The sequence below is a fragment of the Trichosurus vulpecula genome, chromosome 7 (genome assembly GCF_011100635.1).
Source record: "Trichosurus vulpecula isolate mTriVul1 chromosome 7, mTriVul1.pri, whole genome shotgun sequence".
NCBI classification, from domain to species: domain Eukaryota; kingdom Metazoa; phylum Chordata; class Mammalia; order Diprotodontia; family Phalangeridae; genus Trichosurus; species Trichosurus vulpecula.
In genome coordinates, this window is record NC_050579.1 from 263,003,034 (window position 1) to 263,073,976 (window position 70,943).

Genomic DNA, 70,943 nt, shown 5'->3' on the forward strand with positions numbered 1-70,943 from the left:
GGATTTCTTTCAGGAGGTGACAGGTGAATTCTTTCAATCTCTACATATCTAGACAGTTTTTTTTTAATAATATGTCTAGGCTCCTTTTTTGATGGCTTTCAGATAGTTCAATAATTCTTAAATTACCCTCAATCTGTTTTTCAGGTCAGTTGTTTTTCCTAAAACTTCATATTTTCTCCTAATTTTTTTTAGTCTTTTGACTTTGTTTTATGATTTCTCAATGCCTCATGGAGTCATTAGCTTCCATTTTGGCTAATTCTAATTTTCTATAAGGTTTTGTACCTTTTTTTCCAAGTTATTAATTCTTTTTCATATCTTTCTTCCCTGGCCCTTGCTTCTTTTCCAATTTTCTTCTTCTACTGCTCTCATTTGGTTAAAAAAAATTTTTTTTAACTCTTGATTTAACTCTTCTAGGAATTTGTGTTGGACTTGTGCCCAAGCTAAAATTTTTTCTTGAGGCTTTGCTTATAGACTTTTTTGAATCATTCCCTTCTCTTGCATTTGTAACTTCTATGTTTGTCTGTCACCTTAATAAATTTTTACGGTCAGGTTCTTTTTTTGTTTGCTCATTCTTCCAGTCCACTACTTGACTTTGAACTTTATATGAGTTTGGGGCTCTGCAAACTTTTGGGGAAGGGGAAATGTCTGGCCTGAGCTTCCATCCTTTTAGATTCTTCTGCTGCTTTCACAAGCTCCAGCTGGGCACCTGCAAGCTTTCGGTGCTCCCACAGTGATATGATGAGGGGAGGTCTGTTCACTGCCCTCCTGATCTGAACTCTGTGAGTTCCTGATCCAGGTTTTATTCCTGATTTGAAGCTTCAGGCAATTGCTGCTGGACTTAGCCACTGTTAGCCTTCTTAGATGTTCTGCAGGTTTAGAATGACTGAACTCCTAGCTCCCCTTTGCTCTGTGCTCTGTCCCTGGAATCAGAGCCACACAGATACAGTTTGCTTCCCAGAACTTATTAGGATGAAAGCTTATGGCTATTCTTCTTTGCCCTGGATCTGTGACTTGGAACTGGCTGTCGGGCCATTTTGGATGAGCCATTCCTGCACGCAGAACTTGTTAAGGGATCCTCTGGGATCTCTCTCTGCCCTGGTGCCCTGTCTTGGGCCTCTTTCCATACCATGCATGCTGCTGACTAGACTGTGGTGTTTGGAGACCTAATCTGTCCTGAGCTAGGAAAAAAAAGAAGAGTCACTGTGACTTTTTTTTGGGGGGGGGCTTTTCCTATCAGTAATGCCTAGTGTATTTTCTAGATTTTTGTCAAGTTGGTATAGTGGGCAAGCTAGCTTCTAATGTTTTCTCTTACTCTGCCACCTTGACTCCTCCTCCCATGAATTTTCATTAAATGTCCTCATGCCTGGAATGCTCTCTCTCCCTGTCTCTGCTTCTTGGCTTTCCTGGTTTCTTTCAGGCTTCAGCCAAAGTTCCACCTTCTGCAACAAGAAAGTAAGGTATAAGAAGACTGGAAAGGTAGGGGAGTGAATTGGTTATGAATGCCTTTGAATGCCAGAGGATTTTGTATTTGATCCTGAAGGCAATAGGAAGCCACCGGAGTTTACTGAGTAGGGTAATATGGTCCAACCTGCACTTTAGGAAAATCACTTTTTTAGCTGAACAGGGGAGAGTAACAGGGAAGTCAGGGGCAGGGGAGGTTTTAGGGGGAAAGATAGTGAGTTCAGTTTTAGATATTGATTTTAAGATTTTTACTAGATATCCAGTTTGAGATGTCTGAAAGGCAGTTGGAAATATGAAACTGGAGGTAAGTTAGAGGTTAGGGCAGGATAGGTAGATTTAGGAATCATCAGTATGGAGATGGTAATTAAGTCCATGGCAGCTGATGAGATCACCAAGTATAGGAGAGGGAAAAGAGAAGAGGGCCTAGGGACAGAACCACGTGGGACACCTACAGTCAGGGTATGACTTGGATGACTGGTTCACCAACGGGTCAAGAAGGGGAAAAGAGAATGGATGGCTAGAAAGGGGAGATGGCATAGGAGAGAAGTAAGGGATCCCCGGGACTTTTTAACTTGGATAAAAGACTTCTTGATCATTATTCTGTCCTGTGTGATTTATTTACTTTTTTGTGTGGTTGTTGTTGTGGTTTTTGTTTTCGTTGTTGTTTGTTTTTGTAGAATAGGTTTTTTGGTAGCTGGGCTGTTTCCTTGGCCAGAAGTCTAGGATATTATTCCTACCAGCCATGATCTGCAAAGTTGGAGGGGGTATCTGATTGAGATAAGAAATCCATGAAAGTATCTAAGTCTCTTCCCTTCCTTGTCCTCTTTGGATCTCTTCCTGTTTCTTTTTGTGGTTTGCCTTCTTCCTCTTGTTCCTTAACTGAGGTGCTTTCCCAGACTCAGTCTTTGACCCTCTCCTTCAGAGAGCTCGTGAATTCTCAATGTTAACTCTCTCCTAGGTTGACAACTCCTAGACCACCCTCGAGTCCTCCCTCTTCCAAGTTCTATTCTTTCATATCTACCTTCTAGATGGAATTTTCACATGAAGGTCTTGCTGGCATTTGAAGCTCAGTCTGTCTGAAACTGAAATCAACCCATGAAGACTTGTTTACTAAGGTATGAAGGTTGGGACCTGCCATAGAGGAAGCGTCCACGCCGGTAAAACCACAGCTCCTTTGAAGCTGCTTTAAGATTGACAAAGAATTTTCTTCAAAACTCTTGGTGGGGGCAGTAAGTGGTATCTTATTCCTACTTTGCAGATTATCAAACTGAGGCTCAGAGAGGTTCAGTAACTTGCCCTGGATCATACAAGTGCCAGGGCCAGAATTCTTATCCAATTATTTTCCTGACTCCAGTGTTATTTGCACTATGTCATTGATTGTGCCTTATTTTAGCTCTGTATTCTTAATGTCTAGCACAGAGCCATAGAGAATCATAGAATTTGAGAGTTAGAAGGAACCTCAGCAGCCATCAAGCCTGATCCATCCCGGAAAGAACCCTCCTCCCCCACCCGGCAATAACGTACTCAAATGGTCATCCAGCCTGTGCCTGAAGATTTCCAAAGACAGGGAACTCATCACCTCTCAAAGAAGCCCATTACACTTTCGGACAGCTCTAATTGTCAGGAAGCTTTTTCCGACATGACCCCCAAATTGTGAGCCCAAGCCTCTTCGTAACTTCTACCTGTTCTGGTTCTTCCTTCCGGGGCCAAACTGAAAACATCTAGTCCTCCTTCAGAATGACAAGCCTTCAAATGGTTAAACCCACAGGTACCATGTCTCCCTCTCCTCGCCCCGCCCCCAGTCTTCTCTACTCCCAAGCTTAACATCTCCAGTTCCTTCAGTTGATCCACCTATTAACTCGGTCTCAAGGCCCTTAATAAGTTGTTCAATCGAATATTCCTCCTCAAACCTGCCTCCTTTTCAATTTTCCTGTGCATCAATAACATTACTGTTGCCCCAGCCTCTCAGCACCAGCACCTTGGAGTGATTCTTTATTCATTCCTTTCCTGCAGGCCTCATCATTTGGCAAATCCTATCTATTTTTTTCCTTCAGAGCAATCCAACCTTATTTCTTACTGCTGCCCAATACCTTCACTCAGGTCAGGCCGATCTTCCAAAGATGACAAGCTCACTCCTGCCTCAGCGCCCTCACTCCTGCTGTTCTCCTCCCTTAGAAATGCCTCCATGCTGTGGTTGGCTCCCTGGCAGTCTCTCCAATTTCCCATTCAGTCTCTCCTTCCCCTATGAGATGGCATAAAACTGAAGATTTGATTAAAGGAAATATCTTATACATCCAGATGGCCTTCCCTAAGTGGCTAGTCTACATTTCCTCTTCTCTCTGCCTTTTCACATCCTGTAACACCTACATTTTTTATTATTTTTTTTTTTGTAGAGGGGAAGGCAGGGCAATTGGGGGTAAGTGACTTGCCCAAGGTCACAGAGCTAGTGTCAAGTGTCTGAGGTCACATTTGAACTCAGGTCCTCCTGACTCCAGGGCCAGTGAGCCACCTAGCTGTCCCACCTACATTTTTTTTTTAAAACAGTTTTCCCTTCCTATTTTACCAAGTTCCCTGTCCTTGAAACTCCTACACCATTTTATGTATTTGCTCTCCCTCCCCATTGAGGGTGGAGACCATGTCTTACATAAACTTCTTTAGAGCAAGGACTCTAGCTTATATATTTCTTTTCTGTGCCCCTTTATGCTGGACATTATCATGTACTATTTACTGGGGAGACTATAAGAGAGGATCGTGTTCAGTTAAGCATTGGACTAGGTGAGCTTTGAATTTCCTTCCAAGTCAATCTGTGATCTTCGATTCTTACAAATGTATGCTTTTAGTCATCTACACAGGTGTCTTAGTAGCACAAAGTCGTAGAGAGCAGGCCTCCAATCTAGGAAGACCTGGGTTCAAGTCCCACCTCTGCCACAGACTGGCTATATGACCCAGGACAAGTTATTTAACTTGTTAGTACACGCCCCCCACCCCCACCCCCCAAGGCAACTCTCTAAGATTTTAAGTCACAGTGACTTTTGCTCTGGAAAAAGCAGTTCTTAATAGAGCTCCTTACCTTACAATGATGAAATCACAGTTCTGATTTTTTTAAAAAAAAGCATGTGCTTATTTTATTAAGTTAAGAGTCATAAGATCAGGAACCGTGTTTAGCACACACTAGAAATTTAATAAATAAATGTTCAATAAATTAAATTACTTTTGAGTAGGAGGCATTCAATAGATATTTAATGGATTATCTCAGCTCAGATCTCAGTGGGGTTCCAATCTATCCCAAGCTCCATCTTTCCTTCTGACTTCCCATAGGTACTCATAACCTTCTCTTTCTGAGGTGCATCCCTCTACCAGTCAAAGGCAAAAATGGAGAGCAACAAAAACAGTGTAAGACGTAGAATAATTAAATATATGAGGCGAGTTCTAGGATCATTATTCTTTTAATATATTATTCTGGAACAAAATGAATAATAATTTTAAAAAAGCTCCTGGTAGTTCTTGTTTTCTCTTTATAATTTAAATAAATACCACCACCACCCCCACCCCCCTGACAATTTCCCTCCACTCCCACCATTCTTCCCTCCCTAACCTGGTTGATTTCAGAGTAGGCCACTTTCAGTACCAAATTTCACATTTTCCTAGCCTGGTCTCCCACCCCCTACTCCTGGTTCTTCATAGCTATGGGAGAGATTTGAGTGGTGGGATTTTTAGGGATTTGGGAGAAAGAAAGCATCTTTGATTCCCTTAGTACCTCAGTTTCCCATCCCCTTCTCAGTAGAGGGATAGGAAGCGTGTAGATTTCCCCCTCTAGATTAAAAAATAAATAAATAAAATAAATACCCCCCTCCCTTTCCCCACTTCTCTATAAAGTAGTTCCTTTCTCTTCCCCTCTGGAACTTATATGCCCCACCTCCCTCTTTCCTTACCAGCCCTTTCCCGCCCTCCCAGTTTTACCATCTAACCTTGTTGGGTGAGGAATCCATAGCTCTGACAAGAGCGGAAGAGCCAAAGGCCCCCACTTCCAGCCCCAGTGTTGCCTTCCTTCCCCAAAGTCCAGCAAAGGGGCAGAAGGTGGGCGTTCTTGGAGGGAGCTGCCCACTCCCCAACCCTCTACCATTCCACCTCGCCTCCAGGGTCTTGGTGGTTGAGAGGGAGGTTGAATTGTTCTTACTGACTGTCTTTCAGTTCTTACTGACTCTCTTTCAGGAGGGACCAAGCTTCTCCCTCCCCAGGCAGGATCCTAGAGGGAGACGGCCACTTGGCCTCCTTTAAATGGTGGTATCCTAGGGGGAGGCTGGGCATTGGTTTACCCCTTGGTCCTCCTCTGGATCTGCCCCCCAATCCTGCCCCTTTCAGATTGCTGTATCCCACAAGACCGTTTGCTGCCGGCGGCATGGAGGGGTGCCGGTTTTTCGGGGTTCTGGTCCCCGTCTCCAACTGGGAAGGATGGGCATGCTCTCCTGCTTGCAGAGCCCCCGGTCCGGCCGGTGCCTTGCCTTAATCTCCTTGCAGACGCAGCGTTTTCTCTCGATCACCTCCAGCAACTTGCCATCCCTCTCCGGGGCTGGTTGCGGGGGGAGAGGCAGCAGCAGTGCAGGATGGGTCTGTGTCACCCCACCCCCACCCCCTCACCAAGTATGGTTTGGGGGGGGGAGGAGGAAGAAACAAAAAGGGCATGTTAAGGACCACAGAATTGCTGGTACTGAAAAAAGACCTGTTTTTTCAACTCTTTTCTTTAATCTCCACCCAAACACATGTCCACATGTCCTGGGCCTTAGAGATCATATAGGCCAACATCCTTATTTTACAAAGGAGGAAGCTGAAGCCCAGACAAGAGAGAGGTCTTGCTCAAAGTCATATAGCAATGTTACAACTCCTTTTGTCCTTTAGAAAGGCTATTACTGCAATTTGGAATTCTGCTAAGAGAGTGACTAAAATGTCCCTAACCTTTGACCCAGAGATCCTGTTGTTAGGTTGTAACCTACCCCAAAGAGGAGTCCCATATACACCAAAGCATTTATAGCAACACTTTTTATAGCGACAAAGCACTAGAAACAAAACAGATGCACGTTTCTTTTTAGGATCTTGTTGGATCCCTTCTGAAACCGTAGAATCCAGAAGTGGCTGCTAGAATTCTAGTTAAGATGTTAAGGCTGGTCTCCTACCTCTATTTGCTGTCTTACTTCGGGCCAGCAACGTCCTCGGTCAGGTTCCTCATTTATAAAGTGAGGGGCTGAACTAGATCATCTTTGGGGTCCCTGACAGCACAATCCCTGGATTGTGCTCCCTTTCTTCTCTAAAGCTTTGTGTTCTTACTTTCCTCCGGCTATCTTCCCAACTATTTCCTCCTATCTGCCTCAAACACCTGCCACCCTGGCTCCTGTTTTCTATTCCAACAAGACACATCCTGTACATGAGCACCGTTGTTCAGTTATTTCTGTTGTGTCCACTCTTCCTGACCCCATTTGGGGTTTTCTTGGCAAAGATACAGGAGTGGTTTGCCGTGTCCTTCTCCACCTCATTTTACAGATGGGGAACTTAGGCAAACAGGGGTAAGTGACTTGCCCAAGATCACACAGCTAGTAGGTGTCTGAGGTTGAATCTGAACTCAGGTCTTCCTGACTCTATCTACTGTGCCACCTGGCTGCCCTTTCTATATATCACTGGCCTTCATACCCACTTGCCCCTATCCATCATTTTTTTCTCCCTCCCCACATAAAAAGAGCTCCAAACTCTCTCCTCACCTGGCTGAGGAGTTCCCTGGGCTGGCTGCAGGGTCGTGGGGTGTGGGCAGCAGCATGGCGAACTCCAGAGGTAGAGGCTGAGCGCCCTAGGCGATAACCTCCTGTGAAGTCTAGGGAGGGAGAAAGAGAAATAAGGGAGGAAACAGGCCACTCTAGGGCTTTCTTTTCTCCCTTAGCCCTTTCTCTCTGTCTTCCTCATTCTTATCCCCCATACTCCTCTCTGGATCATCAAGGGTGTGGGGGGTGTAAATTGGGGGTGAGGCATAGAATAAAAATGAAAGGCTTGTGATATGGGCAAATGTTTCTGGAAATAATCATGAATCCCATTCCATTGGGCTGGATGGTCTTGTCTCTGCCCTCCTGGCCCCCACCCCCAACTCCCTACAGTCAGTGAGTGAATAGCTGTTTTAGAGGGTAGAGGGTATATATGTGCGATTGGGGAAAAAAGTAAGGGAATCTCACCTCCGTTGCGGTGGCAGGCAGGGAAGGTTTGGCAGGGCATGGTTAGTCCTGTTCGGCTTCCTCCTCCTCCAGCCTGGTCCCCACTGTGATGGGCCCTGGCCAGCAGGCCCTCTGCCCCCTGGCTTCGAACAGGGATGCCTGATGGGAGGAGTCCCTTCTCCTCCTTCTCTGCCTTGCCTGGCCCTTCTCTACTACCATTCCAAGCCCGGACACCTTCCACGGCCTCTGCTGGAGGAAATTAGGAGATTTCAGGTCCCCTGGACATATATCAGGGGCCCATGGAGATAAAGCCCAGGATAGATGGAGAATGTGGAGGGAAGGGTTATATCTGAGAAAGGAGAAGCAGGAATTATTTCTCTTTTCCCCTTCCTTCCCTTTCCATATCTCCTTTTATTCAGTCACACAGTTTTTAAGCCCACCTCTTCATATGTCAGAAAGATCTCCCAGGACCCTCTGGGAAGGAAGCAGGATCCCTTCCTTCCCACCCCCACCCGCCTTAGCTTTCCCCACCCACCTTAAGCTAAGAATCCTATTTCTCAGCATCTCTCCATACTATCTTTTGCCCTTCTCAGATAAGCTCTCTATGTCAAAGGACTAAGGACTAGGGGGACTAAGACCACAGGAAGGGGTGGGTAAATCCTGGGTCAAGGGGTACGGGGGTAAGCCTGAACCCAAGTTCCCAGAAGTAGGCCTGGTGGAGGATTGGGTTGCTAGGTAACGGCAGGGGCCTACCTCTCTTCTCCCTCCTGTCTGGGTAGGTTGTCATGGTAACAGCTGGGAGGCAGCTGTGTTTGGCTCAGAATCCACTCACACATACAGGGTCCCTTCCCCCTTACATCTCCCAGAAGGCAAGTGGAGTGTCTGGGGTTGGAGGGGGAGGTTGCCCCAAAATGACAACATTTAGCTCTAAATTCTCCCTTTGATTCTCCTGACTCCCTGAACCCCCATCCCTTCCTCTGTGATCCAGTGACCTTCTCTATCCTTAGTCCAATGCTCTGATGCTTAGGGTAGCTGTTCCACCCTGGGTTCCACCCTCTTGAATTCAGGAGTGGAGAGTAGCGTCCAACTGACCCTCCTCAAACTCAACCCCTCTATGGCCTCCTCCCAACCTGAGAACCTCCCTTCCCTCCCTGCTCCCACCTCCTCCATTTCTTCCCGCCCTCCTCCCCACCTCCCAACTCACTCTCCAAGTCTTTCGCTTTCCTCCCTCTGTACAGGACTTTTCTTTGCAGGGCCCAGCCCGCCCCAAATGTTGTTCCCACCTCCTCTTCCTCCTCCTCCTCCTGCTCTTCCTCCTCTGGTGTCCCTGAACTGGCAATGACATGGGCACAGGAGATGCTGGCAAATGCACCCCCACTGGTACCCTGGTCCTGCAGCTGGATTTTGACCATGGGGGCAGGAGCCCCAACCCCACAGCCCTTTGATAGCAAACCCCCTGCCTTCAGGCTCTCATAGGTTGGGGGTCTCTTGAACCCAGCTGTGGCTGGATAAGTCCAGAGGGGGCAAAGGGGGCTAGTTGTAGGATCAGGAAGGTTGTGGGGAGAAGCCAGGCAGCTCCGGTGGTGAAGTACTCCAGGCCCACTGGTGGGGGCAGCTTTCCCAGGAGGTACTGGCCTGGAACTAGCACAGAGCATCCCGTGAAGGACTGAGATTTCCTTCTCTGTCTTCGGCTCCCCACCCCCCAGAGATGGGCCAGTTGGTAGAACAGAGTGTGTGGTCACCTTGACCGCTGAGTATACCATGGTATAAGACACAGCTTTGTCCTTGGGGGGTCCTGGGAGCAACATGGCTGGGGCAAGGGAAGATGCTGGTGCTCCTGCTGCCTTGGTACAGATCATACTATGGGAATTGGGAATCTCCCTCTCCTTCTCCCCTCGAGGCTGACCAGAGCCCTGAGGGGGCAGTGGTGTTGAATGGCTCCGTGCCCGACCAGAGGGCCCTAGTAGCAGCAAATTGGCAGCAGGAGGCGGAGGTGGGGGTGTCTCTTGATCCCGTCCAGGCACTTGGAGAGCTGGGACAGGGACAGCCGGCTCCTTGGTGTGACAGAGGACCGGCAACCTAGAGACCCCGTCCCCAGGGGTCCGGGTAGCAGACTTGGCTTGGGGAAAGGCAAGAAGTGGGGGGCGGTGCTGGAGAAGGTTGGGAAAGGGTGGTGGGATTTCACAAGGGGAAGTCTTAGTAGGAGCCCCATTCTGCCTGCTCTGGAGGGCAGAGGCTGGGCGACGGTGGGAGTGATGAGAATGAGGATGATGCAATGGAGAGACCGCAGCTGGTGGGGGGACTCCGTTGGCCCGGCCTTCTGCTACCTCTTCAGGGAGTGGGTATTTCATTTCTTCATATATGGCCTCGCTCTCCTCAGAGTCTGAGTCCGGGCCAGCTGGGGGGCCTGTTCCCCCTCCAACAGAGGCACCTGCTGGGCCTCCACTACTTCTTCCACTACTCCCTCCGCCTCCCTGGAAGACGTCTCCCACCATTTCGATGTAGACAGGTTCTTCATCCTGTGAGCTCAAATCATGTTCACCTCCCCCCCTCCCACCTCGGCTGTATCGCTGCAGGGGCAAGGCCCCAACCCGAGAAGTGGGAGCCACTGAGCAGGACTCATCAAAGGAGACAGAGAGCTGGGTGTTGGGACTGCGCTTTGGCTTCTGAGGAGGGATTTTCCGGCTAGACTCTCGGCCTTCAGGGGCTGGTTTCTGAGAACCTGAGGAAGTCCCAGAAACAAAAGGCAGGGACTGAAATAAGACTGGCATGGGAGAATCATTAAGACATTGTAAAGGCACCTCCTTTCCGGGACACACTGCTCCTTTCTCCCCCTCCCATCTCCCCTGACCCATAGCTCTAGTCAATCGGTTTTCTGTCAGTCAAACCTCTATCTTGTTTATGAACACCAGAAAGCCTACAGTTTCTAGATCCACTCCCACAATTCATCCCCTAACCCTTAAATGGACTTCTAGGATAGCTTCTCCTTTCCATAGAAATAGCTCATATCCGTTCAACAAAAAGAGTTATGTCCTTGGAGTCTGAGGACCTGCATTTAAATCCTACCTCTTAATACTTATTGCTTGCGTGACATTGGGCAAATAACTTAACTACCCTGCGCCTCAGTTTCCTCATCTGTAAAGTCAGGATGGCATACCAGATAGCCTCTGAGCTTCCTTCCGGTTCTATAATCTAAGATCCTACACTACCCAGAATGGAATCTCTTGTTCATTCTAAAACTGAAACCTTCCACTTTCCCCTGGTGCCAAAATGGATCCTCCCAAACCCAAAATGGACCTTTTTTTTTTCCTACTGGAAATCCCTGTGGGATGAAGGGAGTATCATGGGGGGAAAGAGGGTCTTACCTGCTTTCTTGCTGGGAGGTGCCTCGGCCCCACTTGTAGCCATGCTGAGTTTGGTGCTGGGGTGTCTCCGGGGCTTCACAGGTGGCCTCCGGGCTCCAACATCTCCCCCAACTCCACTGCTCCCCCCACCACCAGCAGTACCCCCACTACTCTCCATACTCCCCACCGAATGGCAGGAGAGGGAGCGGGGAGCCATGGCACTACGGCAGGGGTGAGGGGCATGCTCCTGGGAAGCAGGCATGGTCATGAAGCCCATCCTGAGCGAGCGTCGAAGCGAAGAGACGTCTCGTGCACGAACCCCAGGCCCTGGCCCTGAAGGACCAGCAGGTACCACTTCCTTACTTGCACTGAGGGAAGGGATGGGCAAAAGAGAGAGAAAGCAGGAAAGAAATGAGAGAGGCAAAGGCAGACATCGGGCCAGGCAGGGCTTCCCCTTCCCTCTTCACCTCCTGGAGTGTTATGGTATGATGTGGGTGGGGATGTGCTACAGGCAGCAGGTGAGGAATGAGGGTTAGTGCCAAGATCCTTGGAAAGGACACTAAAAATAAAGCACAAAGCCCTAAAGGTCGGAGGGAGAGGCTTTGAGGCCTTGGTCTTGGGGATTTTTAAAAGGAAGACAAAAGAATAGGACCAAGGGATAAGGTTCTGAGGGTACAAGGTACAAGGACAATCATCCCCTAGGTCTATTTGGGCCCCAGATTTCAAACAGCATCTGCATGAAATTCTTTGTGCACAATTTGGAGAACTGCAAAAATCTGATGTCAAGCACATTCCTCACATAGAGGAAAGCATGAGTGACACACACAGATGCAGGCTCAGCCGCAGGGTCTCATATCTGTCCCCTGGCTTCACTTCATGCTTGAAACATGCACACATTCCTGATGGCTTACTTCTCCACTGTGTTTCCCAACTACTTCAGCCACCCTTATCCTGCCTTCCTTGCCCCCGTCCCTTATGATTCTCCTTCCTCTAGCTCTCCTTTCCTTCCTCTTTCTGTCATTCTTTTGCCTTATTCCCTTTCCTGATTCCACAATTTATCCCCCACCTTCCACTCTCATTCACAGTCTCTTGTGCTTCTGTGTGAAAGAATGGGAGGAGGGGGGGACTGTAGGGGGTGTGTGTGGAAACCAGAGGGTTGTCGTGGGGTGGGATCTCTGATTAGGGCCCTGTCTACTAACCCTTCATTAAGAGGAGATCTCTGCAGTGATAGCTCTGATTAATCTAATTAACAACATTAATTAAATCCCACAGAAAGGAGGGGGAGGAGGGGTAATGGGGAGGTGGATCTGACTCAGGCTTTTCCAGACAGTGTAGCCACGAGGGGGAAAGTGAAGGGAGTCAAGGGGTGGGGAGATGAGGAATGAAAGCTCGGGGAGGGAGAATGGGGGAAGGAGGGAGAGGGAGAGGAGGAGGGAGAGGGAGAGGGAGGGGAGAGAGAGAGAGAGAGAGAGAGAGAGAGAGAGAGAGAGAGAGCAAGCAAAAAACCTACAGAAGGAGGCACAGAATAGGATGAGAACAGATCTTAGTGCAGTCTGAAAGGACCTAACGTGGTGCTTCAAGAAATTTTGCCTCTAAAAAAAATCTTGTCCCTGTTATTTAATACCTGTATGAACTTGGACAAATATCTCAACCTCTCTGGTTATTATTAAATAAAGGAGTTGGACTGCATGGGTTTTAGGGTCCTTTCAGTGCTTGATCTGTAAACCACCTCACAGTGAAACATTCTGCTCACCTCCAGACAAGAGACGTGGTGGACTCAGAATGCACATTGGGGCATATTTTTTTCTTTTTTTGCACATGGCTAATGTGAGAATTTGTTTTGCTTGACTCTACGTGTTTGCAACGGGTTTTATTTTTCTTGTTTTCTCAATAGGGCAGGAGAGGAGGAGGAGGTGGGAGGGAGAGAATTCAGGACAGAAAATAAAAACAGATTTAAAATAATTTAAAATCTATGATCCTAAGTTAGATTTTACTGATCTTGATACAATTATGTCCTCTCATCTTCCGTTTCTTCCACCTTGCACCTTTTTCCTCAACTTTCCCCAGATCAAGAAGAAGGGAAAGGAATCAAATGGCTCCCTCATTCATATGACTCCCTCCTGGACCCTGTGAGATAAGAGAGCAGTTTGCCCCGGCACCTTTATTGTTGGACTTGTACTATCCGAGGTCAGGTGACAAAGTAGGATGGGGGTGGGGAAGGAGAAGATAGGGAAAAGAGAAAGGAATTTATGCTAAAGGTATTCGGGGATGGTGGAAGGGGGTTAGTAGAGGGATGGCATTTGGGGATGGGAGAAGCTGGCGGACAAAAGAAACAGTCCTACATTAGGGGTAAGGGAAAATTAAATCAGGAAGAAATACTTTAGACAGAAAAGTAGGATACTGAGGACCAGAGAAAAAGCTCAGAATGCAAATAGACAGAGAGCTGGGACTGTGCTTATTATGTGATTCTCTTTAGGGCCTTTAGAACAATGATTGTTAATAATTAAATGAGAGAGAAAAGTGAGGTAGAGGGGAATTGACAACATCCAAGTTGACAGTAAAAAAAAGGAAGTGAGTTGGAGAGAGAATCAGGGTCTTACCTCCTTTTGGCCTCCTCCTCCTTGTGCTGTCTCCACTCCAGCTTGGTTTTTCGGTAGAGCAGGTTCATGTCGTAGGGCAAGAAGGAGGGGATGCGGGGCTCTGCTCAGCACCACCAGGCCTGGGGGGGCCCCCTCCCTGGGTCCTGGATCAACTTGGTTGGGGAAAAAAATAATAGTAGTAGTGGTGATGGTATGGGGTGGTTGTAGGAGTAGTAGTAGTAATAGAGACCTAGCAGAAGAAACTTAAACCGTGTGGGAATAGGACTAACGTGTCATCTCTAGCATCCTCCTGTCTGCTCTTGGGAGGTGCTTTCAGTGAGTCTAGGAAGATGAATTTACATCCCAATATTCTTAGTAAATTTCAAAAAGCAGTCATTTTATCAATCTGGACAATGGCCGGCAGAGCACGAGATACGTAAGAATGATAACAGGGTAGCAACTTGTTCTTGGTCCAGTTCTATCTGAACCCATCGAAAAAGATGAGAGTGAGTTAAAGCAATCATAACTGGCACACAGCACATCACTTTACATACATAATAATACCAGCTCATTTGTATAGCACTTAAAGGATGGCAAAAGGCATTACATTTATCCCATCTTGTCCTCATGACACCCCTGCGAGGCAAGTGCTACCATTACCCCCATTTTAGAGATGAGGAAGTTGGGGCAAACGGAGGTTAAGTGACTTAAGGGTCACAGTTCGGGTGAAAAAGAAATTTTAAAAAATATGAGAAGCCGGGAATAAAAAGTATAGAAGACATGACTTGGGCCCACAAAAAGAAGACAGAAAAACAAAAACAGACTAGCAGAAGCATACAGAAAGCTATTGAAAAATACCTCAGATCCCCAACTGTGCAGAAACACATACTGACAAAATACAAGCCCATTCTATACAGCTTTACATATACAAGATAAACAGTGTGTATAAGACAGGCCTGGATAATATAGAATACACTACAGGGCCAGACACACCGATGGACATGGATACATGGACGTATACACAGGTAAACAGATCCAGAGACAGATGCACCCACAGACATAAACACCCACAGACACACCCACAGACTACAGACATACAAACACACAGACATCCACATTAATCAGATACCCAGAATTAGACAGGCTGAAACAGAAGAGTTAATGCTTAGTGCCTTATTGGTGTAGGTTTACAACCATTTTTTTTGGTTGGGGTGGTGGTGGAGGCTCAGTCAAGTTCCTAGCATCTGGGAGGAGGGAAGGGGGACTGAGTCAGGGAACAATCACTCTTCTTAACCCAAGATTGTAGTCCAGCACCTGACTGACTAATGGACCGCCCCTACCCCCACCCCTTACCCCAAACACACACACACACACACACACACACACACACACACACACACACTCACTCTCCCTTCCAGCGTTTAGGCTAGGGCCTGGCCCTGCTCCGTCTCCTTGTCTATTCCCTATATCACCTCCTTGGCATCGAGTCCCCTGACTCCCCAAGCCCTGGCTCCAATCTCCTTCCAACCTCTTAGATCTGTGGATGCGGACAAGCCCTTCTCCATCAGTTCCAAGTGTTGGCTCACCCCCGAAGCATCACTGGGAAAGGGTGGGGGTCGCGGAGCGGCGGGGTGGGAGTCGGGAGGGAGTCTTCAGGTTTAGTCCCTGGGTCCAGACATCTCCCACTCAGTGCCCACCTTCATACCTAGCCTGACACTTCCCCCGTTCTCCCAGACATCCCCGTCCCTCACCATCCCCATTCTCCTTGCTCACCCTGGGGCCTCTTCCCCCTGCATCCCTCTATCTCCCCGGATCCTCTGGACTTGGCCTGCCTCATCTCCCCAGCCCCGTGGTTCCCGTGTCCTCCTCCACCTCTCCCCTTGCCCGGATACCTTGTGCCTCTCAGCTCCCCTTCCTCCATCCAACACCCCCCTTCCCAACCAAGTCCCCCCAGTTTCCCCATTTCCCCCGTACCTGGCCTGCCAGGCGCCGGCCCCCCCATGCCGGGCGGAGCCCGGAGCAGGAGGAGGAGGAGGGAGGAAGGGAGAGAGAGACAGAGAGATCAGGGGGGAGCGGAGCTCGGGCCTGCCGCAGAGACAGCCCCGCCTCCAGGTCCGCCCCCAGACCCGCCCCTGGCCCTCAAACCCACCCCTCCACGCGGGCCAGGGAAGCGGGGAGAGAGCTAGAGAGCGAAAGACACCCACGGCGCCCGGGGAGACTAAGGCACGGAGGCGCCGGCCGAGAATAAATGGGAAAGGGATGAAAGATGCAGAGAAGACAGCGAGAAGAGAAGCCCTCGGACGGCGAGCGGGCGGGAGCCTGGCGGCGGCCGCCGCCCAGGACTAGCGCACCGCCGCTTCGCTGTCAGAGTCTTCGCCTGACCCTGCTCCTCCGCCGACCCGACCCGGGAGCCTAAGTTTCTGGTCCTAAACCGCGACCACCTCCCGCTGCGTGCAGCTCGGGCGCCCCAGTGCGCCTTGCCCGAGAGGGCCCCCCTGCGGCCGCGCGCGGACCTGCAGCCACCAGCCCAGCCCTCTTCACTCCTTGTCTATTTCACAGCCCAATCCAGCCCGGGGAGCCGCCAGAAACCAGTGTTGGCATTAGAAGGGTGGGTGGAAGGGGATCTCTGGCCCCAGCTGACTCCTCCGTAAAGAAAGGGGTCTGGACGAAGTGTTTTTAAGGCTCTTTCCGCCTCTGACATTCTGCGGTTTTGAGTTGGGGATCTTGAAAGTTTCAGGGCGCCTGCCCCCCAAGACAGGACAGCCGGGGGTGGGGCGGTGTAGTTAGATTGAGAGACCAGTAGGGGTAAGCAGGCTTAGTTTCGGGGAGACAAAAGAGACCGGCAGCAGGACAGACAGATGGTAATACAAATAGACAAAGACGCCTCTCCAGCAGGAGGGGCTGTTCACCTTCTTGGTCTCCTAAAGATGTGGGAGCTAGGGGGAGCTGAGTTCATCCTTACCCCATCGACTTTCTTTTCATCCTGTACCTGGCGCCCTAAAAACCTGGACCTTGCTTCTCTGTAAGTGTTCAAAGTAACCCTTCTCTGCATCCTGAATAGCTAGGCCACCCTCTTCTTCACCTTTGACTTTCCCGAGCTCTAACTAGGAATGGTGGAAGGATTGTTTTAGGGGTCAAGTAAATGGTCCCTGCTAATTTTAATTACCGCTAACAACAGCTGCAGGACCGGCTTAACCCATAAAGTAAATTCCAAAACCGTGATGACCTATTTACCTCCCCAATCCCTACCCTCACCCAACTCCTAGAAATCTGAGATCCCACAGTTGGGGATTTATTCTTTTGGCTTTAGGTTTTACTTTCTGTTAAAATGCCCTTAGGACAATGAGGTTCGTAGAAAGGAGATAAAACATATCTTTTCCCTCACAGTAGAGAGGTGAGGTACTACCAGGACAGAGTATTGTATATATTCTCAGATAAAGTTTCTGTATCATTGTTTTCCTTTGTCACAAGGGAGGGTTTGGGGGGAGGGGGGAGGGGAGAATAACTGTGATGTAAAGACAAAATCATCAATAAATGAGTTTTAAAAATAATCATAAGAGAAAATATCCCTGGAAGAGGTAACACTGTTGTAATAGAATATAAGCTTTTTGAGGACAGGAACTGTAATATTTTTGTCTTTGTTTCCTCAGTGCCTGGAAGTAGGCACTTTAATAAATGTTTGTTGAATTGGGTGAGTTTGTAAACTGAAGACGGTTTTTGGCTGGGGAAAATCGAGGGTAAAGACAGAGATGGGGGGTGGGGCAGAGACCCTCCGGGTTTATGGCGATATTTTTCTTATTCTGCTATTGTTTCTAGGACCAGTTACAATCATAATTATACAAAAGCATTTCCTGAAAAATTTTGACTTTATTTGAATTTATGCCTTTAAGAAAGATACTGAGCTGGGTGCTTAAATACTGTGACTGCATGCAGGGAATATTGTGGGTGTGGTGGGAAGAGTACTGTGCCAAAGACAGGAGTAATTGACGCTACGGGAGGCATCTGACAGTTGTTATAGGAGGTATAGAGTAGGTTCTGTGGGGGCCTTGCTTCCAGGGCCTTACAGGTGAAGGGAAGAAGTCGAGCCGGAGTCCAGATTTCTTTTAGCAGACAAAAACATACATACATACGTGTGTGTGTAAATATATTACATACAGTTTGTTCAGTTGTGTCTTACTCTTCGTGACCCCATTTGGGGTTTTCTTGGGAAAGATACTGGAATGTTTGCCATTTCCTTCTCCAGCTCATTTTACAGATGAGAGAAATACAACCGAGGGAAACAGGGTTAAGTGACTTGCCGAGGGCCATGCAACTGGTAAGTTTCTGAGGCCAGATTTGAATTCAGAAAGATCAGCCTTGCTGACTTCAGGCCCAGAACTCTGCCTACGATGCTACCTAGCTGCCCAAGTATATACAATACAATGGTGTGTGTGTGTGTGTGTGTGTGTGTGTGTGTACACATATATGCATATATGTATACACACACATATACATATATATGCATATATGTGTGTACATATACAATATTAGAAATGCTGTCAAGAATTTGGAGGGGAAAGTTCACAGGGTCATAATTATTAAACTAAAAGGAATCTTAGAGGTCATTGAGACCAGCCCCCTCAATTTTACAGTTGAAGAAGCTGAGGCCCAGAGAGGTGAAGTGATTTGCCCAAGGTTATCTGAGGTATGGTTTGAACCCAGCTCTTCCCTGATAGGATCTGTCTAGGGAGGACTCGAAGTCACTCCAAAGATCAGTCAATCAAAATTTATTAAGTGCCTACTGTGCGCCAAGCACTACGCACAAAAAGAGACAAAAGATAGTCCCTCCCCTCAAGGAGGGGGGAGAACAACCTCCCCCCCCCCCAAAAAAAGAGGGGATAATAACTTCCCTTGAACAGGAAAGTGAAAGAATACTTGAAACTACCATCTTCTGAGTATTTTGAGGGGGAGAGGAGGGGAGGGGAGGGCAGGGAGTACAGTATGGAAATTACAAAGTATGTTTTGGGACGTTCTTGTTGTCCAGAGGCGGAACAGGCTGTTTTACTAGTTAGTTGTGTGACCATGGCCAAGTGACTTAATCTTCTTGAGTTCCACTTCCCTTATCTATAAAATGGCAGTGACAGGACCTGTAATACCTATCTGGCAGCGTTTGCTTTGGCAAACCTTGAAGTTATACATAAAAGCTAACAATGATTATAGACTAGCTTTGAATGGCAGCGAATTTGTTAGAATGGAAGTCGTCCGTGAGGCATGGGTGGGAGTCTTTGACCTCTGAGGTCTCCTCTGATTCTGAGAACCTAGAAATCTATGAAATCTATTTATGCTAAAGGCCCGTCTTTGAATTTGTTTGGGAGGGGCAGGATGGTGGGGTCCTGAAGTGAGAACACAGGAATCGGGACTCTCTGAGAGGAGCTGTGTGCATCTCTGTGTATAGCTGTGTCCCTGCAGATGTACATACCTATGTATGTATATATATGTGTGAGGGCATCTGTGTGAATGGATATCTTTGTTTACCCATTCATGTTTCTACAAATGTGCTCAGAGTCCAAATATAAATATAAATATATATATATGTATATGTATATGTGTGTGTGTATAAATGTCCTCTGTGTCAGTTTGTGTATATGGACATTCATCCGTGTCCCCGCGTAACTGCAAGGGCATCGACCCTCCTTACAACCCAATCAAGTCCTGGGAAGAGCCCCCCTAACGAGGCAGGTGTGGGGTTGAGAGGACCCCAGTGCGTGAGGCCCCCTCTGTCAGCGGCAGTAGTTCTGGAGTAGGGCCAGCTGGAAGAGAGCCTCTAGAGGAGGGCGGGAGAGTGAGAGAGAGGAAGAAGGGAAGGAGGAGGAGGAGAACAGCAGTCAGCAGGGCTGAGGAGGCAGGACTTCCTGGTGTGGGGGTTGTCAACAGCTCTGAAAGAGAGAGAGAGAGAGAGGCAGACAGACAGAGACCTAGAGGAGCTGGGGAAATTGAGAGAAAGAGACGAGAGCGGACGAGAGAAGAGCTGGGGACGGAGAGACACATGCTGGCAGAGATCGAGACAGAGAGAGAGAGAGAGCGCCAGCGCTCCGCTGTCAGAAGGGAAAGGATTCCAGAGAGGGTAGCCCTCGGCTTCTCTCCGACTCGCTGTGCTTTCAGACCTAGAGGCCCTTCACCACCATAAACGCCGTACTCCTCTGGGACAGAGAGCGGTGTTTATTATTTTTTGGGAAACAAAGTTGCTGTGGAGATGACTTGTGGGTCGAGGAGAGGCCTCTACGGACTCTGCTGCCTCTGACCACCACCCACCTCCTCCCTTTTCTTCCAGCTTAGGCTGGGAGGCCCCACTCTCCTGCTCTCCCGTGGACAGTCTGTTGGGGCATCTTATGCTGCCAGGATCCCCAGGTCAGGTCCCTCGGGTGTTCTGGGGGAGGGGGTGTAGAGGTGGGGTTGTAGGGTGGTGTGTGTATGTGTGTGTGTGTGCGCGCGCGCGTGAGTGTGCACCCAACTGGGGTAGCCGAGGGTAAGGGGAAGAGTCTAAGTTTTAGCACCCCGTAGATTCTGAAATGGGTGGTAGTAGACCTCAAGGGACGCTCTCCTCTCCCCTTCACCCCAAGGTAGGCAAGGGTGTGAAAGCCCATCCATGCCAGATCAGGGCTGTGAAGTGGTGAGCTTACCTCCCTTTCCCGTAGACCCAGATTCCTTGGTGCATCTCGCACTTGGAACTCAGCTTCTCTCTTTCTGCACAGAGTCTGTGTGTACCAATAATAACCCGTATAATCTGTTTTTTTTTTTTTGTCTTTACTTCCTCCAGCTCTTTGTCTCTGTTTCCCATTCTGTCTTTTTTTCTTCTACCTCTTGTGGTTCCTCTATCTCTCTCCAGTGGTTTCTCTCTTTTCTCCCCCACCCTGATCGCCGCTGTTCTCCCCACAGAGGAAGCACCTAAAGTGTCTTACTCCCCCAACACCCATTCCCTCCCCCAATGACTCTCTAATTTTTTTCCTCCTAGTTTGCAAATTCAGCTCTGGAGTCTGGCAGCGGCAGCGGCGGCAGCAGCAGCAGCACTGGCAGCGGCAGGAGAAGAAAAGCCTGTCCATACTCCCACTCCCACAACTTCTCTCCCTGTCAGTCCTCAATTTCAGAGGCGGCCCCGGTTCCTTGAACTCTCCCAGCTATGTTGGACCCTGATGTTCCCAGGGGCCCTGATCCCACCGCTATATGGCCCCCTAGTGCCAGGGGAGCCTGAGCGCTGCCCGGAGAGAGGCCTCTCCTCTTGGTGCAGCCCCTATCCCACTTCCGAGGGACCATGAGTGGGGGTAAGAAGAAAAGCAGCTTCCAGATCACCAGTGTCACCACAGACTATGAAGGTCCTGGGGGATCTGGGGAAGGTGACTCCCCTACAGCTATGGTTTCCACCTTACCCACACCTCGTCTTCCCAATGGCGAGCCTAGCTCAGAGCTGGGAGGCAAAGGGACCCCTCGAAATGGCTCTCCACCCCCTGGGGCCCCAGCGTCACGTTTCCGGGTAGTGAAGCTTCCCCAGGGACTAGGGGAACCGTATCGTCGAGGGCGCTGGACATGTGTGGACATTTATGAGAGGGACCTGGAAGCCCCAGGACTCAGCCGACTCCTGGAGGGAGTTCGGGGAGCCACTGGAGGGACTGGTGGTCGCTCTTTGGACTCGAGGCTAGAGTTGTCCAGTTTGGGCCTGGCTCCCCCAAACCCTCAGCCTCAGGGCCCAACCAACTGGCTTCGCCCACCCCCAACTTCCCCTGGCCTTCAGGCCCGATCTTTCACTGGGGGGCTAGCTCAGCTGGCAGCGGGCAAGGGCAGGGCTGAAACTCCACCTCTTCCAGCTTCCCCACCCCAGCAGCACCCCCCGGAGCCCAGCGATGGGGACAGTACAGGAGTACTGGTACCGCATGCCTCAACCCAGCTGCCCACCCTTCGGGTAGAGACAGAGGTGGGGGCCCCAGCAATGACTCCTCCAATCACCCGAAAGAAGGATGGAGCCCCTTGGCTGAGGAAAGAGGGGGAGGAAAGAGGCCAGGTAAGAGGCAAGGGTGGGAGGGGTACACAAAAAGGGGGTCTCTGCAGTTTTATTTTCCTCCTTGGACTTGTGTTAGTCTCATGCCTTGCCCCACTTCCATTCTGGGCTCGTTTCCCTTCTTTATTCTCTCTCTCTCTCCCCCTCTCCCTCTCTATCCCTCTCTCCCTCCCTCTCTCTCCCTCTCTCCCTCTCCTCAGTTTCTCTTTTTTGTAACTCAACCCTCCATCCTTATTTTTGACTCCTCCATCGTATAACTCCAGTCCCCATTACTTCTCTGTGAACCTCAGTTCCCATCCTTTCTCACAACTCCATTTCTCCCTCTTTTGCTCTCTTCCCCTTCCCTTCTTCTCTTAGTTTCTTCCTCACTTTTATTTCAGTATTGTACATCTTTTTTTCTTCCCTGTATCTTTCCCTGTTTTTCCATCTGTTCTTCCCTTTCTGAGTTATATAGTTTTCTGTGGACAAAAGTTTCAGAAAGGGAGTGGATTGAGTGAGAACACTAGTCTCTGTGGGAGGGCTCAAGGGATCTGATCATGGGGCTGCCTAAAAAGAGCTCTTTTGAGGGGTGCTTGTGGGGGAGACACAGCTTTCTTCACTCAGCTACCCCGTGATTTCCATGTCCTTCTGGCTTCTTCTGTCCCTAGTAAAGTTAGGCCACTGCTGTTCTCTCAGTTCCAGGACCCTTCCCCCAGCCCTCAGACCAAGGTTTTCTCCCATCGAAATCTCTAGAACTGGGAGGGAGGGCATTTTCAGGGGCCTGCAGTACCCCAGGCACAGCACCCCTGCCCTAGCCTTCCAAAGATTGTAATAGTTTTGGAGGGGGAGGAACAAGGGGGAGGAGGGCCAGAGGAGCAAGGTGAGAAAAGTGAAATTGTGTACGATTTTTCCGTTTCCAAAAGAGGAACAGATCAGGTTTGGAGGACAGGATGCCTGGGTCCCTGGAGGACCCAGTTGGAGGTCAGGGGCTAGGACACCTGAATCCCTGCTTAGGGAGCAGGCCTGGGGAGGCAGGACAACTCAAGACCTTGGAGAAAGGGAGGTTTGTGGGAAAATGAAGATGAGGCCTTTTCCCCCTTCCAGGCCCCTGAGTACAAACCACTGTATAAAAATAACCTGAGACTGAATGTCTGGGCCCTGCCAGGACTGGCCAGGACTGGCTTACCTTCTTCCCCCCTCCCCCCCACAACCCCCCACAGCCACACGTACACAGGTCTTTCACCACCACTACCACCCCTTACTTTCTTTCAGTTGGTTCACTCAACTACCTACTTCTGGGGGCGGAGGCTCTGTCCCTACCCTTTAATCCCTTCCCCCCAGACTCTCTCTCTTTCCAATGCCCCTAGCTTCTGTCTCTGCCACTTAAAGCCTGCCTGGCTCGAGTTTTCCACTATGTTCAGCCTTTGCCTCTCTTCTCCCCTCCCCTCTCCTTCCATAATTCCCCAGTCCTTGTTTGTTTAAAACAAGTCCCTTTCTTTAGATAGATATGTCTGTATGTCTTTCCCCGTACTTTCACAGTGGGGGCAGGGGGTGGAGAGAGGGGGGAGATGGCGAGCAGACAGAAGGGACCTGGAGGCCCCCACGTCTCTGCCCTGTCCTTCTGGCAGTCCCTGGGCTCTCCGTTCTTAAGTTTTCCTAGAAGCAGAGGCCTCCTGGGGCCTCACAGAAGGAGGTTTGTTTCTTGTCTCCCCCCCCCCCCCTCCCCTATTGCATCCACCCTCTACAGCTCCACACCCATTCTCCACCTCCTCCCAACCTCCCAGTAACAGCAGTGGAAAGGGAAGCAGAACACCTGGGTCTGGAGGCTAGAGCAGTGGTTTAGTGGGGACGGGAGCTGTGAGGGCCCTGTCCTATAGACCAGCGATGGAAACCTGGGGGACGGGTGGGGGAATGATCTAGGCAATCCTCCCCCTTCTCCTCCCCATAACTATATTTCTCTCTAGATTTCTCTGGCAGCTACTTGATGCTCCAGCCCCTGCTGGGGATTCTGTCTTTGATGAGGTGGTTGAAGGTGATGAAGGTGGGACAGATACTAAAGCCTCTTTTAGCCACCGCCCTTCCACCCTCATCCAAACTGGGGCTATCTGAACTGAGCGCTTCAGGGCCTTGTGACCACAGAACATATCTGATGGGTCACTGAGGGATTACTTGTGACCATAGGTCACTTGGGTCACAGGGAGAAAGGTGGGCTAGAGCAGAAGAGAGGTAAGGTGACAGAACCAAAAGACGTGTGTGTGTGTGTGTGTGTGTGTGTGTGTGTGTGTGTGTGTGTGTGCGCGCGCGTTTTTCCTCTTTCTAGCTCCCTCTCCGAGGCTCCCGCCCGGGCTCTCCGGCCCTCTCCCTCCTTCAGGATGCCAGTCCCAACCGGAAATCCTCAGACCCCTTTGGAGTCTCTGCTCAACGCCTGAATCTGGCTCGATCTATGCTTGCCATCAGTAGCCCCCTTGACGGTGATGATGACAGGTAGGAGGGACTTCCTTTTGAGCTGGCTTGACAGAGGACCTTAACAAAAAAAAGAACTGGAATACACAAATTAAGCTTTCTATATTTTGTTGCTGGGGGTGGGGGGGGTTGGGGTATGGGGGAAGGAAGAGGGAACACAATTTCCTGTTTTGAAAGAATTGGGGGTGGGAGGGTGGCTTGTGTCTGAAAAACATGAACTAAACGAGACCACCTTCGACCTCAGTGAATGGACTAGGTGGGAAAACCAACTGAACAAGCCCACCCTCACTCTCAGTAAAAGAGGTGACTTGTGACTGAAGAGTGTGAACTAACTGAACAAGCCCACCCTCACCCTCAGTGAAGTGGTGGGTGGGTCATTCTGGTTTGGTGGAAGCAGCTTGGTTCTTATTCTGACCTGGAAACCCCATGTCCAGTCAGGGAACAGGTCAGGGAGTTACACTAGATTCCCTGGGGCTTCCTGCTTAGCTCGCTGGACCCAGGGAGTACCTAGTCAGTCCTGGTGCTTAGGGAAAGCTTTGATAGTGGTCTGATCCCTTGGCCATAGTGAACGGATCCCAGCTTCATGGTCACGCTGTGGGAGAGGATTGTTGACATGTAGATAGATGGGCAGGACTTCCTTTAGGGGAGAATGGCCTGTTTAGAGGCAGGAAGGAGGGCAAAACTTCCTGTTTCAGGGGCCAGATTTCAACACTTGTGTGTCAGCAACCCCTAACGGGAGGGAGCAAAATAGAGACTACTGGGCAGCTTGGTTTTTGTCTGTGGATGTACTGGGGCAAGGTAGAAACACTAGGGAGGTGACACTCTTTGTTTCATTAGGTAGATGGAATGGGAACCCCTATTTTTGTGCTGTTTCAGGGAGTAAGTAGGATTTACTTGTTTGGAAGGGGATAAGGAATAGGATTTCCAGAGCCAGTTAGTTAGTAGGTGCTAGGAGGGAGGTGTTTCCAGTAGGATTCCTAGGGGCCACACCCTCCTCTTTAGGCCTCTTTCTTTCCAGCCTTAGGGACAGAGCCCTAGGGAAGGAAGATTGTGGAGGGGATAATAGAGTAGAGGAATAGCAGATAAATAAAATAAGCTTCATCTGTGGAAGGCATCCTAGGATGCGGGACTGAAAGATGTGAGAAGGGGAGAAAGGGCCTGCCAGGCAAGGTCGAGCCGAGCAGCCGTGGGTTCAGGAATGTATGAGGTGTGAGGCCTGACACCACATGGCCAGTCACTTGTTCCTATCGTGGTGACTCTTTTGCTTCCCACCCCCTCCCTTTTGGCAGGCTCCCTGGCGAAAATAATCCTCTCTCCCAAGTTCTCCACTCCGCTCTGTGTTCCTCTCTGACCTTCAGTTCCTTAGTCTTTACGTTTCTGTCTCTCTTTCCCTTTGTCGGTCTCCTTTTCAGCTCTGCAGCCAATAATCTCTCATAGAGTTCCATACTCTCAGCCCTTTCCTTCCCACTCCCTCCACCCTAGTCTGACTGGTTGGTTTTCCCAGTCTCAGCTTTATCCAGTTCTGTTCTGGGGCCCTGGCCCTGCCTGGCTTCTTTTGCCCCGCCTTCCTGGGCCAGCTGGTTTTGGTTGAGTCCCCCTGGCTCAGGAATGGGGTGTGTAGGCCTCACCCCACCTCTTTGTGCCTGGGAAGAGCTGGGGGACACACTGCCCGAGTCCTTCCTAAAGGGAAAACTTGGACCAGAGAGCCAGGGTGATTGGGTAAGGAAAGCTGGGTTAGAGAGAACCTGGCTCCTTTGTGGAGAGCTGGGCTTGACATGGTTAAGGTGGAGACTGAAGGGGCTGGATCGCTGATTGGGAAAAGGGATCCGAGCCCAGGAGGCAGGATGCCTAGGCCTGAGAGGGGATGAGGACCTAGTAGTTCCTAGTTTTCCTTTTCTCTCCAGAGCAGAGGCAAGAACACTCTTTTTTTTCCTAGCCAGGGCAAGGAACCAGTTCTTTGCCCTCCCCTGGCCTGGCACCACCCTGAAGGCAGCATAGATCCGGGAGAGCAGAGAGGGTTGGATACCAGTTGGCTGGCAAAAGGCCCAGACCCTGGGGGCTGCTCAGAACACTGAGTGGGGAGGAGCCCTGCTATCTCCCCTTTCTTTCTGCTTCCGTTTGTCCCTAGTATCAGCGCTCCCAGCTGGCCTTCCCCCTCCTCACCCCTCCAAATCCCTAGATCTCTTATACTTGTCTTTCTAAAGCTCGGTGTGGTAAGGCCTTCCTCCCTAGAGCAGAACAACTTCTTAGCTCCCTTACAGTGAAGGAGACCATGATGTAGCGGAAAGAAGGCTGACTCTCAAATCCTAGGACCTGTGTTCAAATGCTGACTCTTTATTAGTTGTATGATACCTCTCAGCCTGTCTCCTTTTTTGTAAAATAGGAGTCCTGTAAAATGATAGTATCTGCCCTCCAGGGGTTGCTGTAAAGATTTACAAACCTTAAAATGCTATGTAAATATGAACTATCATTACTTCTACCATTATGACCTTGGCCCTGTCACTTAATCTCTGTGGGCCTCAAGTCCCTCTTGTTCGTAAAATGAGGGAATTGTACTAGATGCTCTCCAAGGTCTTTTCTTTTTTTGGGGGGGGGGGAAGGCAAGGCAATTGGGGTTAAGTGACTTGCCCAAGGTCACACAGCTAGTGTGTCAAGTTTCTGAGGCCGGATTTGAACTCAGGTCCTCCTGACTCCAGGGCCCGTGCTCTACTCACTTCGACACCTCGCTGCCCCAAGGTCCTCTCTAGATCAGAATCTATGATCCCAGGACCCTGGCATCCTGCCCAACAGGCCTGGACTGTTTTCCCTAGAGCCCCCTTATCACAAGGCCCCCTCCCAGGAATCCTAACTGTCCTTAACACCCCCCCCCCCCACTCTATCCTTAAGCCTGCCCCTTGGGACACAGACTTTTAACCCTGGTTCTCAAAGTATGTTCTATGGATTTTTAGTGGGTCTTCAGGGGTTTTGAGCACAAAACTAAGCTAGACTGGATCTCCTGTTCAGTGGTTCCTGTGACCCTCCTTGAATTTGCATCTCCTTGTGTGCTCCAGTTCCTCCGGTCCTTCTCCCCACCCCCACCCCCCACCTTTAGATGAGAGGTCCTGATGTTTCAACACGACGAAGTCTCTTCAACAGTGTCCTTTAGGTGACTTACCGGCCGATCCCTTGATGTATTCGTATTTTACAATTTGATAAAGCGCTTTGAAAAATATAAAGTAAGGCACAAATACTTTTTATAGCATGAATTAATGATTTAGAAGCCTCATTGATGTGTCATCAAAAATACTGGCTAGCCTGCTCGTTAAATTTCTACATTTGCTGGGGGGGAGGGGGGGAGGGTGGTGCCACCAGGGTTAAGTATTTAGTAAGGGTTTTGGTTTTTTTTTTTGGACCATCTTTGTGTTCTTGGGATTAGAAAGTTTGAAAATTATTCCTGTAGTTTACCCACCTTTTCCTCCTCTTTAGTCTTGTTCTCTGAGGCCTCCCTGTTCCCTTGGTTACACCCCACCCCCAGCTGGGCAGCACCTTCTGCACCCAGAGCCCAGGATAGGAAATGGAAAATACCCAGATTTCTCCAGCTCTCTTCCCAGCCCCAGGGCTTGTCAGAGGTCACCTTGAAGCTAGTCCTGGTCCCCCATGGAGAGAACCTAGTAGCTACTTGGCATCGGAGGGACTGAGAGGGAACAAAAAGCTGTTGCTACAGGCTCCTGGGAAAAGTAGAGGTGGGGTGGGGAGAGAAGGGGAAGGCAGGACCTTGTGTCCTGGGAGAGCTAGAGAGCATAAGATGGGGGTGGGGGTGGGGGTGAAAAGGAGGTGGAGCCAGAGGCTGAGGAGCAGGACTCCCGTGTCCTGGAGCTGAGTCTAGGGAATGGTGTCTTGGAAAGATTTTGTGGATGTGGGAGAAGACAGATTTGGGTTGGGGAGATGACGGAGTTTGGGGTAGAATGCCTCAGTCCTAAAAACCGGAAAGGATTTGTGGATGGGTGAGAGGAGAGTGTTAGGGGCTGCCAAGGCAAGATAAGTGAGTCCTAGAAGAGGAACTGGGGTCTGAAGAGGAGACAGAGCCTGGGAGACATGATGATTGGCTTCCAAAAGGGTTAGGGTTAAGAAGTCAGGAAGACTTCCCTCAGTTAACTGGGGCCTTAGAGATCCCCAGGTTTCCCCACTGTTTATTGAATCTGCTGGAGGCTGGCCTGACCCCTGGTGGTCACTTGTCAAATAGCATCCTAGGACCACAGCTTCCCTAGGGCATCCTGACCTGTATCATCCTCTTCATCTAAAAAGTCCCCTGTTCCTCTCTCAGGACCAGCCATTCATATCCCTCCTTTTTAGCTTCTCTCTTGAGACTCACATCCCCTGATCTCCAGACTGTCTCCCCTTATGTAAAGGCTTTGGGTTCTGTTTTTGCTGCCATGGAAATCCTCTATGCTCCCTCCCCCATGGTTAGGCAGCCTTTACTGCACTAGCCTGAATTGTGGGTCACAAAGCTGCCTTTACAGCCATTGAAGATCTAGAGGAAGGTTGGAGAAAGTACCCTGGGAGGAGGAAGCATTCTGAACCTGAATTCTCTCCCCTGCCCCCCAATCTTGGGGATTTGATATGAAGGGAATTAAAGCACTGAGATAAGACAGGGGCATTTTCTTGGTTAGGGACATAGGATGTCATTAGTGAAGAGACAATATAGGCATCTTGTCCCCACAGTCTTCAACCCTCTTCCAGGGATCTAGGCAATAGCCCCTCCCAGAACCCAGGCAAGGGGTCTGGCTTTCCCCAGCTCCACCCACCTATCTCCCAGCTTCTGGGATCACTGCCAGGGTGAGCAGGGGACACTGGTATTGTCCAGCATCTGGGAATTCCCACCCCCAGCTGGGTCTGGCCCTGGGAGATGAGCCCCCGCCTACTGTGGAGCTTTGGGGAAGGGAGGGGAGATCCTCGTGTCTCTAAGGAGCCAATAGCAGCTGGGCCTACCCCTGGGGGGAGGTGTATATCTTTCAGTTCATCCCCAAAGGCACCCGTCTCCTTTCTGCTTTCCTGGCACCAGACAGACCTGGATTTGCCTGGGGGGCTCTAAGGCCCCCCAGGCACTCTGCTGATACAGCCCTCTCCCTTTCAGTGGAGCCTAGAGCTCTCCCTTTCCCTCCAGAAGATGGCCCATCCAGGAGTCTCTGTTAAGTCTCTGGTATCATCCTATGAGACTCGAGTAGGGAGGTTGGCCCCCCGCCTCCCCCAGAGAAGGGGCTGTGTCTCATCCCCTTGCTCCCCCCGGGGGGCATCCCCCATCCGAGATGCCCCTGGACCTCCACCCCATCGGGGCCTAGGGGGACCCGGGCATCGGCCCTCACCTCGAAGGGGGGTGGATAAAACACTTCTCTCCCTGATTCTCTACTGTCACAGGTACCTGGGGACTGGGTAGGGAGGGGGGAGGTTGGGATATGGAAGCAAATTCCTGGGGGAATTGGAAGTTAGTATCCTGAACTCTTGGGTCCTGGGAGGGCCAAAAGGTAAAAACTTAGTCACTGGGGAACTGGATCCCTCAGAGCTGGGGTGCTTGAATGTTGGGAGAGCAATGGAACCTGGATGGAAAAGCCCAGAGTCTGGTTTTTTCATTCCAAGAGAGGGCTGCAGGGTGGGAAGTGGGGGGAGAGGGGTTGATGCATGGAGCTAAGGAGGTTGGTTAATTCATTACTAAGTGGGAAAGGGACAAATAGAAGAACAGATAATTGGGAAACAGGTCTTAAGTAGTCTTGGAAGTTGAACCAAGGTTGGTGGACCCGGTTCAGGGTGTTTCATTTCCTGTCTCTCATCTCCCCACCTGACATTGTCCGTGGTCTCTCTCTAGTGGCTCTGGAAGCATGGTTGCCATTGACAACAAGATTGAACAAGCCATGGTAAGGGCATTGATTTTATTCTGAGGAATATCATAGTTCATCTGTTCCTTAGCTCCTTCCCCCCAGCTCTCTGTCCCTCTGCACCGCCATCCCTGTTCCCAGTCCCACACTGTCTTTTCGTCTATCCTTTCCTTCCTCCCCTGCTCCCAGCTCCCTGTTGCTGTCCCTGATCTTAGATCTCTATCATTGCCCCCATTTGCTGGACCCATGATACCTGAGTCCTTGCCCTCCCTCCTTTTTCCTGCGTGGCTCCTTACCCTGGATGAGGGAAAGAAAAAACCAATCCTTCCTGCCCCTTACCTCCATCTGTATCAAGTTTGGGGGCCAGACAGGTACCGATCCCAATTCCGCATAGGTCCAGGCCAACGAGAATTGTGATAGATAAGGAATTGTATACTTGTACCGTGGGATAGGCTGGACTGGGGGGGACGGAGGGAGGGTGAATTAAGGAACCGCAGTAGGCACTTCCGTTCCTCAATTTGTACAAATCCCAACAGCATACGCAACACAAGTATTCCAATAACTTAGTCTGACTGTCCTTTTGCGTCTTCCTGTAATCTTTGTTTCATTCCTCCCCTGTCCCGTCCTCCTCCAATCCTTGTAGGACTTGGTGAAGTCTCACCTCATGTTTGCAGTTCGGGAGGAGGTGGAGGTCCTGAAGGAGCAGATTCGAGAACTAGCTGAACGAAATGCAGCCCTGGAGCAAGAGAATGGATTGCTCCGGGCTCTGGCCAGCCCTGAACAGCTGGCCCAACTTCCGGTCTCTGGAACCCCTCACCCTGGACCCCTTGCCCCAAATGGGCCCTCCTCATGAGCCTCCTTTCCCTCACAATGTGCCTTTAAGGGCTGTCACTGGGATGGAGACCTCAGTGTCCTAAATTCCCAGGCCTTTTTTGCCTTCTCTTCCTATGCAGCTTTAATATCATGAGAAGTGGTGATAGAGGGTTCAAGGTTGAGTCCAGATTTGTCTTCCCCCTCCCCATCTTCTACCAGACCCAAGGGGCTGGGCCAATCTTCTCCAAAGATGAGGGACTGGGCCAGAATATACCTAGGCCTGGATGGGGTAGGATTTCAGGGTTGAGGTGCAAGATGGAGCTCACCTCTGAGAGTGGGCTCCCAGCCAACCTTTCTCTTGCCATTCCTCTGGGTGGTAAGTGGCCCCCTCCCTCCCCAGTTCTCTAAGTATCTGGGAGCCCCCCTGATTAGGAGGACCCAGAGGGAGCTGGGTACTTCTAGGCAGAGACCACTTCCCTATCTCCCAAAGTCCCTCCATTGGGTTCAGCCAAGAGAGGGGATATAGGCAATGTCCCAAGGTTTCTGGGATTCAGGTTGTTATTAAAATATTATAATAAAAAATGAGGAGAAACTTGGGTGTGGGGGCTGAATTCTCTTTGCCTGGGCCAGGGCTATGGGTTTCAGGTATCCAGATATTCCAGAGACCTGTCTGTCCTGTCTCCCTGGGAGCCCCCTCAGTACTGGTCAGGATTAAAATAGAGACATGTAAAGAAAAATGAGGCATAAGACAGTAAGTGTCAGGAAGAGAAACTGATACACAGAGACAAACAGAAGATTCAGTCAGAGACAAAATCAGAAACGGGTCCTGGGAAGGGACAGAGGCTGTGGAGGCTTTCCCTGAGTGGAGGAGTGGCTCATGGGGGTGGGCGGGGTAGGGGGGAAGGGAAGGAGACTGGAGAGGAGAAAGCCCACGTGCTATGGGGGTGGTGGAAAACAATGAAGCCTTTGGCGATTATGCCATATCCACCCCCCAGCTTCCCAGCGTGTTCCCTGCCGGGTTTGGGCAGCTATGGGGGTGGGGGGTGAATGGGCCCCTTGTCTTTGTGCTGGGCTCAGGCCAGGCTCCTGGGGCACACAGAGCCTGTGCCAGGCTTGGCAGAGAGCCTCAGCTTCTCCCCCTCCCCTCCCCCAATCCCAACCGTATTTAGACCCCTCACTCCCTGTTCCTACTAGTTGCCAACCTTAGCCACCGTCCTGGGACCTGCCCCCTCGAGGAGTTGCCCCTGGCCTCCGAGTCTGCTGAAAGGAGAGATTCTGTCTGTTTAAGGGGAAAGCGGGGTGCTTAGGTTTCCAAGGGTTTTTGGAGAAAGCCAAAGACCAGAAAGCCAAACAACAGGATCCTGAGGTGGGAACAGGGATGAGTCAGGGGCTAGAGAGCAGGTGATTCATTTGAGTTCTGGGAGACAAGCTGGGGGAAGGGGGACACATACTTGAGTCTTAGGAGGCTGAGAGCTAGCAGATCTCATTGGTTTGAGCCTAGATTTGAGTCCTGAGGTCAATTTCTCCACCTAGCCCCAGAACTGGATTTGAGGAATAGGGTAGAGATTGAAAGGGGGACACAGGGGAAAGTAGAGTAGGACATGGGGAACATTGGACCAGGAACTAAGGACAAAGATAAGGGCCCAGGATCAAGTGTAATGATTGGGAATAGAGACAAGGAGGGAGACCTAAGGGACAGGATGTTTGGGTCCCAGAGGAAATCTAGGACTAAAAGTGAGGAGTGGAGGATGAGGCCAGATAGCTCGGTTCCAGGCAGGTTCTCACAATGGGATTAGAACTGCCCCATCTTGTGGGTTCTAAGGCAGCCCTCCCCCCCACCTATCCACTCTGACTCCTCTCCCTGTGGGGGAGCGGGGAGGAGGAGGGGAAGAAGAGGTGAGGGGAGGGTTATACTCTGAATTTCCCTAGTCCTTTTCCTATTGGTGTTCCTCTTCACCTTTCTAACTCTCCTGGTCCCATCTAGGGTGGAGGCTGCTGGCAAAGTGCTAGTGTCCTTGCCCCCTACCAGCTACTGGCTCTGTCAACCCCCCTCCTGGGTCCTGGGCTCAAGAGGGTTGGACATGTGTTTTTCCTGGCTATCTCGTCTTTGGGAGAAGTTTAGCTTCCTGGTGAGTTTTAAGCATCCTTCTTTACTGGCTTGAGAGTCTGGATGCTCTCCCTGTTCCATGATTTCAGAGTTTCTCAGTATCCCTTAGCTGCTTGACTACAAGACCTCTCACCACCTTCCAGGCTATGAGAAAAGGGAAGAGTTTGGGGGCAAGGACAAGTGGTGTGGTGGGGATAGGAGACCCATGGAAACGGGCCTGAAGCAGAGGATGTAGAGCTCCCTCTCTATGTCTGTCTCTATTTCTCTTGTTCTCACTCTAAGCTGTGCCCCTATTCTTAGTCCTTTCCCTGGACAAGATCTGATATCCAGTGTTCTACCCTGATGATCTCTGGCTCCAAAGAAAAAGTGTTAAAAGAGACGGGAGAGCCAAAGAGGGTGGTAAAAGAGGATACGAGGGACCAGTCAAGAACTCTGCTTCACGTGCCCCAGGCAGCTATGTACAATGTCACCCGTTTCATGGAATCCTTCCTGCATTTTGGTGGGAAGTTTGGGATGGGAAAGGTTAGTACCCTTGTCTCCGTCCCTCTGGGAAGTGGGGTACTGGTGTTGGTGCTGATGGGGGAGTCCTGTCATGTCTCAACCTGGGCACGTCAATCGGCCTCAGTTTCCATGGTCCAGGAAGGTTATGGTGATCTACTTTTTCCCAACCCAAATAACATTTTTTTCTCATTCTAGTTAGCTTCTTCTCCCCAGAACCAGACAGCCGGGTAGTGCAGAGAATAGAGCCATGGGCCAGGAGTAAGGAAGAAATGAGTTCAAATCCAGCCTCGAATAGCTTACTAGCCATGTGCTCTTGGGCAAGTTACTCTGCCTCAGTTTCCTTACCTGCAGAATGGGGCTCATAGTAGCAGCTACTTCTCAGGGTTGTTTCAGGGATCGAATGAGGTAATCGTTAGACCGCGCTTGGCGCATACTAAGTGCTCTATGAATGTCGGCCGTTCTGGTCAGTTCTTTCTCCCAGGCAGCGCCCCATCCTGGTCCCCTTCTCTTTCTCCCGCACAGACTGCCACTGCACAGCCCTCTTCACTGGGGCTTCCACAATACGCGGACTCAAAAGAGGAGCGGACGCTGAGGCAGCTCTACGTGGTGCTCTGGACCATGAGGGAGCGGGTCCGTGAGCTAGTCCGACGGCAGGAGAGACGCAAGAGGCGGCATTCCCGAGCCCCCACCTGTGTCTCGTCCCCTCGAGTCTCAAAGCAGGATGCCCGAAGTCCCCTCTAGGGGGGCCCCAGACCCTCAGGCAGCCCCTCTCCTCCTTCTCTCGTGGGGACCCCCAACTCCGGCCAATGGGAGGCTTGAAAGGACCCCGGGTGAAGGATCAGGGCAGCCGCCCGGGCTTGGGGCTTGAGCAAGGAGTTCTTGGATTGCTCTTCCTCTGGTGAGGAAGGCCACGACGGGGTGTGGAGTGCCGCAGACCCCTTGGTGAGGGATGGGTAGCACTTCACAACGTTTATTCAAATTAAGTAGAGTGCTGAATTAAATGAGAGATTCGTTTCTGAAGTCCTCACCCGTGCTGTGTGGAAGGGGGTGGGGCAGGAGCGGGGAGGAGCCCTGGAGTTGCAACATCGCTGGGGGTCAAGGTGAGGGTCCAGGTGTGGATGGGAGCCTGTCAGAACGCTGTAGGCTGGTTGCACACTCCCCTGGATCTGCTGCTCTTCTCCCTAAAGGAGGGTTGAGGTGGGACTGGTGATACACACAGTGGTCCTAGGGTGGGGCAGAAGGGACGTGTGAGTCACTGAAGAAGAGGGGGCCGCTCCAAGGTGACAAAGGGTATCTCAAATCCAATTCCAGCTCCTACTGCTGAGATTTCAGAAAACTACAACCCCCAGCAGCCCTTACTACACTGACTGGATGTTTCAGGTGGAGGAGCAAGTGTAGTACCTCTCTTCTCCTCCAGCCTCTTCTCCCAACATTCTCACTCCTTTTAGTCATTTTCTGCTGGGGTAGGGAGGAAATGCTTCAGCAGCTGGTATTTTGAATCCTCCTGGGAGCTCTAGACCACCTCCCACCCTTTCTCTGGCTTTCTATGTCTCTCTCAAGCTCTTTCTCTCTCTCTGGTTCTCTCCCTCTCTTTCTCTCTTTGTGTGTCTCTGCTCCATCTCTCCCTCCCCTTGCCTCCCCTCCTACTGCAAGTATGTGAAGAAGGGGATGTGATGAGCCCCATTGGAGTGAGGGACTGAGAAACTGAGTAGGTTTAGTGGAGGCCCCAGAAAGTCTGTGCATGAGGGAGAGAAGTTAACGGGTGGCACCCTGGGACCTGGAACAGGAACGGGCACCAGAACAGAGAGGAAGAAAGGGAACTAGATTATTTTTGGAGGAGAGGTGACTCTAGGGTCTATTCCAGAGGAGTCAGTGGTGTGCTTGTGTATGCATGTGTGTGGAAGCCAAGGATCTAGAGAACTTGGAGTTCAGTAACTCCACTGAGAATGAAACCTTGAATTAAAATCAGGGGACTTGGGTAAATTCATAAACTGGTTAATGTCACACTCCTCCCCCCACTAAAAAAAAGTAACCTACCACATCACCAGTCATGGGAATACTGTAGCTGGGAGGAGCACAGAGGCTACAAATTGGTATTTACCCACATTCTGGGGTTGGAAGAGGTGGAGAAATAGGAACAGGTTAGGGACTAAAAAAAGGAGTGGGGCTCTGCTGAGAACTACTCTAAGATTGATTGAGAAGGGGCCTTGAGAGTGCCTAAATATAAACCCTAAGAGAATGAAGATCTGTCTGGACTCCAGAAATAGGTCAGTTGCTGTTTTCATCTTGACCAGAGGACAGGAGCTAAGACTCACCTAGAATTGCAGAATTCAAAAGTAAGAAGGAGTCTTAGAAGTCATCTAGTCCAACTCATTTCCCCATACACAAAAGGGAACCCCACTCCCACCCCTCCCCTGCCTCCTACCAATAACACACTCAATAAGTAGTCATCCAGCCTTTTCTTGAAGACCTCCAGAGGCAGCACATTCCACTTTTGGACAATGGGGCTGATTAGGAAGTTTTCCCTGACATCTAGCCAAAATTTACCTCTTTTGCAACTTCTACTCATTAGCTCTGGTAATGAGTTTGACCCTTCTGGGGCCAAACAGAACAAGTCTAGTCTCTCTTCTACCTAAAGGACTACTCGACAGACCTTCAGATACTTGAATACCACTATCATGCTCCTATTCCCTTCCCCACACTCCAGTCTTCTCCAGGGTAAGCAGTTCAGTTGCTACAACCAATCTTCATATGACTGGCTCACAAGACCCTCTCCACCATCCTGGTTCCCCTCCTCTGGACACTCTCCAATTTATCAAGATCCTTAAACTATGGCACCCAGAAATGAGCATAAGACTCTAGATGAGCTCCAACAAGGGCAGATTGCAGTGGAAATATTACCTCTCTATTCTTGGAATCTGTGTCTCAATTCAGCCCAAGATTACATTAGCTGGGTTTTTTTTTTGTTTTTGGTTTTTTTTTAAACATCATATGGCTGATTCATTTTGAGCTTCTAGTCCCCTAAATCCTCAACATCTTTTTGAGAAAAACTGCTGTTTCCTCTATCTCGTAACTGTGAAGTTGATTTTTGTATACTCAAGTGCAAGCCTTTCGACTGATCCTTCCTTACTGAAATTTATCTTACTACCTCCAGCCTGATGCTCTAGCCTGTCAAGAGCCTTTTGGAGCCTAACTCTAGAATCTAATGTGTTAGCACTATACTACTACTACCACCACCACCACCACTACTACTATACTACTACCGATAACAGCAATAGCTAACACTTACATAGCTGTACCTCTCAGCTTTGTGTCATCTGCAAATCTGATACCTATGTCTATATCCAAGTCACTGATAAAACTACTAACCAGCCCAGGACCAAATACAGATTTCCAGGGTGCTCCAGGGGAGCTATCCTGCCATGTCAACATGAAACCCTTAACCTCAGCTCTTTAAATCTGGCTGCTCTGAATGCATTATCATCTGAATGTGTTATCATCTATAATCTATATCTATCTTCTCCATAAGAATAGTAAGAGAAACTTTATCAATAACTCTTCTCTGCTCCAGGTAAACCATACCCACAACATTCCTTTCCTGTACTGGTTTAATAATTCTGTCCAAAAAGAAAATCTGGTTTTTTAGCCATGACCCATGCTGGATGAAGCCACGGCTCTTTGTAATCACCACTTCCGCAGACAAATTTTTGACAGCCAACTGTATGATCCATTTGAGAATTTTCCCAGGAATAAGAAGTTCACTGGTGCATAGTTTGCAGACCCTGTTTTCCTCTACCCCTCCCCCCCTCAAATGGTATTTCCCTTATTCTCTGTGATCTCTCAGATACCACTGACAGTACCTTATCAATAACATCTTCCTGTTCTTTACGGTTACAAGAATGTAGTTCACCTGGGCTAAATGAACTTGAGTTCACGAAGGGCAGTTTAGATGTTCTCTTAATATCTCCTTATGTATCTTGGTCATCAGCTCCCTGTGAGTCATTCTTGTTCTGTCATTTCCAGTACAAAGGTTGTTCTATTTTGCAGGGAAAGCAAACAAAACAAGGACCGAGCAGATTTCCCTTCTCTCTGTTGTCAGTTTTCATCCTATCCACCCCAAGCAAATCTCCTAACCTTTCTTTGATTCCCTCCTTTTTCTCTGATTATAGCTATAAACAAGCAAACCCCTCAATCTGCTCTTTTTGTTTGTTCCTCACTACCCTGCCACAGAAAGCTCATTATTGGAATAATTTCATTATCCTTTAAGATCTCATAGGCCTTGGTACTCTATCTCATCACCACCCTCTGCCATTATGAGTTGAGGGTGGGGCTAGGAACTTCCAACAGCTCAGATGTCTCATTTCTCACTGGGTTTACTACTTTGAGACTTCTCTGACTGATTTCTCCACCTTGTCTCTATGGTTGGGTATCTTCTCCCTCCCACCCTGCCCCCCACACTTTTCAGCTTTCTTTTGTGTTATGTCTTCTCCCATTACATTGTAAGTTTCCTGAGGGCAGGGGCAGTTTTTCTTATTTCACATTTATATCTATAGTGCCTGGCACTATATAACAGTACATATTAATTATATTATGCATATTATTCATAACACATTATGCATATTATATATGCACACAATATACATAACACATATTAATTAATGATTGACTGATTCTTAGCTTCCCTTTCCAGTCTCAACTCATTCTCAGCTTTAGCATTTCTGACACTTTTACAGGATGATTCATTAATTGTTCACTAGTCTAACTTCCATCTTCTGTACATTTTTAAAAATCTAAGTTAATTGGTGAATTCCCAGTGTATCTGCATTAGTCTTTTCAGGCAAGATCTCAACTATGCTCAGGTTTCCGCTCCTTCTCTGGTGCAAACTCTAAGAGGGAGTAATTACTTTCCCCCAAGCTTCTCTTCATGTCCAGCCCAGCCACCAGTTCCTCCTTGTTAAGGGAGAATTAAATTCAAAACAGAATTTCTCCAAGTTGGTTCCTCCTGCTTTTGAAGGAAGAAATTATTACTAAGACAAATCAAGAAAGCATTAGTTGCTCTGCTTTTGTCAGAGAGAGAGAGAACTCCAGCTGATGTGTGGATTGTTGAAGTTTCTCTTCACTCCTGCATCATGCCTCTGTGCAAGGCTTCTTGACTGCTTACCAAATTCCTTGTCCATTTCCTTTTTCTGCTCAGGTGGTCTGTAGTATACCCCAATAACAAAATCATTTCTTATTTCTCTCTATGTTGACCTTCACCCTAATATTCTCTGTCATGCTCCCACCCCCCACCAGTTTCTGAATTTCTTCACATGAATATGCTGTCTTCAGATATATTACTCCATTTCTACTCCACTTTTGCCTAACTGTTCTTTTGAATACTGTATATCCATCCAGAGCCATGGTTTAGGCACAGGTTTCATTTCACAAAATCTCAGTGATATCTGTAAGTTTGGATGTGCCTCATTGCATTATGATCTCCAGTTCTTCTAGTTTGTCACCTAAAATTTGGGCATTAGTATACAGACATTTGAAGTCATGAGTTTTCCTACAGACTCTTTTCTTGGATTTTGTCTATGAATCCCAGTTGATGTTTTACTGACTTGATTGTGGCTATAGTCAAATTTTCCTCAACTTCTCTTACATTTTGCCAATTTTCTTCTCCCTTAATCTGACCTCTGACTTTACTAATCCAAGTGCTTTCAAGTCACCTTTGCCTATGATGATGCTGATGGTGTTCAAGTTTGCTCTTCTCCGGCTCATTCTCCCACAACCTACACAACTTACACGAAGCAGAAGAGAGCCCTGAGAGCTATAGATCATTCCCCATCTACAGCCCTGAGTAGAAGGAAGGAAGGTATAGGTCCTGGTGAAGTCCTGTAGGTGTCAAATCTTTGTTGTGGATAGCATATAAAATCTAGGTTGCAATAGAAGTAATCAGTTTGTCTTTCTTAGCTTTGGACCCATAAATTGCTATGACCCATCCCTACAGCCATCTATTCCTCTAACACTTCTGATAACTGCCTCCCTACTCTACCTCAATCTTTTCTCTTCTGCCTCTGTTCACTTAGTGGTGTCATCAACTCTATGCAGATGATTATCAAATCTACATATCTAGTCCTAACCTCTCCCCTGATCTCCAGTCTTGCAACTTTAACTGTCTATTGGATATCTCAATCTGGATATCCCATAGACAGCTTAAATTCAACATATTCCAAACTGAACTCACTATCTCCCCACCCCCAACTCACCTCACCTAGTAATATATCTCCATTCCATCTCCATTTAACTCCATTAGTAATTTAATCACCATACTCCTAGTCACCTAGGCTCACAACCTAGATGTCATCCTTAACTACTCTCTCTCTCTCACCCCACCCTCCATATCCAATCAGTTACCACTCCTGTTGTTGTTACCTTCAAAATATCTTTCATATACATCCCTTTCTCTCCTCTGACACTGCCACCACCCTGGTACAGGCCCTCATCATCTTACATCTGCACTATTGCAATGACCTACGTCAAGTCTTTTCCATCCGCATGGTCCATCTTCCATTCAGTTGTCAAAGTGATCTTCCTAAACTTCAGGTGACCTCCTTGTCCCATTTATTAAATTTAAGTGGCTCCATGTTACTGCCAGGACCAAATATAGAATCCTCTGTTTGCCTTTTATAGTTTTTCATAACCTGACCTCTTCCTACTGTCAAGATATTGGGAGATACCCAATATCTTGAGCCGAGGCCCAGCAAGCAAATTGAGCTTGACATAACAACAATCCTTTGCGCTCAGCCACTAGATGATCTTACCCTTTGGCAAAATCACATAATTATTGTATTGCTTTGACCAGCACCAGGTGTTCTCTGAGCTCGTACAGGCACCAGACAACCTCTGACAAGTACCTGTGTTCCAGTGGTGGAGTCCTGCTATGAATCAAACTTGTGTCATTGTGCTGTTACCCCTCATTATCAGGTCTACAGCTCACTGCATAGCCATAGGTATAAGTATCAAGATATGCCTACATTAAAGTGGGTCCCTCCCTCCCCCAACTAGGATCGGGGCTCCAGAACATGTATCCTCACTTACAAGTCATTTCCCTCACTTTGAAATTAAACTTCTGTTTGATTCCTGACTCTCTTGTCTCTAGCCTGCTCTGTTTCGCTCTGGCCATCCACAGGTTAGAGGCTGGTTCCAACGGGTTGACACTACCTTTTCAATATTTTTACACCTTACTCCATGTACTTGGTCTTTCTCTTCTTCCTCATACATGATATTACATTTCTTCCTCACACAAGATACTCCTGTTTTGTTGTAGTACCTCTTCAGTTTGTCCTGATTAATCAATGAATCCCTATTGTAGATAAAGGTGAAACCAATTGTTATGAAATAAGCCATTTAATGGGCAAGATTGTATTTCCATCAAAACTTGTTTTCTTCTGTTGAATTCAATACAACAGGCTAAAACTCTTCAAGTTTTGAGATTTGGGGTCCAATTAAGTCTTTTCTCTTTCCCTTAATTGGCAGGAAGGATTTTCTTTTGTATAACCTTTACTGAAAGAGAAGAATCTTTAATTGGGCAAAGAAACTCTAGTGGAACTACAAAGGACTTGATGCATTGATGATAATAGTGAGGACCTAGGAAGCCAAATAAATGCCCTGAATGACAGTAGATTTTCTGTCTTTCTGTGGGATCATTTCCATTTATAAGGAAAAATTTTCTTCACGTAAATCCCTGACCTAGCTTTAGACGAAAGCAAAATACTGAACTTCCAATCATATATATATTGAAACAAATCCAACATTGAGGCATATGAGTCTTATCCTAGATGCATGTTGGAAGAATACTGTTGAAAATCTTTCAAGATCTCTGTGTATTATACTGGAATCAAGCAATAGCTTCAATGTCTTGCAATATTTATTGATGAAGGGACTTTTGCTATAGTCCTCACAGTTCAGTACTTATTGCTCATGATTTACTCCTATTACTATTCAATGGACTGTGGTCATTACATAGAAAGCAAGGAGACCTTAACATGGGTCTTCAAGATTCTTTACCCAATAGAACCATAACAAATATGTTTTTTTCTTTTTTTTTTTGTTTAAATTTTTATTTTTATGTAGGGAAAAATCAAATATACATTTAACCCAATTTGGTTGCAAGTTCCTTAGCTTTTGCCTTTTCCAGCTTGGCAATACAAGCCACCGATTTTGGACCCAGAACGTCGCCACCCCAGTGACGACGGATCTCATCGTATCTGTCATTGTAATTGTTTTTGATGGCTTCTACCAGCTTAGCCAGGGCTCCCTTATCTTCAGGATTAACCTGCGTGAAGGCAATCCTTGTGCAGGTCTTTCTGTGAACTAAGTGACCCAGTCTGGCTTTACCTTTGATAATACAGTAAGGAACCCCCATTTTTTGGCACAAGGCGGGTAGGAAGACCACTAGCTCAATGGGGTCCACGTCATGTGCGATCACTACCAACTGTGCTTTCTTGTTTTCTACCAGGGTAGTAACAGTGTTAACACCTACCCTCAGGACAGGTGGTCTCTTAGTGGGGACATCTCCTTTGCCTGCAGCCTTTTGTTCAACCCGAGCCAGAAGCCTTTGCTTCTTCTTACCTTGCTTTGTCTCGGGTCTATACTTATGAGCCAGTTTCAACAGTTGAGTAGCTGTCTGACCATCCAAAGCCTGGGTGAACTGGTTAATTGCTGGTGGAACTTTCAAACACTTATAAAGGATAGACCTTTGACGCTGCAGTTTGATGTACCAAGGCCATTTGACGGATCGAGTAAGATCCCTTTTGGGCTAGATGTCCTGACCAATGCTAAAGTTCTTGGGCCGCTTCTCAAACAAGGGATTGACCGCTTTCTTGGCCTCCTGCTTCATTACTACAGCAGGGGCCGGAGCCACCTTCTTCCCCTCGGCCTTCTTCCCTTTCGGCATCTTGGCCGGCTGAACGAGAAAAGCTGTTTTTTTCTTTTAACTGAAGAATGCGTTGTTGAAAAGGATAAGCACATTCAGGCTAGAATAAAATAATTGACACTGAACTCAACGTTTTATTTCAATTGGAATAAGGACATCAGCTCCATGGATAAAAGTAGTGCCACAAGGAAGGATGTTATGCGGTACTTTCTGTTTTGTTGGAGTACCTTTTCAAATCGTCCTGATTAAGCGCTGAATACCCATTGTAGATATAAAGGGAAATCATTAGTTATGAAATCTCATGAAGACTTCTTTTCTTTCATTGAATTCAATATATTAAAACAGGCCCACACTGTTTTAGTTCTGAGGCTTTGGGGTCCAATTTCTTCATAAGCTATAAATTCCTTTATGCTTCAGCTGATGTGAAAAAAGAGGGGTAGTAATCATGGTCTCAATCAAAGTTAAGGCTAAAATAGATGTCATTAAAAGAGATAAACAGGGAAACTACACTATGTGTCACCAATATTATTCTATATTGTCTTAGAAATGCTAGTAATAGCAATAAAAAAAAGAAATGGAAGGAACCAATGTGAAATGAGGTAACAACTACCTGTTTTTGCAAATGACATGATGATATATTTGGAAAATCCTAAAGATTCAATAAAAATAGTTAATTTATAATTTAATTAATAATTAACAATGAATATTTTTAGCAAAGCAGTGGAATGTAAAATAAACCCATACAAACCACCAGCATTTTTTATATATCATCAACAAGAGATAGCAAGAGATAGGCCATTTAAAATAATTGTAGAGAGTACAAAGTACCTGAAAGTATACCTGCCAAAGGAGATCCAGAAAGTATGTGAACGTTATTGTAAAACACCCTTTATACAAATAAAGTCAGATTTAAATAATTGGAGAAATATTAATGGTTCATGGGTAGGCAAAGCCAATATAATAAAAATAATAATTTTACCTAACCTATTTATTCAATGCCATCCCAATTAAATTACTAAAAAATTATTTTACAGAGTTAGGAAAAATAATAACAAAATTCATTTGGAAGAACAAAGGGTCAAGAATCTCAAAGAAATGAAAAAAATGTAAATGAAGGAGGTTTGGCAATACCAGACCTCAAGCTACATAGAAGGCAGTAAGTCTCAAAACTTTCTGGTACTGACTAAGAAACAGAGGGGTAGATCTGTGGAACAGAGTGGGCATATGTTTCAACAATCCAGCTAGCAGCTGTTGTGGGGGTGAAAGACCAACAGAAGCCTAAAAACAAGCACTCTACCAGCATGCTGCAAAAGCACAGGTTCTTTTGATCTGCTTTAATAAGGAAAGCAACGTTAAGGGGTTGATAAGCTTACTTTAATTCAGCATACAAATATCACTCACTTAGTTCAGGGGAAAAATCCAGCATCCTGAACTTCAGAGCAAAATATAAACAAATTACTAACATCAACAGACAGATCAAATACAGATTCATAGTTACCAACATCTAGGTTCAGCCTGGGAGCTCATAAGGAGGGCTGGCCCAGAGTCACGCATGCCACCACTGCTGTGGGTAAGAGCTCCAAAAAAGAGGAAACCAACCCCTGGTTTTATATCTTTTTCCAGGTCAGGGGTGAGTCACACATGCGACTCACCCATGGGACCTAAAATTGTCACAAAGAGGCGACTTAAACCCACGTGGTCTAAGAGCCTCTGGTATCCCAAACCTATCACTCAAACTCAGGTGTAAACTAGGCCCTCCCTTAGTTAGCCCCACCTGGGGCTCCACCTTGGTTACCAAGTCACACCCACATAGGTTTTACACGTAATAGGGGTTTGGGCCTGGGGCTTAGCACCTAGTAAGGCTCAATGAAATACACTGAATTACTCAAAGGAAACAAAAGCCAACTAAGTGCTAAGAGCCCATTTTGCTTACCAAGACAGCATACAACACACAGTAGTAAAGGATTATAGTAAACTTATGTCTGATAAATGTAAAGTTTGAAGTTTTGGGGATAAGAATTCATTATTTGGTAAAAATTGTTGGGAAAGCAGTTTGGCAGAAATTGGACATAGACGAATATCTTTTGGGGTGGGGGGGAGAGACTTTAAATAATAAATGAACCTTGTTTGTTTTATTTAAAATTTAATTTTCCCCAATAACATGTAAAAACAAATGTTAACATTTGTTTTAAAAAATTTTTGAGTTCTGAATTCTCTCCCTCCCTCCTTCCCTACTCTCCTCATTTAGAAGACGAGCACTTTTATACAGATTATACATGTGCTGTCACACAAAACATATTTCCATGTTAGTCATGTTATGAAAGAAAACACAGACAAAAAACCCCAGAAAAATAAAGAAAGTAAAGAAAGGTATGCTTCAATCTGCGTTCAGACTCCATCAGTTCTTTCTCTGGAGATAGATAGCATTTTTCATCATAAGTTCTTCAGAACTATTTTGGATCATTGTATTGCTGAGAATAGCTAAGTCATTCGCCACTGATCATAAAATATTGCTATCACTGTAAACAATATTCTCCTGGTTTGGCTTATTTAATTTTACATCGGTTCATGTAAGACTTTCCAGGTTTTACTGAGAGCATCCTTTCTTAGAGCACAATAGTATTCCATCACAGTTATATGCAACTTGTTCAGCCATTCCCCAACTGATGGACATCCTCTCGATTTCTAATTCTTTGCAACTACTGAAAAAAAACCTGCTATAAATTTTTTATACATATATGTCCTTTTCCTTTCTGGTTTTTTTTTTAATCTCTTTGGGATAGTAGTGGTATTTCTTGGTCAAAAGGTATGCATGTTTTTATAGCACTTTGAATATAGTTCCAAAGTACTCTACAGAATGATCGAATCAGTGTACAACTTCACCAACGGTGCATTAGTGTCTCACTTTTCCCACATCCCCTCCAACATTTGTTATTTTCCTTTTCTGTTATATTAGCCAATCTGATAGGTGTGTGGTGGTCAGTCAGAGCTATTTTAATCTGATTAGATTTAGAGCATTGATTTAGAGCATTTTTTTCCATATGACTATAGATAGCTTTGATTACTTTGTCTAAAAACTGCCAGTTCACATCCTTTGACCATTTATCAATTGAGGAATGGCTCTTATTTCTATAAATTTGACTCAGTTCTGATGTCTATATTAGAGAAACTTGCTGTAAATTTTTTTCACAGTTATGATTACTAACTACATATTTCCCTTTATTCTATTTTACTCATTTATTCATTCTCTCTCTCTCTTTCCCTCTCTCTCTCTCTTTCTCTCTCCCCTTGACCTGAAAGCTCTGGAATTTGGCTATAATATTCCTGGAAGTTTTCATTTTGGGATCTTTTTCAGGAGGTGATTGGTGGATTCTTTCAATTTTTATTTTATCATCTGGTTCTAAGATAACAAGGCAGTTTTCCTTTCACTCTGTCTATTCTCAAAAGTGTTTTGCTTCTGACTTTTACCTCCTCCAATCTGCCCTTCTTTCTAACAGCCATTCCCCACTCTCATATTATTCCCTTTCCCCCCTACTTTCCTGTATGGTAATAAAGATTTCTATACCCAACCAAGTAAGTATGTTGTTCCCTCTTTGAGCCAATTCCAATGAGAGTAATGTTCAAGTGCTCCCCTCATCTCCCCCATCTTCCTCTCCACTGTAAAAGCTTTTTTTTGTGCCTCCTTTGTCAAATAATTTATACCATCCTACCTCTACCTTTCCCCTTTTCCCAGTGCATTTGTCTTTCTTACCTCTCAATTTTTTTTTTTAGATAATTATACCATTCAACTCACACCTGTATCCTCTTTCTATGTCTATTTCTTCTAACTGCCCTAAAAATGAGAGAGTTTTTAGGAGTTACAAATGCAATTTTCTAATTTAGGAATATGAACAGTTTAACTTTATTGAATCCCTTATAATTTTTCTTTCCTGTTTACCTTTTTATACTTCTCTTGAGTCTTGTATTTGAAAGTCAAATTTTCTATTCAGCTCTGGTCTTTTCATCAGGAATCATTGAAAGTCCTCCATTTCATTGAATGCCTTTTTTTCCCTTCTGGTGTTTTATACTCAATTTTGCTAAGTAGGTGATTCTTGATTGTAATCGTAGCTCTTTTGCCTTCCAGATTATCATATTCCAAGCCCTCGCATCCTTTAATGTAGAAACTGCTAAATTTGTGTTATCCTGACTATGATTCCACAATATTTGAATTGTTTCTTTTTTTGCTCTTTTAGTATTTTCTCCTTGACCTCTGGAATTTGGCTATAATATTCCTGGGAGTTTTCATTTTATGACCTCTTTCAGGAAGTGATTGGTGAATTCTTTTGATTTCTATTTTACCCTCTGGTTCTAGGATATCAGGGCAGTTTTCCGTGATAATTTCTTGAAAGATGATACCTAGGCTCTTTTTTGATCATGGCTTTCAGGTAGTCCAATAATTCTTAAATTATCTCTCCTGGGTCTATTTTCCAAGTCAGTTATTTTTCCAATGAGATATTACATATTTTTATTCTTTCAATTTTGTTTTATTGTTTCTTGTTGCCTCATAAAGTCATTAGCTCCCACTTGCCCAATTCTAATTTTTAAGGAATTCTTTTCTTCAGTGAGATTTCATACCCATTTGACAGTTCTACTTTTTAAGTTCTTTTCTTCAGTGAATTTTTGTGCCTCTTTTTCCATTTGGCCAGTTTTGCTTTTCAAAGCATTCTTCTCTTTGTTGGATTTTTTTGTCTCTTTTACCATATGGCCTGTACTGTTCTTTTCAAGATATTATTTTCTTTAGTATTTTTTATGCCTCCTTTACCAAGCTGTTGACTTTTTTTCACAGTTTTCTTGCATCTCTCTCATTTCCTTCCCTGAGTTTTCCTCTACCTCCCTTACTTGATTTTTAAAATCCTTTTTGAACTCTCCTATGACCTGAGACCAATCCATATTTTTATTTCAGGCTTTGAATGTAGCAGTTTTGATTTTGTTGTCTTCTTCTGAGTTTGCGTTTTGATCTTCCCTGTTATCATAATAACTATCGATAGAATCTTCTCCTTTCCTACTGTTTGCTCTTTTTTTGCCACTTTATTTCTTGACTTTTAACTCTTTGCTTAAGTGAGGTTCTGCTTTTGGAGTGGAGGGGGCACTGTCCTAAGCTTCATGGATTTTGTGTAGCTGTTTTCAGAGTTAATTCCGGAGAATTGTAAATTTTCAGTTTTTCCAAGGTGATATGGTCTAAGGAGAGGTGTGTTTACTCCTCTCCTGGCCTGTACTCTGGTCTGTGAGTGACCACAAGCACTCTTTTCGACCCTGGAACTGTGACCAGGGTCCCAGCTCCCTTGAAGCCACAAGCTCTGATGTACTAGTGCTCCCCTTTGCCCTGAGATGGAGACCCATGACTGTGACCCAATCCAAGTATGGGCAATGCAACAGAATCCTGCCTCCAGTACCAGCAATGGGACTCCTGTAGTCTCCTGACCAGTAGTCTGATCCCTTACCATCTGTGGGCTGAGCGGCCCAGAAACCACCACTGCTGTCACTGATTCAGTTCCTTTCAAGGCCTACTGCTGGTTTGGGGCATGGCCTGAGCTGGACTGCTCTCCTCCATTCTCACTCTGGTGCGATAGACCTTTTCTGCCAACCTACTAAGTTGTCTTTCACTGAAACAATGAAAATTCCATTCTCTTGTGAGATCTGCCACTCCAGAATTTGTTTTGGGGCATTATTTAAACTTGTTTGAAGAAGTTTTGGGGAGAGTGCAGGAGATCCCTGCCTTTTCTCTGCCATCTTGGCTCCACGCCTCCATAGACCAATATCTTAAACCATATCCCAAGATAGGTTCCAAATGGATCCATGACCTATTTTTTCACAAGAAAATATGAAGAACATGGAACATATTACCTATTAGACTCATGGCTAGAAGAATAATTTGTTAATAAATGCAAGAGAGACAACACTGTGAATTGTAAAATGACTAATTTCAATTATATTAAGTTGAAAAATTATCATACAAATAAAACTAATGTAGCCAAGGTTAGAAGGAAAGTAGAAAATGGGGAAAAAATTTTCATAGATGGTCTCTTAGATAAAGGTCTCTTTTCTCAAATATATAAAGAATTTGGTCAAATTTATAAGAATGGCTCATTCCCCAGTTGATAAACGGTCAAAGGATAGGAACAGGAAGTTTTTTGATGAAGAAATTAAACAGTTCCCTGAAAAAATGCTCAAAATCGTTATTGATTAGAGAAATGCAACTTTGAGACAACATCTTACACCTATCAGGTTGGTTAAAATGTTAGATGCCCTTCGACTAGGGAATGGCTAAATAAGTTGTGGTATATGATTGTGATGGAATACTACTGTACTATAAGAAATGATGTGTTGTTTGATTTTAGAAAAAACACAGAAAGATTTGAATCTATGAAGGAAGATGCAACCCATATCCAGAGAAAGAACTCACAATGAGAAGTATGTATAGCATTGTTTTACATATATATATGCACGTATATATGTATACGTAGATGGGTATCCATATAGGGGTATATACATTTGTGTTGAATTGTAGTCTTGTCAAGGGCAGAGTGAAGGAGGAAGAAAAAAAATTAAAAGTGCACAGCAGAAAACAAAAGAAAATTTAGAAGGAAGCACAAAAAAGTTAGGTAGCTTTGAAAATTACGTAGTTTGTTTTTTTAAGAAGGAAGCAGTCTGAATGGAAATGCATGGTTTTAGATTAAATCATCTCTTTATGTTCTGCTGTGTGCTTCACCTCTATTCAATGGACTATGGTCATTACATAGAAAGCAAGCATATCTTAAAATGGGCCTTCAAGATTCTTTGCCCAAAATAACCATAACAAATCTATCTGTTTTTACTGAAGAACACATTCTGGAAAAAGGTAAGTACATTCAAGGTTGGAATAAAGTTATTGACATAGAATTTAATGGTTTTATTCAAGTTGAAATCAGGAACTTCAAACACAAGGACAAGACTAATGCTGTGAAGTGAAATGGTATGGGGCAATTTCTGATTTATTATAGTACTTTTCAATTTGTCCTAATTAACTAATGAATATCCATTTTTTAATGTAAAGAGAAACCATTTATTATGAGATGAGTCATTTATTGGGCAAGGTTGAATTTAATCAAGACTCATTTTCTTTCATTGAATTCAATACATTACAATACACCTAGACTGTTCCAGTTTTTAGCATTTGTGCCTCATTAAGACTTTTCTCTTTCCTTTAATTGGCAGGAAGGATTTCCTTTTGTAGAACATTTACTTAAAGAGAAGAACCTTTTCTTGGGCGAAGAAACCCTAATAGAACCTTGATGGACTTAATGTATTGATGATAATAGTGAGGATCTAGGAAGTCAAATAAATGCCCTGAATGACAGCAGATTTTTTTTTTTGTCTTTCTGTGAAATCATTTCCATATGTAAAGAAAAATTCTCTCCCTGTAAATCCCTGGCCTAGCTTAAGAGAAAAGCAAGATACTGAACTCCCATTCATTTTCACTGAGGCCAACGCAACATTGGCACATTTGAGTCTTAGCCTAGATGTCAAAGAATAGCCTATAAGAACAGTGCTGAAAATCTTTCAAGAAGATCGCTATGAAATCTACCGGAATTAAGCAATGGCTTCAGTGCCTTGGAATACTGCTTGATGAAGGGACCTTTTTCTCTCTAATCCTCATGGTTTGGTACATGTTGCTACAGACTATTGTCATTACCTAGAAATTAAGGAGATCTTAACATGGGCATTCAAGATTCTTTACACAAACCATAACAAATTGTGTGTATTTACTGAAGAATACATTCTTGAAAAGGATAAGCCCATTTAGGCTAGAAGAAAGTTATTGTCACAGGACTCAACAGATTAATTTCCACTGAAATGAGGAACTTCAATTACAAGAACAAGATTAAACCTACAAAGAAGAGTGGCAGAGGCACTTCATGATTTGTTGAGGTAACTTTTCAATTTATCCTGATTAAATAATGAATATCCAGTGTTGATATAAGAGGAAAACATTTCTTATGAGAGAAGTCATTTAATGGCAAGATTGTCCCATTATTTTCTTTTATTGAATTCAATACATTGCAAAAGCCTGAGACAGTTCAATTTTTGAGTATTTTGGGTCCAATTAAGACACACACACATACCCATACACACCCACACATATTTTATATGTGTGTGTGCGTGTGTATATATGTATATATACACACATGCACACGCACACACACACATACACATATATATGTACATGGGTCTAATTAAGACCCTTTTCCTTAATTGGTGGAAAGGTCCCAGCCCAAACCTCACTTGGTCATTGTTTGAGTTCTGATGGTTCAGAATGAGTGTTAAATAGCAATTGTTTCTGTTTTGGCCAGAAACCCTGTAGATCTTTCCCTCCCAGATTATTATTTTTTTTTTTTTGACTAGTAAAAGAGGCCATACTTTGCCTCATTTCTTACCTAGCCTTAATGACTGAATGGGCATTACCTCAGACAAACTGAGACCTGGGAAAGACCTTAGCTTAAAAAGGCCATGTTCTCCCACTGCATGCAGGGCTATCTCCAGGCATCCTGATCTATATCTTGCCCCTGGACTGAGATGGCTCTGGAGGAGTGAGCTTGGTGACTTTGTACAGCCCTGCCTAACTTAAGTCCAATTCACTTATAAGTTATGACAGCACCTTCCACATGTTATGGTCCTCTTCTAGAACAGAGGACAAATAATAAACAACAAAAAACAAAACAGAAAGGATGGGCTATTGTAGAACATTTAGTGAAAGAGAAAAACTGGCTTTCTTGGACAAAGAAACTAATGGAGCCTTAATGGACTTGATGAATTGATGTTAGAAGTGAAGGATCTAAAAGTCAAATGAATGCCCTGAATGACAAAAGATTTTGGGTCTTTCTGTGGAATTATTTTAATTTATATTAATTGGTATTTTCCATCTAAATTTCTGGCTTACCTTTAGAAGAAAGCAAGATACCAAACTCCCATTCATTTACATTGAAGCCAATGTAACATTGGCACATTTGAGTTTTAGCCTAAATGTCAAAGGACAGCCTATAAGAACAATGCTGAAAATCTTTCAAGAAGATCCCTATATAATATCCTGTATTCAAGCAATGACTATAATCTCCATGGTTCAGTACACATTGCTTGTGATTTCAATGGATTGTGGTCATTACACAGAAAGCAAGGAGATGTTAACATATGCATTCAAGATTCTTTACCCAATAGAGCCACAATTAATCTATCTGTTTTTACTGAAGAACACATTCTTGAAAAAGATAAACACATTCAAAACTGGAATAAGATCATTAACATGGAACTCAATGGTTTTATTCCAGTTGAAATCAGGATCTTCAACCACAAAGACAAGACTAATGCTAATAAGAAAAATGGCATGGGAGACTTCCTGTTTTGTTGAAGTACCTTTTCAATTTGTCCTGATTAAGAAATGAGTATCCATCATGAATATAAGGGGAAACTATTTCTCATGAGATAAGTCATAAATGAACAAAGAGTTAGAGAGGTTATGCAACTGCTGTTAATTCTAAAAATACCAAGAAGCTCACACAGGTTATTCTAACACAGTTTACTCTGAAAAATCAAATTAGAAAAAAAAACAAAATAAAACCAAAGTGATAATGGTCATAAGTAAAAAGCTTCCTTTATTTCATTGGAGGAGGTAAACTAGACATGTGCCCGGGCCCCCTGTAGTAGGAGACCTGCTTTACTGTGGGCAAATCTCAATACATGTACTAGTGGCTACACGGTGAGTTGTGGATAACAGCAACAATGAGACAAATTTGATTCATAGCAGGACTTCATGACTTCATGACCAGAACATGGACACTACAGGTGTTTGTCTGAGCTCAGAGACCACCTGGTATTGGTATGAAACAATGCTGGGATTTTACTGAGGCTGAATCCATCCAGATGGTGAGCTCAAGGAATTGTTGTTATGCCAATCTCAGGGTACAGCTTGCTTGCTGGCAATTAGCTCTGGAAAACAGGGTGTCTCCTAATAGTAAAAAGAGGAGTAAAAAGAGAGGGGACCCTGACATCATTTATTGTGCAAGATTGTATTCCATCAAAACTTGTTTTCTTTAGTTGAATTCAATATGTTTCACTAGGCCAAGACTGTTCCAATTTTGAGTATTTTGGGTCCAGTTAAGACTTTTCTCTTTTCCTTAGCTGGCTGAAAAGAATTTCCTTTTGTATAACATTTACTAAAAAGGAAGAACCCTTTCTTGTGCAAAGGAATAGTAATGGAACTTTAACGGACTTGATGCATTGATAATAATGGTGAGGATCTAGTAAGTCAAATAAATGCCCTGGATGACAGCAGATTTTTGTCTTTCTGTGGAATCGTTTCCATTTATACAGAAATATAATCTCCCTATAAATGCCTACTCTAGCTTTAGAGGATAGCAAAATATTGAGCTCCCATTAGTTTATCTTGAGGCCAATGTAACTGGCATGTTTGAGACAGCCTAGACGTCAAATAGCAGCCTATAATGTTGGAAATCTTTTAAGAAGATTCCTGTGTAATCTACCAGAATCAGCCAATGACTTTAGTGCCTTTGATTATTCCTTGACAAAAGGACTTTTGGTCTAATCCTCATAATTCAGTACACATTGCTTGTGAGTCACCTCCATTCAATGGACTATGGTCATTACCTAGAAGGCAAGGAGGTCTTAACTTGGGCATTCAAGATCCTTGACCCACTAGAACCATAACAACTCTATTTGTTTTTACTGAAGAATACATTATTAGAAAATGATAAACCTATTTAGGCTAAAATAAAGTAATTGACATAGAAATCAATGATTTCATTCCAATCAAAATCAGGAACTTCAACCACAAGGACAAGATTAATGCTATGTGGAAGGATGGCATGAGACAATTCCTGATTTGTTGGAGTAACTTTTCAATTTGTCTTGATTAAACAATGAATATCCATTTTGTATATATGAGATAAGTCATTGAATGGGCAAGATTGAATTTTGTCAAGACTTTTTTAATTGAATACGTTATAATAGGCTGAGATTGTTCTAGTTTTGTGTGTTTGGGGTCCAATTAAGACTTTTCTCTTTCCCTTAATTGACAAAAATGATTTCCTTTTGTAGAAAACTTGCTGAAGGAGAAGAACCCTTTCTTGGGAAAAGAAATGGTAATAGAACCTTAATGGACTTGAGGCATTGATGATAAAAGTAAGGATCTTGGAAGTAAAATATATGCCCTGAATGACAGCACTGGTTAACCATTTCCACTTATACAGAAACCTTCTCTTCCTGAAAGTCCTTGTCCTAGTTTACCAGGTGTTTTAGATGTTGAATTCCCATTTATTTACATTGAGACATTAACATTGGGGCATTTAAGTCTTACCTTAGACTTCAAATAGTAGAACAATGCTGGAAATTTTTTAACAAGGTTTTTATGTAACCTACTGGAATCAAGCAATGGCTCCAGTGCCTTGGAATTTTCTTTGACAAAGGGGCTTTTGCTATAATCCTCAAGGTTGAGTATATATTGCTTGTGACACACCTCTGTTCAATAGATTTTCATCATTACATAGAAAGTAAGTAGATCTTAAAATGGGCATTCAAGATCATTTACTCAATAGAACCACAACAAATTATCTGCTTTTAATGAAGAACACAGTCTAAAGACTAAAGGATAAGCTATCTAAGGGATAAGCTCATTCAGGCTAGAATAAAGTAATTGACATGGAACTCAATGATTTCATTTCCATTGAAATAATGGACTTCAATCACATGGAAAAGACTAAACCTACGAGAAAGAATGGGCATGGGGCACTTTCTGATTTGTTGGAGTACCTTTTCAGTTTTTCCTGATTAAGCAATAAATATCCCTTGTGGATATAAGGAGAAACCATTTCTTATGAGATAAGTCATTTAATGGGCAAGATTGTATTTTATCAAGACTTGAATCCTTTTGTTGAATTCAATAAGTTACAGTAGGTTGAGACTGTTCTAGTTTTGTATCTTTGGGGTCCAATTAAGATTTTTCTCTTTTCCTCAATTGGCAGGAAGGATTTCCTTTTGCAGAACATTTACTAAAGGGGAAGAACGTTTTCTCAGTTAAAGAAAAAGTATTAGAACTTTAATGAACTTGATGCATTGATGGTAATAGTGAGGATCTCAAAAATCAAATAAATGTCCTGAAGGACAGCGGAATTTCTGTATTTTGAGGAATCATTTCCATTCATAGGGAAATATTTTCTCCCTGTAAATCCCTAGCCTAGTTTAAGAGTAAAGCAAGATACTGAACTCCCATTCATTGAGTCCAATGTAATATTGGGACAGTTGAGCCTTATCCTAGTTATCAAAGAGCAGCCTATAAGAACAATGTTAGAAAATTTTCAAGAAGATCCCTATGTAATCAGGGATCAAGCAATGGCTTCAGTGCCTTAGAATATTTTTTGACAAAGGGACTTCTGCTACCAATCCTCAAATTTGAGTACATATTGCTTGTGACTCATCTCTTTTCAACAGACTGTTATCATTACATAGAAAGCAAGAATATCTTAAAATGGGTGTTCAAAATTCTTTGCCCAATAGGATCATAGCATAGCATTTTTTGTTTTTATTGAATATCACATTCCTGAAAAGGATATACCCATTCAGACTAGAATAAAGTAACTGACAGTGGAACTCAATTGATTCATTTTCATTGAAATAAGAAACAGGGGATTTATTTGACTTCCTAGATCCTCACTATTATCATCAATGCATCAAGTCCTTTGTGGTTCAATTAGGGTTTCTTTGCCCAAGAAAGGATTTTTCCCTTTCAGTAAATCTTGTACAAAAGGAAATCCTTCCTGCCAATTAAGAAGAAGAGAAAGGTCTTAATTGGACCAAAAATACTCAAAACTGGAACAGTCTAGGCCCACTGTAATGCATTGAATTCAACAAAAGAAAACAAGTCACGAAATATAACCTTTCCCTTTAAATGACTTATCTCAAAAGAAATGATTTCCCCTTATATCCACAATGGATAACTATTGCTTAGTCAGGAGAAATTGAAAAAGTGCTCTAACAAGTCAGGAGGGAAACCCTGCTATCCTTCCTTATAGGAAGGATATCTTGTCCTTGTGATTGAAGTTCCTTATTTCAATGGGAATGAAACCAATGAAATCCATTTATTTTACTTGAACCTTTATGGGCTGATCCTTTTCGAGAATGTGTCCTTAAGCAAAAAGAGATAATTTGTTATGGTTCTATTAGATAAAGAATCTTGAACACCCATATTAAGATTTCTTGCTTTCTAGATAATGACAACAGTCTGTTGAATATAGGTGAATCACAAGCAATATGTACTAAACCATAAGGATTAGAGAAAAAGGTCCCTTCATCAAGGAGTATTCCAAGGCACTAAAGCCATTGCTTGATTCCAGTGGAATCTTCTTGAAAGATTTCCAACATTGTCCTTTTGTTTGTTTTTTTTTTGGAGTGGGGAAGGCAAGGCAATTGGGGTTAAGTGACTTGCCCAAGGTCACACAGCTAGTGTGTCAAGTGTCTGAGGCCAGATTTGAACTCAGGTCCTCCTGACTCCAGGACCTGTGCTCTATTCACTGTGCCACCTAGCTGCCCCTCAACATGTTCTTAAAAGCTGCATTTTGACATCTAGGGTAAGACTCAAATGCCCCAATGTTGCCTTAGACTCAATGTAAACGAATGGAAGGTCAGTATCTGGCTTTCCTCTAAAGCTAGGCCAGGGCTTTACAGGGAGAGAGTTTCTTTATAGAAAGAAACCATTTCACAGACAGACAGAAATTCTTATGTCATTCAGGGCACTTATTCAACTTCCTACATGCTCACTATTATCTTCAATGAATTGAAGTCTATTAAAGTTTCATTAGATTTTCTTTGCCCTTGAGAGAAATGGTTATTTCTCTCATATTAATAATCAGTTGTTGAATTAGTACTAAGGTTTTTTTCTTCTTCAGACTTCCTCATTCTGAAGTCAGCCCCTGCAGGTTACGCAGGCAGCCTTTGAAATGTGGGGCTGATAAGGAGAGGAAATCTTGTGTGAAACTTACCCAACCAGGAGAAGTTAGACTGGATTAAAAGGTAAAGAAATTCTAGTCTAGAGGAATTGGTGAATTCATGGCTTGGGGACCATTTCAAAATACAGAAATTCCGCTGTCCTTCAGGACATTTATTTGTTTTAATCAGACAGATCTGGGTGGAAGTGGATCCCCCCTTTTGTCTAGATTTCCCCAGACTAGGTGGGAGTGGGTGGGTGGTCTGATCAGAAATAAGTTTCTTTGTCTAAGACTGAGTGATTAGAGTCATGTCCCCCAGCCCCTCATTAGAATAATCTCACCTCTAATTATAATATGTTCTCTCATTACTTGTTAACCAATCAGAGATGATTTCCATCTGATGAGGTTAAAGAAAATGATGAGGTTAGGGAACCATGTGTTTTTAGGGGTGCTCAAGACCCCGAATGATGCACCTGACTCAAGCCTTCTCAGACAAAGGAAAAGACAAAGTTTATTAAAGATTTGCCATGATGGGTAGGCTGTTAGGGAGCCTGGGCATTTGTGACACTAATGCCAGCAGGCCAGATGAATCTGAGCACCTTCATGGAGGCAAGGTGAGACTTACATACAGAAAGACTGTGGGGGGGGATCTAGGGTGGTCAAGTAGTCTAGGGTGACTAGAGGAGGGGTTTAGGGAGGGTCTTGAGGAGGAGTTTAAGGAGGATCTTGTCACTAGGGTAACTAGAGGTCAGACTCCAAGAGGCAGTAAGGGTGGGAAATAGCTGAAGGCCATCTGGAGATAACAGACTATACCAGGCTAGGCTAGTTTAAGGGTAACAAAGATTTGGGCCTAGAGATAAGGGAAGGCTTATGGCCTCAGGTGAAGGTCAGATCGAGTGGGAAGATTCGATAGTTCAAGGGGTTCCCAGAGACCGTACCCCATCACATCCTCAGGAACTCTCACTTTTCCAAGGTCATATTAAGCATTGAATGGGTTCCATGAGTGGTCTTTGGTTTAGGAAAGATGGCCAAATGACCTTTTTATTAATCATCCACTCCCATAATTAACAAAATGATTGTTAATTACCCAGAAACTATGTCTCTCGAACTTTTCATGTCACAATTTGGTGATCCCATGAAGGGACCAGAGCTCTGTACCCTAGATTCTTAACAAAAAACTCCTTAATATCTCTTTGTGTGAAAGTAGAAAATTTCTCCAGAAGGGGAGCTTTTAGTTAGGACTCTGGTTGTGATCTGACTCTTCCTTTTACAAGCAATTAGATTTTTTTCTGGATAAGTTTATATGTTCTATTCTGCTTATCTGTTTTTGCACTGCAGCTTTTTGATTTTGACTCTCAACAGCAAAGGGTCTTCATTGAACAGGCAAATGGAGACAGATTGGATACACAAGAAAAACTCTGCCAAAGAAGGTCTTGAAAAGAAATTCTGTTCTTTTTTTGTGGTGTGATCTGGCAAAGATATGGGGGGTGTTTAAGAAATTAGAAATCCTTTATGAAATCATGGCCTGGGCATTTCAGTCCTGCTTCAAGATGCAGGCATGGCTCAAAATTTCTTGGAGGTAAGGTTTCAAAAAGGAAACTGAGGCAAGCTGAAAGAGTACCAACTCTTATAAAATCTATGAGTCTTGGGGAGCATGTTTTCAGGCAGTTAGATTGAAATGCAGGATTGGGTGTGGTGCTGAGTAAAAAAAAATCTCTTGTGAGCACAGTAGGAAGGGGTAGAGAAATCACCTTGAGTAGAGAAGAAAGGATTCCCAAGCTAGAAAAGTAGCTTTTATAAACTCAACTTTGGTTTCTGTTCAATAAGACTCTATATGGTTTTTTGTCTGTCAGTCTCTTTGGCTATAAAGTTTAAAAAGAGTAATTAAAGGCAAAAAGAAATAAGGTAGTGGGGGCAGGGGGCTGCAGTTCTCCTTCTGTCTTTTGACTGGGGCCAAAATTAAAAGAAGGGCGAAATTTTCCCCAATTTATAAGAGTTTATAGATTCAAGAGTAAAATCAGAGAAGGAAATTTTCTTTTGGGTATGTCTGTGAAATATATGTATATATAGTGTGCATATATAAAAAATATGTATACATATACATATATACATACATGTATATGCATACACACAAACACATACACATATGGGAAGTCAACCATAGTAAAATGAATGTGCCTGCCTTGGAAAGACTCCTCCATAGCATGGGATAAGAATGAACTCCCCATTTGGTCAGGGATGCCTTTTTGCAAGTTATTAAGTTCTGTGACGTATGATCTTGGACAGCAAAAAAATTCGTCAGGGGAATTATTACAGCCCAGGAACGGCTCATTTAATTATCAGACATTAAAAAGATTTAAAGTTAGTTCTAGGGGATGAAAATCCTAAACAATTAGATTATAGGTATCTTTGGAGTAGGTTGACAAATCTAGCCCCTAAAATTCAATCATCCAATGGTACATGCTCAATTTTTCCCTCAACCCTCTACCTAGCTTTACCTGTTTCCTCCAATACACTTTCAACTCCTCTTACTTCTTTGATCTCACCTCTAGCCTTCCAACCCTCCTTAACCCTTCTTTTCCAGCTCCCTTGTTTTCTCTGCCTTCTTTTCTTCCACCTAACTAATTCAGCATGTCAGCTTCTGTAAAACCTCCTGTAACAACAATGTTACTTGCAGCTTCTGTGGAGGTGTAAGGCCAATAACACGAATACAAAGGAGGGCTGCTAGCACAGGTTCTTTGATCTGCTTTTCTAAAGGAAAGCAACTTTAAGGGGTTAACAATCTTACTTTAATTAAAATACATATATCATTCATTTAGTTCAGGGGGAAAAGTCAGCGCCCTGAACTTCGGAGCAAATACAAATAGAAATTACAGAGAAAATAACACAAATCAACAGACAGGCTTCTAACTGTCTGTCCATAGCAATACATACATAGTTACCACAGAGAGAAGCCACCAACATCTGGGTTTTTACAGCTGGGAGGGGGGCTCCTTAATGGCTACCCATAGTCTGGCCAAATCACACGAGCGAGCCCCAAAGCAAAATGCTAACCTCAGAATATATATATACATATATATATATATATATGTGTGTGTGTGTGTGTGTGTGTGTGTGTGTGTGTGTGTGTGTATATATATATATATATATATATATAATTTGACGAGGATCCAGCAGCAGTAATTACCCAATATTAGGCAATCTTTTGAGGTTTTAACACAGTTTGAGGTGATGTAATAGATTTAATGCAAGCTTTGCTTTCCTTGAGGAAAAGACAAGCCATTATAGAAGAGGCAAACAGATTATATTCTACAAGTAAATCAACTCAACTTTGGCCCTTATAAGATCCACATTGGAATCCAAATATTCCTGAGAAACAGAATAAACTACAAGAAGCTAGGGGAACCTTACTCAAAGTAATGGAAGGATGCTCAGTTAGGCCAGAAAATTGGAGTAAGTTCCAGAATATTTTTCAGGAAGAGAAGAAAGTCCCAACCAATTTTATGATAGACTGTGTAAAAATGCTAAGTGGTATCCTGGACTAGATTCATTTAACCCTAAAGATGATTGTATCATTTGCACTGATTTTGTTAATCAATCATCACCAGAGATAAAGAAGCATTTTCACAAAAGGTGTCTGGGTTGGCATACCACGAGTACTGAGAAGTTAAAAGATATTGTTTTATACATTTATGAAGTGATTGAAAGGAGAGAAAAGAGAGAGAGAGGGAGAGGGACAGTGAGAGGGAGAGGTGGGGAGAGAGAGAATAGAAAAAAAAGAAAGAGAAGGAATAGAAAGAGAGATGATGGAAAGAGAGAGGTTGGAGAGAAACACAAGAAAAGTTTAAGCAAGAAAAAGAGAAGCAGGAGAAAGAACGGGATTGACCATCATAACTTCTCTACAAGCAGCCTCAATCCAAAACATTTTGGCTCCCTTACAGGAGGTATCTAGAACTCTGGCACAGATGATAGAGACCCTGCTGCAGTTTTGGGGACAGCACATTTGTTTTATTACAATAAAAGAGGTCATATTTCTAGAGAAAGTAAGACTTTATGAACAGGCTTTAGGGATTCCCAGAGAAACTGAAATAACTTTAGGAACCCCGCAAGGGTTAATGATTCCTGAAGGTACAGGGTAGGAGGAAGGGCTGAGAAACCTGAAGGTGACGACTTTGCTTTCCCAGACCTTGGTGTCCTAACCTCAATTATTCCCTCCCATTTCCCTCCCCAAAATAATAAACCCCATGTAACCCTTAAGGTGGGGGACACTTATCTTGACTGTTTGTTAGACAAGGGAGCTTTGAAATCAATCCTAGTAAGCAAGCCTGATTCTAAATATACTTCTATTGGGTCTTTAAATGTGGTTGGAGTTGTTAGAGAAGTTTCAGCTTGTTCCTAAGTTATGTCTTCATATGGTTTTAACACACCATCTTCTCATGTCTAATTCTCCTGCAAATTTATTAGGGTGTGATCTCCTATGTAACGTTAACCATTTCCTGCTCTCTCCATGGTACTATGTCCTAACAGGTGCCAGAGAACTCCCTCCATTTATTCCCAATTCTAATTTCAGGCACTTAGGAAACAGGAAGGAATACATTTGAAATCCTCTCTGATATTCCTGATGTCCTTTGGGCCTTTTCATCTTCAGATGTGGGACCATTACTGTGGGGCTCTGTTGTCCCTGTTACTATTAAGAGTAAAAGAGCCCCCACCTCCATCTATTCCACAGTATTGCAAGGAAGCTATTAAAGCAATTTCACCTATAATTGATACTTTAATAGATCAGGGCATTATTATTCCCTGCAAATCACCTTGCAATATGCCTATTCTTCCTATTAAAAAAATCAAAATTAGGGCCAGACGGCAAACCTGTTTATTGTTTTGTTCAAGAGCTGCAGATCTGCGTGCAATTAATTCTTATGTTATACCTAGGCATCCAATGGTACCAAATCCTGTCACTATCACCTCCTCAATCTCTTGTGAAACAACATGCTTCATGGTGGTAGACCTCCTTTCTGCATTTTTTTCAATATCCATAATCCAGATTCCCAACATTTGTTTGCCTTTATCTAGAAGTGCACACAGTGAAAATGGACTTGCTTACCTCAAGGGTATGTAGAAAGTCAGACACTATTTTCTCAGATTTTGCAGCAGGATTTAGCATCCAACTTTTAAAGGTGCCACCCTGGTTCAATATGTAGATGACCCGCTCCTAGCAGCACCAGATGCAGAGATTTCCCAGGAAGACAGCCACCATCTAATGCTGGAGCTTCACCGAAGAGGTCACAAGGTCTCTAAGTCAAAGGTACAGTGGTGTCTCCCACGGGTGGAATACTTGGGTTTGGTTCTAGCTGCTGGGACTCACTCTACTTCTCTTCAGTGCTTTCAGGCTATTCAACAACTTTCTGCTTTCTCCACTAAGTGGCAGCTGAGGGCCATCTTAGGAGCAGCAGGATATTGCAGCCAGTGGATACTCTCTTTTAGTGAAATTACCAAGCCTCTTGTATCTCTGACTAAAAATTCCATTCCTGAACCTTTACATTTAGATTCCTAACATCTCCCAGGTATAACAGAACTAAAACAGAGACCCTGTTATCAGCACCTGCATTGGGACTCCCAGATTACAATAAATCTTTCCATCTTTTTGCACATGAGTAGAATGGGGTGGCTTAACTAACAGCCATTAGGGTCCACTCAGTGCCTAGATGCTTATGATTCTGCTCAGCTTGATGCTGTAGCTACTGGAGCACTACCCTGCCTCTGGGCTGTGGTTGCCACTCTTCTCGTTCTGAGTTCCCTCATGAAGTTGGGACCCTCTTACTCTGTCACCAGAGACAGGCCTTTTCAGATCAAAGACACACTAAGTATAAGGAGACATTCCTAGGGAACGAGAATATCACCCTAAAGCGCTGTACAACCCTTAATCCTGCAACTTTGTTCCCTGACATGCCATTCTCCAGAGAACCTTTGCATGACTGTGCCTCTGTTGTTGACATGGCTGAAAAGCCTCATGATGATCTTTCTGACATACCTTTAAGGAACTCTGACTTTGTTTTCTATACTGATGGGTCCTCTTTTGTGAGAGAGGGAACCTGTCGCACAGGCACTGCTGTGGTTTCTGATTATGATACTGTCTGAGCACTCTCTCTACCCTCCAGTTTTAGCACCCAGGCTGCTGAGCTAGTGGCTCTCATTCAGGCCTGTCACCTAGCCAAGGGAAAAAGTGTCACCATTTATATGGATTCTAGATATTTGTTTGGTGTCTGCTGTGTTACAGAGGGGATTTTTGACCTCTACTGGCAAAGTCAGTGCAAATGGAGAATTTATTAAGGATCGCCTGTCCACCCTGAAATATCCCTCTGCCCTAGCTATTGTCCACTGTTCGGCCCATACAGCAGGGACTGATCCTGTGTCAAGAGGGAATGACTGTGTTGCTGCTGCTGCTAAACTTGCTTCCCTGGAAGCCCCTGCACATATTTTTAACCTCTCTTCCCTATGATAACTCTGAAGGAGAGAAGTGGAGGCAAAAGTTTAAAGGCAAAACAAGTTAATGGGGGTTGGGTGTCTGCAGAGGACAAAACCCTCCTTCCCTGGAGCTTCTTTCAGCAAGTCCACCTGTCTGTTCACAGGAGTGGCCACTTTGGCACTCCAGGGATTGTGGATTCGATCCAGAGGACCCAGGGGTCACCAACATAGCCTCCTGTGTGTGTACCTCTCGCCCTACCTGCCAAGCTTATTATCAGCATACTCTTCATGTCAAGGCTGATGGTGGGCACTCTCTGGCTTACACAGCTTTTGAACATTTACAAATGAATTTCATTTGTATTCCTAAAACAGGACATTAGAAAATTTGCCTTGTTATTGTTGACCAACTCACCTGGTGGGTAGAGACTTTTCCTGGCCATCCCACCACTGCTGCATTTGCTGCTAGAACACTTCCAGAGGGGCTTGTCCCTCATTTTGGCCCACAAGCACACATCGATCATGAGAAGGGCACACGCTTCAGTGATTCTATCTTATGGGGGCGACTCCAAAATTCCATTCACCTTGCCATCCATAAATCTTTGGCCAAGTTGAATGTTTGAACAAGGCACTTAAAATCATAGCTGGTAAATTGTGTACGGAGACTCGTTTGAAATGCCCTGATGTTCTGCCCTTGACGTTGTTCTCTCTGTGCAACAGACCAAGGGGAGAACTACATATGTTGCCTTTGGAAATGCTTTTTGGACACCTCCCTACCAAACAGAACCCTTTCCCCCAGTACATACATCATTACTGAGAGGCATATCTCTGTTGCTTCCTATATACAGGAGTTACAGGCCAGGCTCCATGAGTTCCATAAGGTGGGAGCAGCAATGCAGGCTGGCCTTTTGGACTTCTCACTGCATGATTTAAACCCAGGAGACAGGATGTGCATCAAAAACTTTCAGCAGAGTAGTGGGACTCAGCCTGCTTGGGAAGGTCCGACATTCCAGGCGTTGCTGACCACTCCAACTGCCAACAAGATTGGAGAAAAGGACTCTTGGATTCATTGTTCTGTGACCTTTAAAAAAAGTCTGAGAGATATAGTTTCTGGGTAATTTAATAATTTTATCAACAATACCAGCATTTCAATAAAAGGATGGTCATTTGGTTACGTCTCCTAGACCAAAGACCATCATGGTGGCAGACTCATAGCCTATGTGCCCTTTTGGAAGAGGAATGGCAATTAACCCTGATTGGTTAACAATTAAAGAGAGAATAAATATTACAATGAGGGGCTGGACATGAACTTTGATTATGTCATCCATTTCTAAGTTCTCCCAGCCTGGGGCAATCTATTGTCAACCCAGAAAACAAATGGCCAAAGAGTCACATAGAGATCATGCAACTACCTGTGAACCCTAAAACAAAACCAAACAGAGAGCTCACAGAAGTAGCGCTCCAATGGCAAGCTCTGAAAAACTAAGTAAATTACCAGAGAGCCACAGCAGCCATGTAACTCCTGTTAACTCTAAAAAACCCAGAGAGCTCACACAGGTTATCACAACCACAGTAAACTCTAAAAATAAAATAAAACAAAACAAAATTTAAATCAAATAGCTAATAGTGGTTATAAGCAAAAAGCTTTCTTTATTCCATTGGAGGAGGGAATCTACACATATGAGCCAGCATTCCCCCACTCCAAGTAGGAGACCCCCTTTAGTGTGGATAAATCTCAACACTTATATCAATGGCTATGCAGTGAACTGTAGCCCTGACACTGGAGGAGTAACAGCAGTGGTGAGACTAGTTTGATTTGTAGCAGGACTTCATGACGAGAACACAGGTACTACAGGTGCTTGTGCAAGCTCAGAGATCACCTGATGGTGGTGTGAAACAATTTTGGGATTTTGTTGTGGCTGAGTTCATCTAGAGGGTGAGTGCAAAGCATTGTTGTTATGCCAAGCTCAGGGCACAGCTTGCTTGCTGGGCCTTAGTTCTGGAAAACAAGGTGTCTCCTAATAGTAAAGAGAGGAGTAAAAAGAGAGGGGTGATCTTGGCATGGGGATCCTGACACTTTTCAAAGAATTTATGCCCCACTCAAGCCTGGGCAGAACACAATGGCTACTCCACCTGGGTGGGGTCTGAACAAGAAAGTTAGTCCAATCTCATTGTCAGCAATGTCCTTCAAGAGACTGAACTTGTAAAACTCAGGACTTTAGAAAAAGGGGGAAACTCTGGATCTCCCCAAATGATTAGTTATTAATAATCATTTCTCTTATTCCCCACCCCCCACCATTTGATTCTATCGAGAGATATGGCCTCCTTAGTGAATCACTAATTGAGACGACAAACACTTTTTCAAGGGTTTCTAACTATGGGACTTATGAGGGGAGGCACCATGAGAGGAAAAGGGAAAGATGGACAAGCACTTTGATAAAATCAGAGGGGGCCATCCCCTTTGATAACATTTTGACAAAATCAAAAGGGGGCCTTCCCCTTTGATAAGCAGACCTTACAGATAAAAAGGAGCAACCGAAAAAAGTAAACAGCAAAATAAAAATGTCCATTTAAAATACAGATGTCTCATCTCATACAGCTGTCTCATTCTCAGGATACCGTCTGATGCAGCTCTCCAGTCTGAGTGTGGTCAGATGACTGTCTTCTTAGATTTAGGTAACTGGTAGAGAATCTCTTCTCTGCTAAAAAAAATCTCCTACAAAATTAGTCTTAAAATGAATTTGAATTTATGTTGCCAATAACCAGGTCAAATAATGAAAGTTAGCTCAAATCTTATGTCTGTTACTAGAAAATCAAATTTGGAAACTTTAGACCAGGGAATTTACAACTTTGGATAATTGTCATGCTGTTACATATAGGAAACTCAGATACAAACAGAAAATTAGAACCCAGTTTTTATACTTGGCATTACTCATTTCCCCATTAGGAAGATGAGATTCCACTAAGGAATTAATAGCAGAACGGTTTTTTGTAAGATGATGGACTCTAATACAAAAATGAATTCATTTAAAAGTTGCCAGATTAACTTCAGTTGTAACAAAAGGTTCTGGGATGAGATATATAAATATATTGCATAATCAATTTTAAAACCACACATATCAAATAAGTTATTTATAATAAAACATTTTCAACTTTTAGCCATGTTCAAATGAATAATCCCTAATAAAAGTGGTTGTCTCTTTCAGGCTTTTACAAGATAGAGCACAAGCCATTTTTCTTCTAAGATAACTAATTCCTTTCCTTAACACAGAACTGAGACAGTTATGATACTCACTAAATAACAGAACCATATCCTGGTTTCATAAGTCTTTGCATAATTTTCCTAATTATCCCCATTCCGCTGTGAGAAATTAAAGGACCTTAATTTACACAGGAATATATAACTAGTAACAGGTGTTAAGACTAAATGCTTATTTACTTCTAGACCGAATAGCTCAAATCTTATACCTCTATCTGACAACAGTAACTCAGATGTAGGCAGTGTCAACCTAAAAGATCTATTCAGTTGCATTTATATTGAGTGCCTAACATGATCATGGAAATTTGCCATAAAATAATAGGGACATAAGAGAAAACGTTCTCGTATCTTGACATTAATTCCAGGCAAAAGTTATATAGATAGCCAATTGCATTGAGCCAGGCTTAAAGTTAGCCAGGTGGGATATTTTCCATTCAAGAGGAAATGTCATATTGTCATATTGAGGAAATTGAGTCAGGAGAATCCTACCTCAGCTTACGCTGAGTCATTCTCCCAGCCTTTCTCAAGAGAACTCCACCTGCAGCTCATGGATATAAAACCCCATAGGGTCACTGGCATCACGGATTAATTGGCTCAGTAGCATTCCTTGATGGTTATACCTGGAGTCAGACTCAGAATAATATCAGTTGTAGTCACATAAGGTCTTAAACAGCAAGCTCCAATAATCAGAGCTTCAGGGGGATACAGTTCTCAGGGATCACGTATCCTAGATATCAAGTATTGACTATAATTTCACATTGGCAACAGTAAGAGATTCATCACAGAAAAGTCACAACTTTTCTCGATCTAACTTGTATTCATGCTATGTAGATGTTTTTTCATTCCTAAGTTCAGCATCATACAAATGATTTTGCCTTAAGATGCTTAATAGCAAACAACAAAACTTGGGATACAATGTATACAGAGAACAGCTTGTATGAAACACTGTCTATAGTAAAACACGTTTGGTTATTAACCCCATTCAAATACACATAAACATAGACTACTGCTCTCAGGACCTCTTTAAAGAATGGGAACGTATTTAAGACGACTCTTAAATAGTTTGCATGCATTTCTACATGTTCTAATCCCAGAATAAATAACAAAAAATAAGTAAAATCAGATTTCCCATCAAGGTGACACAAATTAGCTCATAAGTTAGTACTCTCTACTGATGTAACTGACTGTGTGTTTGTCCTTCATTTTTGAAGAGGACCATAACATCAGGGAAATGATGACAGGACTTGCAGTTGACTTTGATTTGAGTGAGGGAGGACTGTGCAAGGTCACCAGCCTCACTTTCTCCTCTAGAGCCATCTGGATCCAGTGGCCTGATATTCATCAGGATGACTGGAGATGACCCAGGATGCAATGGGAGACCCTGGCCCTTTTAGGCTAAGGCCTTTTCATGTATTCACTTAGAGTTAGGTAATGCCCACTCAATGAATAGGCTGTTTTAAGAAGGGAGTCAAGGTATGGCCCCTCGAATTAGAAAAAAAAAATCAAGCTGGGAGGGGAAGACCTTCAGGGTTACTGTTCCAAAGAGAAACAGTTATCACTCTAAGCTCTCTTGGCTTAACTGACTGTACTGAAATCCTATTCCTTATAAGAAAAACAAAGGAGGTTCCTGACTTTAACCTCACAATTTAATAGATTCCCATCTTTGCTTGACAAGCCTTTCGACCTTTGTCGAATTATAATCATATTGTTCTGAAAGAATGAAATACTTCAGGAATTGAATCTTATACATACGACTAGTTCAAGCTCTAATTTAACTCTTGCTTAGGCCATGGAGTGACTACAAATTCAGATCAAAACAGCAAGATCTTTCCCACTTGCAGCTTATTACTTAGTATTAATCTAGTAACTAATAGATTCAGTATTGCAATGGCAAACTTCCACTATTTGTCTACCTTGATAATAGAAATTTGCTGTGAGATTTAGAAGCAGGGACATGCATGTAACAGCATCAGAACTGGTCCTCAAGGTCTACACCACCATAAGTGGCCTACCATATTGAACCAGGTGGACAGATTTCTTGTATGGAAAAATGGATTAAGAAGACTCCAATTTTCATCTTCCCAAGGGAACCTCCCTACCTTATTCCCAGGGACAGATATGGACAGATATCCACTAGCCTTACACCTCAGATATTGCTTCCATTGAGTTGCTGACTTTTTTTCTGAAAGCACCCATTTAAGGACAGTCCAAGAACACAACAAACATGAGAATGAAACTCAAAAAACAATATTCATTGCCCCCAAAAAGCTTTCTCCTCAAACAATAAAGTCTCACTAATCACAGTAGGTTTGGACACAATTGTTATCGATATTATCAAATTATTGCAATAAATTAGCTTACAAATAAAAATTTAGTAGGCCTTCTAAAAACCACCCAAAAGGTTTTTTACAAAAGATTTCTTTACTAAAACATTCCTTCCTAAAAATATTTCCCTTTCTTAAAAACAGCTTAAAATTTATCCTGATTTTAAAAAGATAATCTTAATCTTTCATGAAGTAAATTAGTTGGAAACCTCTAAAACAGGGGTGGGGAACCTGTGGCCTCAAGGCCACATGTGGCCCTCTAAGTTCTCAAGTGATTGAATCCAGACTTCACAGAACAAATACCCTTCATAAGAGGATTTATTCTGTAAAACTCAGTTAAAAGGCCTCACCCTAGGACCTAGAAGGACATATGTGGCCTCAAAGCGGCAGGTTCCCCACCCCTGCTCTAAACTAACAGATATCTCTTATTCAACCTTTAAAGCAAAAATCAGTCTTTAAAACTGGAATTTATCAAAACTGGTTTGGAGTAAATTGTCTTTAAGTATCGTAAATCCCAAAAGTATCACAAAAACAAAATAAATTCCTAATCATTACAAAATTCCTAGTTACCACCCCTCTTTCATCAAAAAGTGTTTACAATGGGGAATAGATTCAGTTTTTCCAAGCCAAAAAAACCCCCCAACAATTAAATTAGCCTTATCACTATAACAAAGTTTAATAGGCCTTTAAAAATTCACTCAATATTATTTTCTTCCTTTTGTCTTCCCCTAGAGTACAAATTCAACCTTGTATGAGATATTTCCCTAGAAATTAAGAAAATAATTACATTCTGGAATTCCACATAGACAGTGAATATGTGATAGTTCACTTAAACTCCTAGGAAAACATCACTGGCCAATGGTTGTAAACCTCCCGATTAACATATATACATACATATATTGTAAATGAAACTCACTCGACATAACAAGCAGGCTTAAAAATTATAATCCCATTTCATGCAAGGATTCCCATTTACTGAGTAGGAATCCCACAATACAGAAAACTCTTGTACAGAGCTGATAGGAATTTATGACTAGATGATTTCAAGAATCTTGGTAAGTTTACAAAGGAGATTTTACAAAGTCTTTTCTTTGTAAAATTGCCAGCTTTCCTTTTAAAAATGCCTATGTAAATACTTGATAGGTTTTAACATTATAACAATAACTCCAAATAACTTCATTAACAATCTCATAATTTTCATAAATGATAGCCAAATAATTTTAGGTGAAACTTCCTCTTAAATATGGGCAAAATTTGGAAGTTTATAAGTTCTTAAATTACAGCACTTAAATTACAGAATATTATAGCGCGTTGACCCAACAGCTTTTTAACCCATTCTCTTCTTATTTTGGCATTACAATTCTTACTTTAACAACATCTAGATTATAAGAGAAATTGCTGATAGATTACCAGATTATACAATATAAGAAAATTTAGAAACAGCAATACCATAAACGACACTTCCCAATTACCTTATATGGAAAACCTTTCATCTATCACCATTAACATTTTATACTCATCATGTCTGAAAACCCATATAAAATTATCAAGTATGAAACAATTACATCTAATTAAAGAAATAATAAAAACAGTTTATATTCATATAGCATTTGCCCTGTGCCAAGCACTGTGCCAAGCACTTTACAATCACGTGATCCTCACAATGACCCTAGGAGGCAAGTGCTGTCATTACCCCCTTATGGAATGCAAATAGACATAAGGTAACTTGCTTGGGGCCATATAATAAATTTCTTAATGCCAAATAACAAATGTCCTTTGTATTACGGTGTAATTTACCATAATTATCTTCATAGGAGACCACACTCAGACCCTGTTCTTCAGGGCAGATTTTGGCATATTTATAATCACTAATGGCAACATTTTAATTTCCAAGGCTGAAGATTATTATCCACAAATTTATATATTTCCTTTTCTTTTTCTTTTCTTTTCTTTTCTTTAAGACACGTAGTGACAATTTCCATCTCCATATAATCAATCTTTTCCTCTACTTCCTTAAAGTGCTTGATCATTTATAAACAGTTTGAAATCACACCTGTTATCATCAGGTTAGTTTAAAGGGTGCTGGACTAAAATATCCTGAGATTCTAATTTGAATTGCTGCTCATGGCCCAGGAATTTGATTTAATGCAGGCATGGTATGGCCAGTTTCCTCAGGCAGAAACCTTCTAGAGCTTTCACAGAGAGAGTAAATTAAATAATTGAATCAAATAGTAAATTAAATAATTGAAAGGCACAAGGAAAAATTTAGGATTTTATATAAAAATCAGATCACAATAACCAATATTTTTTTTTACCATATCCAATATTTGTGTGGTCTTAGATTAAAGAAGGGCTTCCTACAGATTTATCCTGAAAGGTAGGTGGACCAATTAACCAGATGATTACCTAACCTTACTCTTTTTTTGTCGTAAGGAGGATTTTGTTATCCTTTTTAGAATTCACTTTCTCAGGATCCATGGCCATGGCAATGTCTAGGTTCCAGGTGTTAGATAATAACTCCCAGAATAGCCCCTAGGATCCTGGATAGTGATTTCTAGGATCATAGTGATAGTCCTACTGAGACTGCGTCATGAGATATGGGGTGACATAATGTGATATTTATTACACTTGGGCAGAATGACGACATTGCTAAAGT

General features: G+C 44.2%; 3 protein-coding genes and 1 pseudogene across 3 annotated transcripts; 2 read left to right on the forward strand and 2 right to left on the reverse strand.

Moving 5' to 3' along the window:
- Window positions 1-5,596: 5,596 nt before the first annotated feature.
- Window positions 5,597-13,737, reverse strand: NYAP1 (neuronal tyrosine phosphorylated phosphoinositide-3-kinase adaptor 1). The gene is made up of 6 exons (XM_036768032.1): window positions 13,597-13,737; window positions 11,018-11,364; window positions 8,857-10,374; window positions 7,674-7,898; window positions 7,212-7,321; window positions 5,597-6,071 (listed from the first exon to the last, which is right to left on the reverse strand). Exons 1-6 carry the CDS (start codon window positions 13,662-13,664, stop codon window positions 5,820-5,822), a joined length of 2,520 nt encoding a protein of 839 aa, XP_036623927.1. The 5' UTR covers window positions 13,665-13,737; the 3' UTR covers window positions 5,597-5,819.
- A 5,665-nt stretch (window positions 13,738-19,402) lies between these two features.
- On the forward strand, window positions 19,403-31,304 carry TSC22D4 (TSC22 domain family member 4). The gene is made up of 5 exons (XM_036767693.1): window positions 19,403-19,962; window positions 20,567-21,607; window positions 23,904-24,067; window positions 29,886-29,934; window positions 30,539-31,304. Exons 2-5 carry the CDS (start codon window positions 20,864-20,866, stop codon window positions 30,746-30,748), a joined length of 1,167 nt encoding a protein of 388 aa, XP_036623588.1. The 5' UTR covers window positions 19,403-19,962; window positions 20,567-20,863; the 3' UTR covers window positions 30,749-31,304.
- A 1,333-nt stretch (window positions 31,305-32,637) lies between these two features.
- C7H7orf61 (chromosome 7 C7orf61 homolog) lies at window positions 32,638-34,332 on the forward strand. The gene is made up of 2 exons (XM_036767694.1): window positions 32,638-33,337; window positions 33,839-34,332. Exons 1-2 carry the CDS (start codon window positions 33,158-33,160, stop codon window positions 34,055-34,057), a joined length of 399 nt encoding a protein of 132 aa, XP_036623589.1. The 5' UTR covers window positions 32,638-33,157; the 3' UTR covers window positions 34,058-34,332.
- A 7,088-nt stretch (window positions 34,333-41,420) lies between these two features.
- Window positions 41,421-42,269, reverse strand: LOC118858089 (annotated as a pseudogene).
- Between the last annotated feature and the right edge of the window lie 28,674 nt (window positions 42,270-70,943).

Coding starts and splice junctions, on each gene's coding strand:
- NYAP1 (XM_036768032.1), bottom strand. CDS start 13,664: ATGAACCTGCTCTACCGAAAAACCAAGCTGGAGTGGAGACAGCACAAG. Junction 10,375..11,017: donor ACCTCCCAGCAAGAAAGCAG/GTAAGACCCTCT, acceptor GGACTTCCTCAG/GTTCTCAGAAACCAGCCCCT. Junction 7,899..8,856: donor GAAAGCGAAAGACTTGGAGA/GTGAGTTGGGAG, acceptor TTCCTCCAGCAG/AGGCCGTGGAAGGTGTCCGG.
- TSC22D4 (XM_036767693.1), top strand. CDS start 20,864: ATGAGTGGGGGTAAGAAGAAAAGCAGCTTCCAGATCACCAGTGTCACC. Junction 24,068..29,885: donor CTTGACGGTGATGATGACAG/GTAGGAGGGACT, acceptor GTCTCTCTCTAG/TGGCTCTGGAAGCATGGTTG. Junction 29,935..30,538: donor ACAAGATTGAACAAGCCATG/GTAAGGGCATTG, acceptor CAATCCTTGTAG/GACTTGGTGAAGTCTCACCT.
- C7H7orf61 (XM_036767694.1), top strand. CDS start 33,158: ATGATCTCTGGCTCCAAAGAAAAAGTGTTAAAAGAGACGGGAGAGCCA. Junction 33,338..33,838: donor GGAAGTTTGGGATGGGAAAG/GTTAGTACCCTT, acceptor TCTCCCGCACAG/ACTGCCACTGCACAGCCCTC.